The sequence below is a fragment of the Pinus tabuliformis genome, chromosome 2_2 (assembly GCF_031772625.1).
Source record: "Pinus tabuliformis cultivar Carrire ecotype Pingquan chromosome 2_2, CPIR1, whole genome shotgun sequence".
In the NCBI taxonomy this organism is placed as follows: Eukaryota; Viridiplantae; Streptophyta; class Pinopsida; order Pinales; family Pinaceae; genus Pinus; species Pinus tabuliformis.
In genome coordinates, this window is record NC_142300.1 from 1,304,507,997 (window position 1) to 1,304,580,085 (window position 72,089).

General features: G+C 37.5%; 1 pseudogene; it reads left to right on the top strand.

Annotated features, from left to right (window-relative positions):
• The first annotated feature begins 23,912 nt into the window (after positions 1-23,912).
• On the top strand, positions 23,913-59,340 carry LOC149198281 (disease resistance-like protein CSA1; annotated as a pseudogene).
• The last annotated feature ends 12,749 nt before the right edge of the window (positions 59,341-72,089 follow it).

A 72,089-nucleotide genomic window follows, 5' to 3' on the forward strand; every position in this document is an offset into this window, starting at 1 on the left:
GGCACCTTTCGAGTGCCTTTGTATCTGTTAGCCCCTCATGCTCTACTACATATGATACACTCCTTCATTAGTGCGGTCACAACCATGATAGCAAGGTCACAACGCGTTCTAGTACCGAGGTAGAAATAACCAGGCCTAGTTCCCTTATTTGTAGATTCGCACAGCCCACTTGTGCAATGCTGATTTTCATTTTGCTGATTTCTTCATCCAACATCACACTTTTCCTCCTAAGTTGCACCCATTCTTCATCGATTTCATGAATCCTTCTGTTGCCGCACCTAATGGCTTCCTACAGCCATCGAATTTCTTTACCCAGGACCTCTGCGAAGGTTGTGATCTGGGGAGTTTCTTTTGTCCTATTGGTTCCATCTTTTCTCACCATTGATAAGATCACCTTCACCCTCCTTTTGCTAATGGTCTTATAGGCCCATCGCCCCCCTGGTACACGCAGATTCCCATCGTTTTGTCTTATCAAGCAAACGTTGTTCATACTCCCACCTGGTTTCTTGATTGCTTTGTCACAAACAGCTAGCGAAATGCATCACTTTTCCTGCTATCGTGGTGGATTCTGATTTTTGATTCGTAGTCGGGTAGGCAGTCGCGCAACATACATTTTCATCCTATGCCATCGAGGGATGCTCAAGCCTCTTTACGCCCACCTTCTATATTCACGCCAGGTCCACTTAATCTTCTGATGTGTATTCCTTCTTGCTGTAGTTGTCGCGTGCAGCGCCCCTATTTGTGCACCGTGTCGCTTCCGTTCCAGTATTAGCTTTTCGTAGTTGTCTACAAATTCCTCTGCATATGCTATGCCTTCATCGATTGGCAGTTCCCTTGCTTCATTTGTCACGCGTCGCAGCGATCTAACCATCATATTACAATTTAGTGTTGTTACTTCATGCAATTGGTTCTACCATCGCTCTATCTCTTCATTGGAATCCGATGTGCAGGAACTATTGCGTTCCCATGAGATTCTTCCGTCCACTGTCGGATTCACCTAATCCTGGTCTTGTGCTGTTATCTAGTAGATGCAGTCCAGTTCATCATCAATGTCCTCATCACACACATATTTAGTGTATTGTGCGCCTTCAGCTACGTCCAGTGGAACTACTACACGTAAAGACTTTTTCTCGAATATCATGTTTCATCTCTTTAGGTTGATGACTCCATTCATGTTCGTGGCCCAGTCTATCCCTAATAATGCAGGGTAAGGATTACTGTCATCCATAATTTCTATTACCTCAAAGTCTGTTTTTGTGCTTGTGCCTTCGAAATCCACTGTGACTGATCCAAATCGGATCCATAAACGATTTTCATAGAACCATGACTATATCAGGACAAAACAAATCCTTGAAGAATCCAAAACAACAATCGAAAACACCCTGAACCAGCGGCCATGGCAGCTGGCGGGGAACGACGAGGACCTTGGTCAAAGCGCACTGACCGAGGCCCATAGAGACTGCGCAGGAGGTCGATGTAGACCCTTGGCGCTAATCGCACATCGTTGGGCGAACAGGGCTGAAATGGTAGAGCCTTAAGCACTCGATCACATTGGGAGCCAGAGGACCGTGGGTGGAGAAACGAAAAGCGCCATCGTACGAAGGTGGGACCCACAACCTAGAAACCGGCGATTTGATTGGGGCACCCTTGAACGGTAAGAGGGAGGAAACGAAGCGATCACACTCAGCAATTGACACGTGGCAGTGGAGGTGGGAGAAAAACGGTCGTGATCGCACATTATCGGTTGAGCAAGTCAACCGCGCTCGACGTGCATATGACGTTGGATCTGGAGGAGCCCAGATCGGACGGCTGAGATTGCGTCTGATAGATAGAGCGGAATTGACAGGGAATTAAGCCGTGATTTAAGGGGATTCGAGATTCATTGACCGCTAGACTGGAGAAAGAAACAAATCGACGAACAGGCTGGCGCTATTCCAATGAGGACATGTGGCTACTTCCTGAGTGTTCATGCTAACGCCGAACAAGGAACTCCAAGCACACAAACGATAGGCGAAGTGACACAGGTGGGAGGGGAACCAAACAAGCATTGAGGTCAAATGGCTAAAGCCATGAACAGAGACAGTCGAATGGAGATTTACAGAGGGAAAGCGAAGAGTCCAAGCGGCCAAGAGAGATAGTGAACAGTGAACCCTGATAGGAGGACTGAGCATAGACAGTAGTAAAGCCAAGTAGAGGAGACAGAGGGTCAAGCTGACCATAGGCAGCATCGAGCACCAGAGATCTTGAAGAATCAAGCCTTCCCATAGAGGAATCTGTCTGGATTGAGCATCACAATTGGCTCTTTCCACTATAGACCGAGGGTCATAGAGCTGGTAGGAAGAACAAGAGTCTGTGTACTCTAAGTGGCTTGGGGAATCCAAGAACCACCTTCCCAAGCAAAATCTGCTTTAGGAGAACTCATATTGAGTCTCTGCATTGTAATTTCTCTATTGAAAGACACAATAAAACAAGGCCACCATTGTATTTGGACCGGAGACGTAGCCCTGGAGAATAGGGTGAACTCCTTATTAAAAATTGTTTGTGTCTTTGTGTTGCTTACTGTATTTCTCTGTTGTCTTTCCATTTATTTTCTGTGTATTGGCAATCTAATCGATCCATTGTTTCAATAACACAGAACACACACACACCAGCACATGGGTCTGTAATACCTTTTGTTTAATAAATCTTCAACTAAGGTCACTCATAGGGTGATTATCAGATCAAGTGGTATCAGAGCTCTAGGTTGTAAGGTTAGACAAGCTTGTGTTAGTTTAGCTATGAATGCTCACTAGATCAAAGCTCAAACTAGGAGAAGGAGAGTTGGTGGAAATTAATCCTGAAATTGGGAGAGTATATTCTCGGAAGACAATGTTAGAAGAAGGTTCTATAGGGCCAGAGTCTCAATTCATAGAAATTTTCCTAGCTATAAAGTCCATGGTAGAAGAAATGTATAGGGACTTTAGAAAGCATAAGGGTGAAGATTCATCAGGCTCTAAGCAAGATAAAGAAGAAGATGAATCTCATTCCCATGACCACTCCAAAGGAAAGGGGAAATAAGAAAGCTTCCTTACACCTCCTAGTAGCCCTGTGCATAATAAGAATGCATATTTGATTAAGTTAGATGTTAAATTTGATTTGCCTATATATGATGGAGAGATAAATGTTGAAAAGTTGGAAAATTGGATTTGAAAAATTGATGTGTATTGCAGAGTACAAAATATAGACTCAGACGAGCAAGATTCAGCTGGCAAGCCTTCACCTAGGGGGTACTGCCTTGGTTTGGTGGGAAGGTAGAACCCAAGCTCACATGAGGAAGCATGGTAAGGCCATCTCTGTCTGGAGTGAATTTGTTACTGCAATCAAAAAGTAGTTCTATCCATTGGCCTACATGCAACAAGCCATGATGAGTTGGCAAACTCTTCAGCAGTTGAAAGGGTAAAGTGTACAAGGGTATACTCAAGAGTTTTGAAAGAGAGCATTGATGTTGGGTATTTCATTAGACTCACCAGAAACTCTTTTGAAGTACATTGGTAGTCTACAAAGCTACATGAGGCATACCATCCTCATGTTTAATCCCACTGGTATATATGAGGTATTTGTACAAGCTACTCATCTAGAAGCTAGAGGAAAGAATGGAAATCCAGAAGTTGGTGGACTATCCCAACCCACTGTAATCAAGAGAAAGGAGAAAAGAAAACAGAAGTGGAAAGCAAGGAAGTCTAACACTGCACAAAAAGGAAAAACTTCATGCACTCACTGTAAAAATTAGGGGCAAGATGATGATCATTGTTGGACTCTGCATCCAAAGCTAAGACGTAAGAAGTCCGAGGGCAAGAAGAAGAAGACTACTGCAACTATTTAGAAATATTTGGGGTCAAACTCGGGAGATGAAACAATCATTGTAGCCACAGGTATAAAAGGTTATCTGCTTTAGAGAATGCTGAAATCAAGAAGCAGGTGCAGGAGTTGCTCGAGAAAGGGTTCATCAGGCCTAGCACATCACCATGTGGGTCACCAATCGTTTTGGTGAGAAAGAAAGATGGCTCGTGGAGAATGTGCATTGATTATTGAGCACTAAATAAAATAACGATAAAAAATCATTATCCCCTTCCTCGCATAGATGATCTTTTATATCAATTGAAAGAAGTTGTTTATTTCACCAAGCTGGATTTGTACAGTGGATACCATCAGGTCAGAGTTGCAGAGCAAGATGAATGGAAGACTGCTTTCAAAACAAAGCAGGGATGGTATGAATGGCCGGTTATGCCTTTTGTCTTGACCAATGCCACTGTTACTTTCATGAGATTAATGAATGAATTACTCAGACCGTTTCTTGATGATTTTGTTATTGTGAATCTGGATGACATTCTGATTTTTAGTAAAACGTGGGAAGAACATTTAAAGCATGTTAAGTAGACATTATATGTTTTGAAAAGAGAAAAACTTTATGTTAAACTCTCCAAATGTGAATTTGGCAAAACCTCTCTAAATTATTAGGATCACATAGTAGGGGAGGTGAATTGAAAATAGATCCCTCTAAAGTGGCAGTCATTGTAAACTGGCCTAAACCCAAGTCTGCGACAGAAGTGAGAAGCTTCTTAGGAGCAGCACAGTATTGGAGGAAGTTCATTTCAAATTTTTCCTCAATTGCAGCTCCCTTACATGCTCTGACAGGATTGAACAAGGTGTTTCAGTGGGGAGGCAAACAACAGAAAGCCTTCGACACCTTGAAAGAAAAAATTAGTACATCACCTGTACTAGCACTGCCATATCTATAAATACCATTTGAGATCCAAACTGATGCTAGTGACTATGCCATGGGAGCAGTGTTGATACAGCACGGTAAACCCATATGTTATCATTCTGAGACTTTTAATCCTGCAGTAGTCAACTATCCTACCTATGATAAAGAATTGTATGCGTTAGTTCAGAGTGTGAAAAAGTGGAAACATTACTTAATGGGCAAAGAAACAATAATACATATTGATCATCAGCCACTTCAATATCTACACTCCCAAAGTAAGTTGCAACAATCAAGACATTACAGATGGATGGGTTTTCTACAACAGTTTCATGTAGTCATCAGATATAAAAAGGGCATACATAACAAGGTTGCAGACATGTTATCTAGACCCATTATAAATGCATCTACCATACTTAAGCATAATTATGTCCTACATGAAAGCTACATAGAACAATATGCTCAGGATATGGACTTTAAATATGTATATGCAACTTTGCGTCAAGGAAAAAGAGTAGAAGAATTGGACTATCATGTGAAGGACCGACTCTTATATCATTGTGGGAAACTCTGCATTCCAGAAACTGAGAGAGCAAAGGTAATTAGGGAAGCACACACTTCTCTGATATTAGGTCACTTTGGGGTAAGTAAAACAGTGGCACAGCTACAAAGGTTTTTCTATTGGCCAAGAATGAGTGAGACAGTTTCTCGATATGTAAAGGGGTGTGCTATGTGTGTTAAAAGCAAGCCCAGCAACAGAAAACTAGGCTTGTACACTCCATTGCCAGTTCCTTCTCACCCTTGGGAAAGCATTTCCATGGATTTTGTTGGAGGACTGCCTAAATCTAGGAAAGGTCATGATTATCTATATGTTGTTGTGGATAGGTTCAGCAAAATGTGTATTTTGATACCCTGTAGTAAACAGATTACAGCTGAACAAACTGCAAAATTATTCTTTGAACATGTATGGGTTCATTTTGGATTACCCACTTCTATTATATCTGATCGAGACACCCAATTTGTGGGAAAGTTTTGGTCCAGTCTGTGGGAACTAATGGACACCAAATTAAAGAAAAGAACAGCTTTTCATCCACAAACAGATGGCCAGACAGAAGTAGTTAATAGGACAATGATCCAGTTACTCAGAGGATATTGTAGCAAACACCCTAAGCTTTGGGATGAACAATTTTGTTATGTGCAGCATGCTTACAATAGAGCCAAACACTCTTCTACCCAGAGATCTCCTTTTGAGACCTGCTTTGTTTTCATACCAAGGTCTCCCTTGGATTTTGTCTTTGGTAAAGATACCATTGTTTATGGACACAGTGATGTGGACAAAGCAACTAGGTTCATAGATCCAGGAGATCCACCAGGCAGTACAGGAACAACTAGAAAAGAGCTAGGCCAAGTACACGGCTAGGCATGATAAGCATCGGATGGAGCATAGTTTTCAAGTTGGAGACCAAGTCTGGCTGTATATCAGCAAGGATAGGATGCAAGGTGAAGGTAAGAAGTTAAAACCTATCAAGTATGGACCCTTCAGGATACTTGAGAAGATTGGTGAAAATTATTTTCGCCTTGATCTACCAGCTTACATGCATGTCTACTCAGTGGTGAACGTAGATTGCTTGAGGTTGTTTGAACCTTCAATGATTGAGGACCCTGAAGAGCAGAGTCAATTGCCTTCCGTTGATGAACTGCTACATGAATATCTTAATGAGCTGCAGGAAGATACAATGCTAGACAAGAAGGTAAGGACGACGCGTAGTCTCAAAATTGGGCTTAAAGGTTCAATGTCGAGCAGTGCGAAGTGGATTGAGATTGGACAAGTGAGATAGTAGTTTCCTCATTTAGTCGATGCTTGAAGAAAACCAACTTTTGGTGGTCCAAAATCTTTTCAATTGGGAGGCCGTGATCCAAATTGGATCCATAAACAACTGTCATAGAACCATGACTATATCGGGACGAAACAAATCCTTGAAGAATCCAAAACAGCAATCAAAAACATCCTAAACCAGTGGCCATGGAAGCCGACGCGGAACGACAAGGACCTCGGTCAAAGCGCGCCGAGCGAGGCCCATGGAGACTGCGCAAGAGGTCGATGTAGCCCCTTGGCGCTAATCACGCATCGCTGGGTGAACAAGGCTAAAATGGTAGAGCCTTAAGCACTCGGTCACGTTGGGAGCCAGAGGACCGTGGGCGGAGAAATGAAAAGCGCCATCGTATAAAGGTGGGACCCACAACCTGGAAACCGGCGGTTTGATCGGGGCGCCCTTGAATGGTAAGAGGTTTTGGAGAAAATGGAGCCATCACACTCAGCGATCGACGTGTGGCAGGGGAGGTGAGAGAAAAACCACCATGATTGCACATTATGGATCGAGCAAGTCAACCGTGCTTGACGTGTGTATGACATTGGATCTAGAGGAGCCCAGATCGGACAGCTGAGATTGCGTCCGATAGACAGAGCAGAATTGACAGGGAATTAAGCTGTGATTTAAGGGGATTTGGGATCCGTTGACTGCCACGATGGATAAAGAAATGAATCGATGAACAGGCTAGCACTGTTCCAATGAGTACACGTGGCTACTTCCTGAGCATTCATGCTGACGCTGAACAGGGAACTTCAAGCACGCAAACGATAGGCAAAGCGACGCAGGCGGGAGGGGAATCGAACAGGCATGGAGGTCGAATGGCTAAAGCCATGAACAGAGACAACCGAATGGATATTTAGAGAGGGAAAGCAAAGAGTCCAAGCGAACAAGAGAGACAGTGAACAGTGAACCCTGAGAGGATGACTGAGCACAGAGAGCAATAAAGCCAAGTAGAGGAGACAGAGGACCGAGATGATCACAGGCAGCATCGAGCACCAGAGAGCTTAAGGAATCAAGCCTTCCCATAGAGGAATCTGTCTGGATTGAGCATCACAGTTGGCTCTTTCCATTATAGACCGAGGGTCACAGAGCTGGTAGGAAGAACAAGAGTCTGTGTACTCCAAGTGGCTTGGGGAATCCAAGAACCACCCTGCCAAGCAAAATCTGCTTCAGGAGAACTCATATTGAGTCCCTGCATTTTAATTTCTCTACTGAAAGACACAATAAAACAAGGCCACCACTAAAGCTAGACCGGAGACGTAGCCCTGGAGAATAGGGTGAACTCCTTATTAAAAATTGTTTGTGTCTTTGTGTAGCTTACTGTATTTCTCTGTTGTCTTTCCATTTATTTTCTGTGTATTGACAATATGATCGATCTGTTGTTTCAATAACACAGAACACAAACACCAGCACATGGGTCTGTAATAGCTTTTGTGTAATAAATCTTCAACTGAGGTCACTCATAGGGTGATTATCAGATCAATGACTCCTTGCAATCTCCCCATGGGCAAGATCTTTTGTTGGTTCGCCATCTGAAATTGAATAGGAGACCATTGTAGTGCGGGCCTGCCCATACGTTCCCAGGTCTGTTTAGGTAACACATTTGCATCCGACCCCAAGTCTAGAACAACCTGATCCATCTCATAGTCACCAATCTGTGCAGTCAATCACATTTCCCACCCAGTGTGCAAAGCATGCTTTCCTAGTTTCTGGACCATGCACGGTTCACCCAACCCTGTGCACCTAGTTATCAACTTTTGCAATCCCCTAACTACTTTATTGTCTCGTAGTAGCTTCATGCATGTCTCTAAAAAGGTAGTTAGCATAGAAGGATCCATTTCTAGTTCAGTTTGATCCTTACTACCTGAAGTAGAGGCCTTTGTGAAGCTCTTCTTAGCTTCCATGAATGTCTCCCTTGCATGTTCCAAATCAAACTTAGGTTGCTTTGTAGGGGCCTTGCGAACCCATGTATGATGTATCCTCCTCTGGTTGTTTCCCCTTATCCTCCCATGTGGCTACACCACTTCTGAGAACCATGTTCACGTTGGGGTCCTCTTCGCGCGGCTCAACCTTCATCATTTGGATATTCTGTGTTGGAGTACACTGAAGCACCCCCTTTTCCCGCATCTGTGCAATTAGAGTGGGAAAATCTACCGCTTCATGTTCAAATTGGTAGCAGTACGAGAAACATATTCTGGTTGGATCCATACAGTCACGCACGTAGTGCCCAGGTCCTCCACAATTGTAGCAGATTAACTGTCCACGCCCTCATCCAGGTCCCATTCCTCCTTGTCCTCGTCCGCGTCCTTGGAATCCACCACGTGCTATTGTCGTATCTGGATCATGACTTTGCGCCTTAGTCTGCATCCTGTAAGCATGTGTTCGATCCATCAGCAACTCATAACTTTGGCAATTTCGTTCATTGTGGCCCGCCGATCTACAAAAATTGCAAAATAGTTGTTGGGCGGGTTGTGTAAATTTCTACAATAGATGATAGTTGTTCGTTGTATTCTTTCCTCCCACCTGACAGATCGTGCACTAGAGTGCGGTCACCATGATTGGCCCCACCTGTGCCTCTAGTCTCAATGGCATCGGTCCCCCCCCCTGGCCAAAAATTTTGCAAATACGGGACAATGATTCTTGTCATGACCTTGTCCTTTACATTTTATGCACCACACCTCTTCGCACACTTCTGGCCGAGGCACCTTATCCTATTTTAGACTTTGCATCTCCAAGCATAGATTTTGTAATTATGTGTGGATTTGCTGAACTCCCAACCCAGGATCCTGTATTGGGGTCTCATGCAATCTCATCGCTATCTCTAATTCTTCAACCTGAGTTGAGATCTTTTGCTTGTGACAGTGTCATCCTCAGATGTGGTGTCAAATATGCCACAAACCATGCGTGGCATTACGCATTCGCCATCGTCATGTTAGCCTCACGGATTGTACTCTTCAATCTCTGATCTAGATCCCAAGGGGCCTCACCTGGCAGCATCATGATCTCCTTGAATCCAATGATTGACTGCGTCTCTGACTTCGGTTCTTTGTTTAATGCATCCTAGATCTCTGCTATTCCAGCATTTGGATGATTGCTAGAGTGCTTTATATACCATGTCAACGCGCGATCCTGCAGCGCGCTCACTAAAGTAGCCTTTTTGATGTTATCATCTGTAATGCCTTGGGCTTCCCATACTGCCTTTACCATGAACCAGAACTAATCAGTTCCTCATTTCCTACGCCTTGAAATACGAGCAACTTGATTGCACTCACCATTACAAACCTTGGAGGTGGTGGAGGTGGGGTATGTGAATATGGGGGTGATGTAGGTGAAGTGGGTGAGGGCATGGATGGAAGTGGTAACAATGGAATGCGTTGCTTTATCAACTGGACCGTGCTTCTTGGAGAGAACCCTGTGAGCTCCTCCTCACTTTCTCGCGACGGTGAAATCAGGGGACTATTCTCTAATCCATCGGTTCCTCGGTAGCCTCTTCCGATCCGTGTTACCCCAGACATTAATGGATTCACATAACTCGATTTTCACATTACAACATTTTAATCCAGGTATTAAATGATTTGATGTACTTACCCCACCGTCCCTTGAGAAAACGTCTTTCTGCTTCACTGAAACTCACGGTTGTGTCTATCGGGAACTCAGTGATAAACCCTCCTATTATTCGATCCAGCCAATGATCTACCACCTGCACGATTTTATCTTCAGATGCCTCTAGCCTGCGCACCAACTCTGGAGTCCACACTATCGGTTGATCAAGTCTACACCTTCCCAGACTGTTAGCTAGCCTCGCAATCCACTCATACAGTTCTAACGAGAAGGTGGCAAAGAAGATCTTGTGGATCTCTATATATATGTAGCGATCTAGCCACCTCTCCTCAGCTATTTGTAGGTTTTTGTTTTCCAGTACCACGAACTCATGCAATTTCTGATCCAACCAATCTTCAATCTCTTTCCTCGTAGAGTTCCAGTGTTCCGACATCAGACATCCCTTAAGCAGATCGCGATCCTAGAAACAGAACTATTTGTTTGGTTGTGGGGGCTTGACACAGGTTCGGAAGTGTTTTAGCCAAACAAATCCCGCACTACCGGCCCTTTCGGCAACAGTCCATGGATCGCAGACTGAAGTCTCACTGAGGTAGTAGGGGAGGGTGTTGGAACCAGGTTTCCACACCCTTGGGATGTCTTGATGTGGTCTGGAGGGGTCACGAACCGATCTGCGCCCTCACACCACTCTGCACTGCTGTCAGACTTTCGTGTAGGTCCACAACAAGAGGCTTCTTAATGCTTATTATAAATATGTTTATTATAGATCTTAAGGTCTTTAAGCAAGCATTTAATAATTATAACTAGTACACATACTCATAAATATTACAGATATTGCATAAACTTAGAACATAAGAATTAACGTATAGATCGTAACATATGCACAAACCAGAATATAACCAAATCCACAATATATCAGAACCAACTTATATTTATTAAGGACTTCGTTTCAATACAATCCACCTCCTCCCTATGCACACAGCTGCAGGGGTCCGCACACACAGCTGTGGACTCTACTAGGCTTCCGCGCACATAGTTGTGGAGCCTCTATCTCCCACTACAACCCACGACTCAGACTTACAAACTCAGAGTGAATATTGCATTCATAAACCCATAACATTCCAGATTTCCCCCAAAAACTACCTTCTACCTTTAGAACCTTGCTTTATTTATACCTTCCCATGGTCTGCGGGCCATGGGCAGGCCGAGTCACCTTTTATTCTTTTACATTATTTTCGGGCAGACACCCCTTTGACTTGACCTAGTACCATTCACACTCTACACATTTTGCAGAGCTTTTACCACAATTTTACCCAAAATTGTAGGCTTTAAGCCCCAAACCTATTATGTGGGGCCTCCGCTACCCAACACCCTGAGTTTGTGAGTGCTAGATTTCTAGACGGTCATAGTGGCAATATCTGAGGATGTTATGGAGATAACAAAACTAACCACCAAAGAGGCCGCGCAGGTCCTGACTATGAGGGATGCTCCAAAAGGTGCCAGGATTGTGGCAAAAATCCCGAAATCACCGTGCACACCAAGACCCAAGAAGGACAAACAAGCGATGGTTCCCGTACATGTGTCCTCGCAGAACCCACTACGAACCAAGCTGTTAATGGAAGATAAGGGGAAAGCCGTCAGTATAGAGACCGATGAAGAAGAAGAAGACTTAGAGGACCTAATCATCATAGAAGACAAGGATGAAGGCATGGAGGAGGAAACTAAGCTTGCGCACCCCCCGAAAAAGTTGCCTGCCTATGTCCCCCCTGTGAAAAGGGAAGGCTAAAGTGCCCAAGGACCTTGACGAGACCAAGAGATCGCTCCACACCCCGCTCCTCCCAGACAACATTCTATTTTAGGGCACACACCTAGGACAGGTGCCGAGCTTAAAATTCAAAGATTAGGACCTCGCTAACCATGAGAAGTTTCCTCACCTTGAGACCTCACACCTCATGAAGTCCAAGTAGAACATTAAGATGGGGGTTACAAAATTAGAGCCGCGAAAGTGGTTGCGTGGAGTGGAAAAGGCCAGGCTACTTAACCTGCTTTGGGTAACGTATTTCAACCGTACCCCAACAACGATTTTCATCATCAGGCAGTTGCTCTGTCTGGTGCATGATGAGTGTTTGTGGCTGGAGGAGCCCATCCCCATCACAGCAAACTTGATTCACCACATTTCCCAAATTCCATGCAAACCCTACGGACATCTCGGAAGGGAAGAGCAATGACTTGGCCATCACGGAGGCCATGAAGAAAAAGTACAAGCTGGCAAAGAAGAAAAGGGGCTACGCCATATCCAGCATCAATGACAAAGCAGTGAAAGTAGCAACCAAAATACTGGTCGGTAAGGTCATGCGCAAGTGCCTCGCAGATGAGGTACCCGCGCCGATGGTAGCGCTGACTGAGCAATGCGCGGAGGGGGTCCACTTTAACTGGTCTGAGTTCCTCTGCAAGGATTTTTTGGAGAATTTCCGCGAAGCTCAGGAACAAGGCAAAACTTTCCACTATGTATGGCTTCTGTTGTCCATAGTGCTCATGGCAGGGGAATTACTGGAAGATAGTCAATTCCCCATAATTGATAGGGATCTACTAGAGGCCACGAAGTACGCTTTGCTCTAGGCCATGAAGGATGCCACTAGGATCCGTGACAGTAAAATATTCTGGGTGTTCATGGAGATGAACCTCGGAATGGGGATCAACCGCAAGCTGTGCTTGTTGCCCACTATCTAGAACAACCTTTAGAGTTTTGCAGGATTTAAAGTGGACATCCATAGCATTTACATCAGAGTGCACAAGGACCCGGCCAAAGGATGAAGGTGTGCCAACATTGTAATAGTATGATAGTTTATACTAAAGATAGACAAATTAGTTACTCAATGTCAACATTAAAATAGTTAACAATAATAACAAACACAATATTTATATGTCCTTAAATAGCTTTATAGGTAAGAAATTTCTTATGTGATTTATTATTCATGAGTTAAATCTCAATGAACTTGGTTTTAATAAAATATAAATATTAATTATAATAGAGATAATGTAGGCAATCTAAGTTTTAAAAGAATATCAATTATATGTCCTCTTTAATATAATATATTTGAATAGTTCAAGATTAAATATTAAACACTTGCAACAACTAGTTTAATCAATTTACCCTCCTTCCATTTGTATTTTAAAAAAACAATTTATACTACCATATTGTTATTCTTATTCATAATTTATTTTGATTGTTAAAATAGTTAATTATAAATATTGGACATTATTAATGTTATTGTAATTAAAATTTTATAAGATAGATATTTCTTGCACATTAAACTATTATTAATGAAGTAAACTTCAATCAACTTAGCTTTTAACACAAAAATAAAAATAATAAGTTATCCAATTCATAATTTACTTTTATGTTGTCAACTATAAAGTAGTGTAAATTTCCTATAATAGTATATGTTGGTGATGGTGATGGTGATGGTGATGGTGATGATGATGACGATGATTAACATCCACCAAGAGTGTATATGGTCTCTTGGACCTCTAGGGCATATAGTGATTACTCATAATTATTTAGAATTTTATTTCTACGGGTGAAAAGCATTAAGAGAATCATTTCAAGATCAATATATTTTTCTTTAGTTAAAAGGTCAAGAAGGTTGGTAATGTCACAAACATTTTGAAATTTAGATCCAATTTGAGTATGATCTAGAAAATCTAAGAGAACTTATTGCTTTTCATATTCAACGCTCTTAGTGTTACAAATGTGACATACACTTTTCTCCCATGGTGTTTTTGGAATTGTATCGGTTGCACCCAGATTTGCTATGGAGATCATGAGAGTTTGTTCTTATTTTAAAAATGTTTACTTTCTTTACACTACTCAAAACAAAGTCTATATACTTCTAGTTTTTGATATTTGAGTTGATCACCTACTTAACATAATATCTTAGCTTCGTTTTACCTTCTAACTCTTTATCACTCCACTATTTAATAATAATTAATTTTTTGATGTAATAATATCTTTATTATGCAAAATTATCTCTTGCTTTATCTCCCAATGGTCTAGCCAAGGTTGCTCATCCTTATGCAATCTCTACTTGAGTTTATGGTGATTTTGGTTAGAGTTACAAACATTTTAGGAAAACCCTTGCCTTCCATGTTGTTTAACATCTTCTTACACATAAAACATTGATGCCATGCCTTTAATGGGATAAATATATGCTTCTACCATGAAGATGATAGGCTATTAGGATACATTTCATTAAATCTCAACATAAAAATATAAGTTACTTTAACAATAATTGAAATTGTTGTAAATTATAACAATCACAAAATTGATATTATGTCATTTAATAGTTTTATATATCCAGCACTCTAAAATTGTGTCATCTGCTAGACTTACATCTAGATTAGTAGTCATAATATCAAAATATAACTAAAATTTAGGTTAATAATAGTATCAACCATCGATTATTATTAATTTCATTATATTTTATATGTGAATTTTCTTTTTGCATAATATTACTCGTTATGTAAGCCTTGATCTGTTGGAGTCACGATTGTGTTACACCAAAACCTGTAGGTGTTAGTAAACAAACACATTGCTAGTGTTAAGCACATGCCACGAAACACATGGGAGCGTTGGATTAACACTGCCATTAACGGAGAGTGCAACAATCTCCCCCTCAACACGAGTTAGGTGTGTTTCGAACTCGAGACCTTTGGCTTTGATACCACTTGTTGGAGTCACGATTGCCGTTACACCAAAACCCGCAGGTGTTAGTAAACAGACACATCGCTAGTGTTAAGCACATGCCACGAAACACACGGGAGTGTTGGATTAACACCACCATTAACGGGGAGCGCAACATGATCAACTTAACTTTAAATTAATATTAAACAATAAATAATACTAATAGACACAAATATGTTGCTATAATTTCTATTTTATAATTAGTTTTTATTCTTAAAAGAATACATTTAAACATAATATGAATCTATAAAAACATTTAAACATAATATGAATCTATAAAAATTTATCTTGTCTATTGTAAATTTTTTTCCATCTCCCAATATAATAAAATATGGCATTCAACAGAGTCAAAATTACTAGTAGAATACCTGATATTAAAATAGTTATGGTAACAAACATTTTAGGGTATAATTCTATAATTAAATAAATTTTATGGACTCTTTACAAATTTTCCAAACTTTTATTAGAATAGCACCACAACATCTAGTGTGGTATTTACTATATCATATTTTAATTAAATTGATTAATAATACTAACATATAGAATATTCTTGTCATCAAATAATATTAATTAACTTTTTAATATAAACCATAAATAATATTAGAAAAAATAGTCTAAGTAAGTTGAAGATTAAAACATCAAATATTTTATTATACAAGTTTATATATATATATATAATCACTACATTTTCATTAGAAAATAAGGTGATAATATGGATCAAATGACAGACAATAATAGTGGAGTCCCCATGAATTGGGTAGATTTTGAATATTCTCTCTAATTGCTAGGGATATGCCTTGTAAAAGGCTATAGGCCACTATAAGTTGTTTTGTCCAAGTCTAGAAGAAAATTGAATTTGTAATTGATCGTCAAGGTGAAAAATTGTCCCATCCATGTTATTTAATTATTAAGTAATTTAATTGAATTAATTAATTTTTTTTTTCTCTGCAAATACTAACTTCTATTAACTGGAAGCAAAATATTTTTACATATTGTCGAGGCGTGGTAGCACCCGACAGAACAGAACTGCCCCATTACATCCCTAAGCTAGGGAGACGAGTTACAAAGTGCAAGAAACCAGAAATCAGACATAGAGAAGGACCACTGTTGCCGAGGAGGATAATTAAGCCAGCATAGAAAAACAAAAACAATGCAACCCAGCATATAAGTGTCACCAGGAGTCCAACTGGGAGCCAAAAACAGTAGGAAAAACAACAAAGAAACTTGACCATGCGCCTGAAGCAGAAACCGAGACAAAAAGAGACAATCCCAAGCGGCGCTACTTCTCCTGTGCTGAGCCGTTGTCCTTCTTCTCATCCCGACCAATGTCACCAGTCTTCAAACCATCATTGCCGCTTAAATCATCGTCACGGATGGCGATGGTGTGATCAGCTTCGCCATGAATCCTGTCCTCAACGTTCGGTCCTGTATCTTCTAGGGGAGGAAGACTGTTAAGACCACCATCCTATTCAACTTTCTCTTTTTCCGAAATCTCCATACTGTCTTCGTCCGAAGAATTCTCACTGTTTGGAGAAGGATTAGGGGCAATGCAGGCCAGGAGGGGACAAGATTTTCCTCTTCCGAGAGAATGAGAGTGATGTGGGCAGTGACCAGGGGGCAGTGCAAATTACTTTGGAACTTAAAGTGCGTTGTTTGGAAAGCACTATTCGGCAGAGGTTTACGACCAGAACCAGCAAAGGGTCTAGCTTCATGGATGGGAGAGGGATTGAAAGGTTCCGACACCGTTTCCATGGCGTAACCAGCGGGAGGATGCAGGCTAGTGTTACGATGCCCCTCAGGACAATGCCTCTTACCCGAGCGAACGATGGTGATGGACAAGGGATTGGACAGAGAAGGGATGTGGATGGGATGACCAACAGGCCAGGGGCGAATGAGGCAAAAGGAATGCCCAATAGAGCTTGCGACCGACACCACAGAATAACAGAGCTTGTAAATAGCCACAGTATTACAGAGCTTATAAACATCCACAAAACTTGCGGACAACAACAGAAAGCAGGAATTCAGAACAGGTGAGAAATTACCCTGGAGATAAATGGCTTGGAGCTCGTGGTCGTGAATGAAATTTAAACCCACACCCACAGCGTCCTCAGACCAGAATCCATTATCGCGCAACTGAGCACCAAGCTTGGTGAGAAGGCAATGGAGCGTCATGATTATAACCGGAGGAATTTTGCGTCGATCCACTCAGAGCATTAATGCAAATCCGCCTCCCGATCGCACATTAAAACACTTCCCCTGCTCGCATGAGTTAAAGTCCCGGGAGGCCGCTGCTCTACAGCTGGCAGTACTTGGCATTAACTGCTGGCATGGATAACTGTGGAACCCATTATGCCACTCGGATCCGGGAAATTGAATTAATTAATTAGTTGCTTAGTTATTTAATAATTTATAAATTACTTAATAATAATTAGTAATTTTTTATCAATAAATATATGAATTATTATTAATTATAATCATTATTAGTAAATTATAATACTAAATAATTAAAAAAGAATAACAATAATTACTATAACTTATGATTATTTTTTAAGACATAAAATATTTTCTTCTAAGTTTATATAATTTTTTTGTTATATAGTTTGTTACGATAATGTTATCATAAAAATAGTGTATATATCTATTCAAAATAGTGAATTAAATAATTTTTCAATTCTTTATTTTGCAAAATCCCAATTTAATTAAAGCAAAAATGTTCCAGATCCATTATATAATTCCAATCTTAATTTTCAATAAAATATGTATTTAACTATCAAACTGTAATGAACTTGCATTTTAGAATGTATTGATATCTCTTCGTCAACAATTGGAGAAGGAAAAAACTAAAGATTTCTTAAACATAGAGATTCAAATGGATGGAAAAATATTTGAACCATGGATATCTGTGAGCTCGGTTGATCTTATGGGGTTGACAACTAAGGCTATGGGAACATGGATTCACACCCTTGCTTGCCTTGTTACTATCCAAATAACCCGAGCAGAAAAGAACGAAATGCTTGCTCTCAAGGATGGGCTTCAGATACCAATGGAACTGAGTTATAAAGACAACTTATCTCTGGTGAATTTGATTACTTTTGGAATTTATTTTGAGGCTGTTGCGACATTATGATATTGTTGAAATCAAACACATTATGTTAAGGTGGGAATCCAAAGACATTTACGTGGCATTTGAACATATGGAATTAGATCTACACCGGGTTTTTAAGGCAAATGATGACTTGATGCCGGAATATTATAAATTTTCCTTGTACCAACTTCTACGAGCTCTGAAGTACATACATACTCGTAGCTTTCCTTTGCTAATATTCTCATTTCTAAATAAGTTTAAACTTGGGTAAGGGTTTATGCATTCTCATTGCTGACTATATTCACTAGATATATGGGTTGTTTATGTGAGTAGGCAATATTCAGTTACTGTTCTATTAAAATTGTGATTGTTGCTTTTATGCTACAGGGCTTTTGTCTAATTTTCAGCTACTCTCACTGTTTTTAATGAATACTTATTGTACGAAAATTAATATGTATATATAACTTATTTCCGTTTTGCCTTCTTTTAGTTTTATAGACAAAGCACTCTGAACCATGGGATCATTTTGTATGCTCTGCTCTTTATATGTATTATATTTCTACATTGCAGATGGATTGAATGCATTGTAATTTGTCTCTATGATTGCAAATGATAAGGTCCCAAGATCTCGTATTGTGCTCAAACATATTTTAAGGAACCATGAGCACAGTTAGGTTGACTTAACCAAAGTTTGACATAAGCCAAAGATTTTGATGAATCATAATCAAATGACATGGATTTATTGCATGTGATGGACATCATTTGGTTTTGAATTCAATTATTTTGTAGAGAATAGCCTAAAAGTTAGAATTACCCCTCTAGTTGATTCAATATTGGGTAACACTATCAACCTTTTTATCAAACATCTTTTCCCAGTATTTCTCTCTTTTAAAATTGCATTTTCTAGCAATACCTCCTGGTTCACTCACTCCATTTAAGATCCTTGATGCAAGGATATTGTTTTGAGTGTATATTTTGTATGTTTTTGAATATATATTTTTGGTAAATTTTGTCCAAACTTTAATAGATTTTTTTTTTTCCATAGGAAGTTTGTATAATAAAATTCAAAGAAATACAAATAACTCAATAAATTTAATTACATTCAACTTAATGATGACAAAAAATATTCATTTACTAAAAATTTACATGCACACAAAATTTGTAATTAAAAATCTCTAAATCTTAGGATTTATTTAATTCTAAATATAGAATTTTGAAATAATAATCAAATTTCAGAATAATGATTAAAACTTCAAATGCTCATTTTTTCATCTGTTATTGCAAGTAGCCAATTTGAAGATTCCAATTTTGAAATTGAAATATTTTTCTTATAAACTTAATGAATGTGAGATTAGAATGAATATAGATTAATTAATTATTATTTTTAAATAAATTAGCAAGTTAAGAGTGATTCTATCATTATTATAGATATTTATTTGACAATTAATTAAATTTAGCTATTTTTTATTTTTGAAATTATATAAATTAAAATTATTCAATTTATAACTAAAATTAATGAATAAATAACTAAAAATATATTTTAAAATGAAACAGCTAACAATTTCATTGGGTTAGATTATCTCTCTATTCATCCATTATTATAGTTTTTCATTAATTCAATTGGGTAAATGAGTTAAGTTTTTTATTTATTTGAGGAAGACACCCTATATTCTCAATTGATTTTGCTACTTTTATACTGAATAGTATAATTTCACTCTAAAGCTAATCAATTAATGAGCTGAAATTGCAGTTTTCAAGTACCTGTAGGAGCATTTTAATTGTTTTTTTAATTAATGGTTATATTACTTTTTGAAAGTGGATAACATTAAGATATTGAAATTAAAAAATGTTGGATAATATGCATATGTGGTTAACAATTTTATTTGGATCTCTTTGGAGCTTTTGAGACAATTACTTTTAATATTTTATATTAAATTTATATATTTCATAAATAAATAAAAAATAAAATGAATTTCGCTGCACATTGTAGAATGCATTCCCGATTTCTTGAACAGAAGGGTGTGAGGGACTATTAACACTTGCAATATTTTTTATTGTTGTAAATTTCTAATTTCTGATGTTCTTACCAGTAATTTGATATTATTTAAATATTTTATATAATTATTTAATTTTATTTTTATTTTAAATTTTTTAAATTTTTTATTTAATTTTATTTTTATTTTTAAAGATTTAATTTTTTTTATTTTAACTTCACAGCAACAAAAATTTCAAACAAACTTATACCTCATACATACTAAATTGTAAAATAAACCATTAAACTCAACTCAACCCACTATTGTACGCCAACTACAGCACTGACACTTTTCTACCAAGTCCATAATGTTTTTACATTTAGTGCACAGAAACTACAGCCCGTCAATCAGGTTCCACGTTTCTTCCTTTCGCGGTTAACTCAATAATGGCGGTCCCGCATCAGCTCTCCCGTCGGTTCGTTTTGGCTTCCATTGCCTGGCTTCAACTTAACTTCCTCCAATATTCATTTAAAGATATAAAATTTAATACACTTGTGAGGGTTCAATGCAATTCAATTCTTAAAAGTTAAATAAATCTTAACATTTAAAAATAATAATAATAAATAAATACATAATATTAAATTAAAAAAATACATATAATAATAATAAATAAATACATAATATTAAATTAAGAAAAAACACATAAGATCTTTGTGTGAACTAATAAATCTATAAACAGTCTATGACAATAATTCCATATGCAGTAAAGGTATATAACTTCTAACTCATTTGGCAATTTTTTAAAATATAATTTATTTTATTTTATTTTCAAGTGAAGTTTGCATTATAGAATGTTATTAGGTAGAACATATTAAATTCGAATGTTTTTTTTAAAGTCTTTATATTTCACAATTAAATTTCACTATTTTGAATAAAAATGGAATTAAATTTCATAAATATTAATTAATAATTAATTTATACTTGAATTAATATATATTTATATAAAAATTAATTTTTTTTTTTTTTATTTAAAAAATTATAAATACAAATTCAAATTAATAAATAACAAATATTATATATAATTCATTAATTTGTTTAGCATTTTTTTAAATATAACTTTTATTTGTATTTTTTTTAGTTTTTTCAAATGAAGTTAGGTAAATTCAGGTTTCAAAACAATTATTTAATTATAAAATGTTTTTTTAAGTAGGAACATTTTATTAGTGGTAGAAGGAAATATTTATAAGGTTATTGTTAAAAGGTATGTCAGTTTCACTTTGACTGAGTTTGATGACCATTGCCATCAGTGCAAAATAAATAGTTCAAAAAAGACATAAGCTAACCCACCATAATCGTAAGGGAAAAATATGCCAGAAGACTAACAAAACGAATAGAACACAAAAACACATACTCAACCATTAGAGTTGATAGAAGCTAGGTTGTTTAGACCCATCCTAGGTGGAGGAGGGGGGAGAAACGAGTAGCTGTTGTGTTGCTCCAAATGAGCCAACCAAGCCTCCAACTGCTCTAGCTTGTCGAGAATGTGCATATGTCTCCGTCAGACCACCACCACTCACTCCTAAAGTTGACACTGGAAATATTGGATTTAAGCCAAGGCTGCCATCACTGCCTCATGCTCCTCTTGATGAATTTTCTCACAGGCTTCCAACTTCATTTTCATAGATTGGTGTGATTGACCTTTGGTGGCGCAAGAGGGATTGTTCCTCTTCCTCGGCAGTGGCTAGCATTCACGACAAGGTCCCTGCAAGCTCCTAGTTGCCTTTAAGCTCTGCCCCATCTCTTCCCACTTCTGGTATCAACATTGAGGTTTGGGCTCTACGACCGACCCCCTTCCACCTCCACATAAGACAGAGCTACATCGTGGTGCCATGCGCACGCTAAAACACAAAACCTCTCGAGCTCCTTGGTCGCTTTCACCACTGCAACACCAACAACACCGCAACACCAACAACATTGCAACACCACCGCACCGAAACACGTCCAACAATAGCAACACCCCAACACCACTGCAACATCACCACAACACCACTACACCACCGCAACACGTCCAGCACTAGCAACACCACAACACCAACACCACCACCACACCACCAACACCGCAACACCAATACCACTACAGCACCAGCAACACCGCAACACATCCACGTCAGAAATAAAAGCTCCCCCCCAAGCCCGATGACCTTCGTCTCCAAACCCTCTTCTTGCTTTGTACTGGTTGCCTTGCCCCAGTTCGACCCTAGTAAGGAACACCTTATTGAGTTGAGGTGCTCGAGTGTGCTATCCCACCAAAGATAGTGCACTGCTACACCCTTGAACTGACGAGCCACCCAACACCATAGGCCCAGAACAATGAGAGGCAATTGGGGTAAGAATTTCCCCAAATCCCCTTTGAATGTACCCAACAATAGACCACAAATCAATCAAGATACCAAAGGAGGGTCGCTAGTGAATTAGGTTACAGAAGCTCTCCTAATTAAGAAGGTGCCATAGAGAAAGCCGAAACATATACAGGAACAGAGGACTGTCGACTCCCTCATGCAGCTAGAAACCACCTTCGACATCATCTAAGGAGCAACAAGTTGCCTTATCCCCCCTCCAAAACGTATCATCATGCCATCTCTCTGAGTCTTGCGCTCTGAATTCTCATTGCCAAAGTATCATAACAATTCTCATTTAATTCTGTAGACTATCGATTTCCGATGGACCTCCGTTTAAGTGCACACGAGCAGGCTAGCTCGGTTCACATGGACCGACTGTGGTGTACCCTGCCACACATACCTCTTATATGTCATGGTTATGGACACATACTTCTTATATGTCATGTGCATGGACTCAACGTCCACTATCTTCAATTACGATCCCATGAAGGTATTTAATTGTAAAATGTTATTATTAAAATTATATTAAATTAAATTATGTTTAATGATTTTTTTTTTTTTTAATTTTTTTAATTTTTTAATCTTTTACAATTGACTTTCACTTTTTCTTAATTAAAACTAAATTAAGACTTCATAAAAATTAAATCTCTAATTTATACTTTAGAGATAGAATTAATATATACACTTATATAGAAAATTATAAATTAATTTAAATTAATCAATAATAAATATTATAATTAAGAAAATCATGTTGATTAAAATTTAAATACTTTATTTCAAACCCTTCATTATGGAATTAATATAATTTGAATTTGAATTGGGATAAACTCGCCCGAAAGTTTGAATATTTTAATAGAGAAGAGTTGCCTAATAACTCGGGAGAAGAATCATTTTAATAATAATTATTTCACAAAGTATATCACACTCAGTGACAATTTAAATTAATATTTTGATAAAGAAGAGTGGCCGAATATCTCTAAAGTAGAATCATTTTAATAATAATGTTTTGACAAAGTATATTATTTTAATAATAATTATTTGAAGAAGTATATCGCACTTCTTCGAAGAATTATTTTAATAATAATGATTTGAGGAAGGCAGTTTGAAAAACAATCAATTTAACCTATTTAGCTAGGGGTTTGTTGAGAAATTGGGAGTATTTATTTTAAAGCTTTTTAGAAAAAAACCAAATACATCAAGCAGATGAAAAAGCAATCTGTCCCATAAAATATATATCACTCCGAACAAAAATAATTTTAATAATAATAATTTGACAAAATATACCATTTTAATAATAATTATTTGACAAAGTATATCACTGAGCGACAACTTAAATTAATATTTTGAATTTAATATTTAGATAAAGAAGAGTTGCCTAATAATGCCTAAGAAGAATCATTTTAAAATAATTATTTTACAAAGTATATCATTTTAATAATAATTATTTGACTAAGTATATGGCACTGTGACAACTTGCAATAATTTAAGGTTATTTTATTTTAGATATGCGCTGCATTCACACAAATTATGTAAAGGCAAAAATGGATATCAGACGCCCACTGTTACGTGACCATTAACAAATTTCGTTCTATATTAACAAATTTAGTCTGCTGAACATAAATCTCAATTGCGAATATTGAGAAAGAGATATCAACAGGTAGCCTTTGCTGTTTGAGAGATAAGTCAGACGAGGAGGAGACTCTTGAGGTTACATCGATGTTATTGCTACTTTGTCTTCCATGGCATCCATCTCATATGCAAACACCAGCACCGACAACTATGTATTTGATATCTTCATTAACCACAGGGGTCCTGACTTCCTTATCAAACATCTCTATGACCGCCTTATCAAACATGGATTGCGAGTATTTCTCAACAAAGATGAATTGCAAGGAGGAGAGTATATAACTTCGCAAATCCGAAGTGCCATTCGAACAGCTTTGGTGCATATCGCTATTTTCTCTCCCAGATATGCAGAGTCAAATTGGTGTCTTGATGAGCTCTTGCTCATGTTCGAATCAGGATTAACTATTATTCCGGTCTTCTATGATGTTGTCAAGCCTGCAGATCTTCGATGGGGAACGCAGGGCAAAAAAAGGAGTCTATGGTCGAGCCCTGCAAACACTCGAAAGCAAGAGAACGTTCAATTATGAACCACAATACGACCCTAGCACCATCCAAAAATGGAGGAAGGCTCTCACTAATGCTGCAGAAATAAAATGTTTCGATATGGAGACGTATAATGGGTCAGTACTCCAACTCTCCCTCCTACTCTCTACCTTTTAACTTGTTGGATTGATATACACTTCATATTATAGGCATTTTTGACTCGTAATTTGATTTCAGCGATGGGCAATAGCTCCTTCAACAGGTGGTGGAAGGAGTATTGAAAAAAGTTAAAAGGCCATTACATGTGTCTAGATATCCAACTGGGTTGGATGAAAAAGTTGCAGAATTTGAAGGGGCGATGTTACTCGACCAGTAAAGCAGCCGTAATGCCCTATTTAATCTTATCTTGCAAATTTTACGAAGTGTTTAAATTTCCTTAAAATATGGACTTATAATTATCAATAAATATTGGTACATACCTACATTGGTGAAATTGTAAATTTGGTACTGATATAAATTTTGTTATTTACCTCCCCAAATTATTTTGAGAAGACATGGTCCTCTCCAATTCATTACCAAAATATATATATATATATATATATATATATTCATACCTCATTCCCAAAATGTCCTCTCAGATTTACTTGGGAGAAGACATGGTCCTCTCCAATTAATTACCCAATTTTATATTCATATCACATTCCCAAAATTTCCTCTCACATTTACTTGGAGAAGACATGGTCCTTTCCAATTAATTACCAATTTATATATTCATCTCTCATCCCGAAAATATTTGCTTGGGAGAAGACATGGTCCTCTCCAATTAATTACCCAATTTTATATTCATATCACATTCCCAAATGTCCTCTCATGTTTACTTGGGAGAAGAGAAGTCAAAAGTAAGGATGAGGGAGAAGTTATGACATTAATGAGAAGTGGTTGAGGTGGAGAAGAGAAAGGGGCATAAAAGGCAAAGGATGAGGGGAGGAAGGGGATGCTTGGTCTTACTTTTGGTTTTGGTTTGGCTGTGGTTTTGGAAAAATTGTTTGAGAGAGAGGAGGGGAGTATTATTCATCTTGGACACACTACACCTGGTTGGACTTGGGCTCGGAGGGCTAGGGAACCTGTGGAGGTTTCTTGGGCTAGGAATTACTTCCTAGTTGGATGGGAGGTAAATCCAGTCGGTAGTCAAGAGGAGCGTTCCAGTAGGAGCAGCAGCTTAAGGGCATCTCCATCGGGCTATCGGTACAGGTATTTATCTATGCATAGATTACTCATGTAAGTGATTGAAATGAAATGTTCACTATTTAAATTGTAGGAATTAGATTTTAAATGATAAATTATCATTGTTTAAATGTCTTGTCAGAAAATAAATTATTGCCCTTTTATTGCATTTCGAAATTGAGAATTTTAGTTTTGTAGAGGACCCTAGGATGGAGCCTCACACATGGTATCAGAGCAAGTTTCAAATCTGAGGCCTAATAGTGGCCCTCCTTCATCTAAGCAGCTGTGAGTAGGGGTATCTATTTTTCCAAGTTCTTAGGACCTGCACCTTACCCCAACCACAATAACAGGTCTGTTTACACAGGTGCACTGGCTCACAAGGGGAAACATGCTATTGGGGTGATTTGAACTGTGGTGGAGCAAATAACAACACCCTGCTTTACCAATCAACTCAACCCCTATCGACATCTTAGCTTTATTAAACTGTAGCTACCATACTATATTGGTCCTAATCCTCCTTTACTCACAATGTGTCAACGCCTTTTCCTCATGTGTCTTTTCGATTGTTTTATTCAAGCCCAAGGCCGCCTTTTTCATTTTTTTTCCTTTGGATTTGTCTCCTCCTCCTATTCCATTGCCATAGTTTTCCTTTTGGTTGTTACTACTTTCTGGCTTCAAAAGCCTGCAAGCCTGCAAATCCAGAGATTCTCCCTTAGAAAACCACAAAGGTTTTTGGTTTTCAAGGGATAATTGACATCAAGGAAGAAAAAATGGTGTTTGCAGGCAGAAGCCTAGATTTTAGTTCTCTGTCATTTTATTTATTCTTTTTTTTTTTTCTCCCAACCACCGTTGCCTCATTTCTGAGCCAATCTTGTTGGTTTGGATCATTAAATTCTAATTTTGGAGGTGGAAAATGCATAGAATGGACATGTATAGAAGCATAGCGGAAGCATGCTACCATTTTTTTCCAAACCCATAAAAGCGAAGGCAGTCTCTATGTAAGAAATGGCCACAGCTGGCCACTCTACTTGCTGCAACATGGTTGGAGAAACTAAGCTCCAGAAATTTTCTGAAGGATAAACCCCATGCAACATCTGACATCACTACTCTTCGAGTTGGCTGTGGAGCTTTACATTTGCTTGCACATTTTAGACATAGATGCCACATCCATATTTTTCCCTCCCTTTCACTTGGTAAAATGGTCTCAATGAGACATTTGATAGATATTGTGAGGCTACCTGGCTTACGAGTATAGCAATGCACATGATCTTCTGTTGGTGCATCACAGGAACGACACCAATAACTCTGGTCAAATAAATCATCCCTTAAGAACCTTCCCAAAGGCTTGTCAGAACTCCCATAGTATTTTATGCGGAAGAGATAAGAACGTTCACATATTGTTCCCTTCCACACACAACGAGTGGACAATGAAACCAGAATACTCTGCTGATTGGAAGGGGAAGGTGGAAAGTCTTCTTTGGAGAGCCACTAATTTCTCAGTGCTATAAATCAGTGTTTAGAGACTCAAGCCTGCTTAGTGGCCTAGCCTGGGCAGATGCATTATGCAGTTCCCTGAGTCGAATCATGGCAGAAATTTTTCACCATGTCCCATGATGGATTGTAAAGCTTCTCTCTTTCATTTTCTACATGTGATTCCTTTTAGTTCCATTCCATTCATCCAAACACAATTTTGTACAGTAGCCTAGATATGGGATCATGTATAGTCTTGGTGTCCAAATGCTTAGTTTGTTTATGGGTATCTTTGCATTTTATGCTGCCAACAATAGTCATAGTAGTAGAAGGTGGCGACCAGGGAGTGAACTGGGGGACCTTGTCCTCACATAGACTGTCTCCGCCGATTGTTGTGAATATGCTGAAGGCCAACAATATCAGTAAAGTGAAGATATTTTATGCAGACCCCAAAGTAGTGCAGACTCTCACTGGTAGCAGGATACATGTCATGGTGGGTGTTCCAAACGAGATGTTGCACACCCTAAGCATGTCCAAAGTAGCTGCAAAGAGTTGGGTCCATGACAATGTAACCAGATAGGTCTTCAAGGGTGGTGTTGATATCAGGTGTGTACTTACCTTCCTTTCCCCCTCATCTCCTTCAACCCAATAAATTTCTGATCAACCATTTTCCAATAAAGAATCAGTCTTGAGGGGTCAATCCCTTGTGGAGGATTTGTTGGTGTTCTTCTATTTTGAATAGTAGAAATTAACGGTCCTTGAAGATTTAAGCTTTTGGGGTTTTACAATTGATTTTGAGATGGCTCAAACACAACTCTGTCATTATTGGGTACCCACATTCACCCTTTATGACTTTCTCATAGTGTTGCTATGACCCAGAACTGTCTCTATATTGCTACCCCCCAAAAGGAGTGGATTGGTGATAACAATACATTACTTCACCTCCACATGAAAGGTAGGCCATAGCCATGCAGAGGTTGGTTGTTTAACCATTCTTCTTTTATACTTCAGTATGCAGCATGCATTGCTACAAGTCCTATGGATTCCCAGGGGTTCCCACTTGCTCCATTGTTAGACCTAAATTTTAGTAAGTGTTGATCATATCAGTGAGCGTACACATCATTGTTCATATATTACTTATCTTAATATGGTGGTCAGGAAGTAACCCCTACCCTTTGTTATTGGATTCTGTTAGAGGTTTGATTAGCCATCTGATTGGATTATATTATGTTGAATTAAAATGTCAGCATTAGTGCCTTGCATGACCCACCTAGGCATCATAGCTGCAATCCTGGTATATTGCTGACTGTTATGGTGAACTAGCAATCAATAGTAGTGGTGTTTCATATGTTTCATTATCAGAGCATCACAACTTGCATTTCCAGGACTCTTAGTATAAGGTAAATGTTAGTTGCTATGATTCAGATTATTTATTGTTGGTGCTAGGTTGAAATTTGGGGGAGATGGGTCATTCGGGTAAATTAGAGTAACTGTTGGTACCGCTGCTACAATCATTGTGTACGTGTCCTGATGTTTGATTTGAAGTAACGTGCCCTAACAATTTACATTCTTCTATTGATCTGTATGTTAGTGATTTGATTTTCCTAATACATTGAGGCAATTTTGTTGGGATTTAACCATTGTTGGTGAGACCTGGCCATATTGTCTCCCCACTTGTTTTCTTGCAAAGAGTTATTATTTGTCAATGATTCAAAGCAAGAGAATGTATTATTCTGTAAGTTAATTTATTTGTTCATTACTTGAATGCATTATTCTGTTACTGCATTGTTTTCTTCCTTGAACATCAATATCAGAACATGTTTGACTCAACTCTTGGACAGACTAAATGGCGAGTGGCTTTGTATTAATATTCTAGCGTCTGAACATGATGACTCCCAAGAGCACTTATTTATGGAGTCGTTTGGCACCTTGATGTCAAATCATCGCATCCTGGGGTTGAAGAAGGTCCCAAGGGCTAGTTGTTCAACGATGAAAGTGGAATGTGAGTTGGGTTTAGAACGTCGTGAGACAGTTCGGCTTCTATCTAAAATTGATAATGCCCTTTCACAATCATCTAAAATTGTCAGCAGATGAAACAAAGTATCATGATTCATCAGTCAATTCAATTTCTGCTATTGCAGAATTATTAATAGATGAAGAGATCCTCAACTCGACAAGAAAATATAGGCATATGGAAAAACATATCTAGTCTTGATTTGAGGACAACTGAAACATTATTTCCATACCAGATGTATGCCAGCTAAAAGAGTTATTGGAAGCCAAATAGCATGAATCATTGTTAGGTCCCTATACTACTAGTGTAACCCCTTATTGTTATTAGTACAACCCACTTATTATATTGATGTACCCATATAGTGCCCATATTGTTACTATTGTGCCACATAGAAGCCCACTATTGTTATTATTGTGCCCTTACATTATTATTGTTATGTCAGCTCTGATTATGTTATGACCCCTTAGACTCCTATACATAGAAAGGAGGTCTTTTCATTTGCATCATCGAAGAATTGTTCATTTATGTAATGTAAAGGAGGTTGCCCCCTCGAAGAGGCTGAATTCTAAGGCGTTGATCTATATTTTCTATCTTTTCTTGAGCTGGTTTCATAACATTTGGTATCAAAGCTTTGGATTCTAGGGTTTCGCTACTCCAAACCGATCATCGTGGCATTTTCGCTATAACTTTTTTTCTGTGACGTTTCAGAAGTCGCAAAAACAAACCCATTCGAGAAGAAATCTCGCTGAACCTTGGGTCCGAATTTCAGAGATTTTCACACGATATTTGTGGAGATATGATCTGAGGAAGTTGGTCTTTTTGCAGACTCCTGAATTACATTCAAAATAAGTGAATTGGGGAAAATAGTCATAACTTTCTCTCTGAGCATTGGATTGAAATTTCGTAAGAAGGTACAGAAAGAGGACGGACTGTAGTTTCTTGTATATATTTTTCAGAGCCAAAGGTCTAAAGATTGACACGTGGCACTTCATACAAGTTCGCTCTTCTGGAAAGGTCTATAATCAGGTCATATTGGGAGATTGTGCATAACTCTTTTTTGGAGAATCCAATTTGGATCAGATTGGTGGCATTAGAAAGAGGACACATAGGGCTACTATAGGTAGCAAATTCAGAACTTAAATATCCACACGTACAGAGTTACAGTCATTTCAAGATCGAGGTACTAAAATCAAGAAAAAGCAAGATGAGGAAGTTTGATGGCAAGGATCTGGTAAATTGGATACTTCAGATGGAGCAATATTTTGATCTACATGGTGTACCACTGTTACAAAAGGTATGTATTGCATCTTCATATTTAGAACTGGATCAATTTTTATGGTATAAAGGGCTTTGTTCTCATAAACAACTTGTTACGTGGTCAATTCTCATGGAGGAAATGATAGCATATTATGAGGATACAAAGAGCAACGCCTTCTTTAGAGCAACACCACAACAATTGGAAAGAGTAAAAGGGCTTTGTGACATATTTGAAAGTAAAATTATGGCAACAAGGAAGTCTACCCCTCACAACTTTAAAGATGGACGTGTTGTTTCTCCTAGCCTTCCACAACCTACAAGGGTTACACCACAACAATTGGAAGAAAAAAGCGAAAAATGGCTTTGTTACAATTGTGACAGAAAATGCACTAAAGGTCATAAGTGTGATGAGAAGAAATTATTTTACATAGAGTATGAAGAGGAGGAAGAAAAGGATCAAGAAACATCAAAAGAAGAGGATATATGCCAGGACCCGACCCCAAAGAAAGAAGAAATGAATCAAAACATATCTTGTAAACTATTGGCAAGAATGACCACTCCTCAAACTCTCAATATAGAAGGACATATCAAGAAGAAAAAGGTGCAAGAAGTGAAATATCACATCAAGAAAGAAGAAATGAATCCAACCATATCTTGTAATTCACTGGTCGGAATTACCACTCCTCAAACTATTAAGATAGAAGGACATATCAAAAAGAAAAATGTTCAAGAAGTGAAAGATCACATTGAGTGTCAAGAAATGAATCCGACCATATCTTGTAAAGGATTGGAAGAAATTACCACTCCTCAAACTCCAAAGATAGAAGGACATATCAAGAAGAAAAAGGTTCAAGCAGTGAAAGATCACATCGAGCATCAACAACAAGTTCTCCAACTTTTAAATGATAATGCCACTTCGGTGCAAAATCAAATGAAACAACAGGTAGATCAACATCATAGTGAAAAATGTTTTGATGTAGGCGACTGGGTATTTTTACTGCTACATCTAAAGCAAGCTATTTATGAGAAGGAAATGTTGGCAATACTACATGCACTTAAAAAATGGCGACCTTACCGAATGGGAAGACTCTTCAAGGATGAGGATGTGGAAGCATTGTTTTGTGCTATTTCTATTATCCAACCAGATTGGATAAATGAAGCAAGGGATGAATGGAAGAAGGACAAAGAAACATGGCCACTTATTCAAAAGTTGCAAAACATCCCAATTCAAACAATATTGCCAGAAATTGAAGAAGAAGGAAAAATCATATTGGAACTTGGAGCAGTCATAGAAACAAGAACCTGACAGCTACGAAATCGATCAATTTCAAAGTATCTCATCAAATGGAAGAACTTACCCGCTGAAGATTCCACATGGGAGGACAAGAATTTTATACTGAAGCATCAAGAACTACTCAAGCATTGAGGACAACGCTTTTTGAAGGAGAGGGGCATGTTAGGCCCCTATACTACTAGTGTAACCCCTTATTGTTATTAGTACAACCCACTTATTATATTGATGTACCCATGTAGTGCCCATATTGTTATTATTGTGCCACATAGAAGCCCACTATTGTTATTATTGTGCCCTTACATTATTATTGTTATGTCGGCTCTGATTATGTTATGACCCCTTAGACTCCTATATATAGAAAGGAGGTCTTTTCATTTGTATCATCGAAGAATTGTTCATTTATGTAATGTAAAGGAGGTTGCCCCCTCGAAGAGGCTAAATTCTAAGGCGTTGATCTATCTTTTCTTGAGCTGGTTTCATAACAATCATAACTCAGAAAACATCATGAATTGCAAATAAACATCACCTAAATTCTCTTTAAAAGGATATTAAACCAGGATTTAAAACTAAAATGAGAGAACCACAAAATCAATTAGAAACATCAGTGACAAGAATAGCAAAGGCTTCTTCAGTTCGTATCACAAACCTTCTTACATCCACATGCTGATCAACTGGAAGAGGTTCAAATTCCATTAGGCTAACAGGAAGAGAGGAGTCATCTTTCCTAGAATATTCTTGTTTCGTTGAAAAGTACTCTGTGCCACCATAAGTAGGTTCCAAAAGTAAGCCATCTTGAGTTGAATGTATAGACCCTTCCTCCCGTAGCACAAAAGTAGAGTCTCTTGCTCGATCTGAGATGCCTTTGGCCTCTAAAACTACTTTTTCACGAGAACTACTATTGATTGTGTTGGATTTTACATCTAGAATAGAACTTTTGATAGTTTTCTCACTACTAGAGCTTGACCAGGAATCTGAATCATAATCCAAGTGATCTTTTCTGGGCACTGCAGTTAGAAATTGATTAAGCAGATCTTCTTTACTGAATGGCATTACAGGTGAGCTAAAAGGACCCTTTTTTTTGGATCCAATTCATCTTTGACAGTCAAATTCACAGGTGTTCCAAACTTTTGTTGTCATCTGAATTAAATCTACTTCCTTCAACTCCTGTTTTTTTACTCCACTTATATTTGAATGATAATCGCTAATGGTTAACGCGCCTTGAATTCTTCCAGATGCTCCTGTACTATGAAATTGCTCAACCTTATGTGGGTCTGAAGAATCTGTAAGCATTGTATTTTGAATATTAAACTCAACTCCATCATTAGATGACTCTTGCAGAATATTACTTTCACTGTCAAGGGCCCTATCATTTAATCTTAGTTTCTGCCCCATGGAAGATGGTGCCCTAAAAGGATCACTAGGATCATCATCTTCATCATTTTCTCCACTGTCAAAGAGACATTTCTGCAATAGTGATAGCCTTTCCTTCAGAGATTGCCTGCCATTATTTGCTTTTGGAAATTGAGGTGCACCAGTGGCAAACTCATTATTTAAACCCAATATCTTTTCAAGTTGTTTTGTCCCTAAAAATTGAGATCTACTTTCTGTAGAGACTTGAGTATCAGTTGTGATTAATTTATCTGATGAATTAGATGTAGTTCGATCCAGAGTACTGCTAATGCTGCTAGATGGACTTAGTTCATTTTTATTTTCATCTGAATTAGAACCATATAATCTCTCTGGAACAGATGGTTGTGACCAGACATGGGTAGATTCCAATGGACTAGAGGAAACTAATTCATCTTCATCATCAAAGAGTCCACCTGAAAATAATGCCCCTTCAAATTTCCTGATGAAATTGCTTGAACCAAAAAAATCCTTACCGGGTTCCTGACTAGCTATGGCTTCTTCTGTCTTGCTGCCAATACTCCGAGAGTTCATTTTCTCAGAATCAATTTTTTGTTTAGAAATTTGAGTAGTAGGCAGTGACAACATAGGAGTAGATTTATTGAATCTAGAAGAAGTTGAAACTTCCTTATTATCCAAAAGGCTTGAGAAATTTTTGTTACATTGACTTTGCTGCTCATGTAATTTGAACCAGATTGACATGGATCTTGTTGACCTTCCACAAAAGAGTTTATTTCTTCAGGATGTGTTGAGATTTTTAGTTTTGCTTTTTCATTGAAACTACCACCTTTAACATTGTGAGAACCATCCATAGGTTGTGAATGAAAACGAAGGTATTCATTTATTATAGAGGTAGATAGCACAGCTTCACTATCAAAGAGGCCTCCTGCAACCATATTTGGATGAAATTTTCTATTAAAACTACTCGAAACAACCTGGTGTGTAGTTGCTTCCATTGATTTGCTAGTTATGCTTGCATGTATAGGAGTGACTGAGGTTCCTCATTACCAAGGATGGACTAGGAATTGGGAACTTCTGATACTTGATACTATCGAGGGTAACAACCTGTGAAGCAGCAGCGTCAATGCCAATGTTGTTTTCATAAATAGAAATGATCTTGGAATTGGAAAAAATATCATCATAAGGTATGTATGGACTACGGAGTGCAACCTCACGCATAGCTTTGAAATCAAGAGCAGCTGAAACTGCAGGCTCCATTCCAACCTGGTCGTCTTTATCTGATTCTGTTCCAGACTAATCAGACTCTAAAAGACTTCTGGTCCCAACCATTTCTGAAGCCAAACGTATCCCTTCCCCCTCCACCTCAGCATCTAATTCCAGAGGATCCATACAAAAAATCATATCCTCTATTAGCCCACAACTATTATCCCGCATAAATTCTTCTGTGCCAATAATATGAGGAAGTTGTCCATTGCTCCACCCAACTTTGTGAGGAATCGCTTCAGAACTATTTCTATAACTTCTCTGAATGTATTGCTTGTAGCCATTCAAGCCACTCAATAATGCTTCTTTGTATCTTGGAACTATATCCTCTTCATATCTTTGAGTGGGTACACAAACTTCTGAAAGCTAGATGCTGGAATCTGAATTTTGGGCAATCATCTCATCACCTTCACATACACAATTTTCAATGAAATGAGTATTTGAGAGCCCTTTGAAAGAATTGAATGTATTGAATCTATTATACAGATCTTGTTCAACAGCTTCAGTCTGCTCTAACAGTTTATGCATTTCCTTAGTAACGCTATTTTCCCTCTTTTGCAACCCCTCCATAAAATCCTCCAGCCATTTTAGCACCTGGACATTGGATTATAGAGACCATCCAGATTTAGTTGCTTCTTTGAACGTCGTGATCAAGGAGCTATTATCCATTGCGGGACTGTAGATATTATATGTCTTTTTTTTTTTTCTTTTTTTTCTTTTTTCTTTTCGGGTTTAAAAAAAATAAAAATTCTTTAAGCCTTTAATGGATTTTACAGTGGCTTCAACCAATCCCCATCAGAACAGGATTTGATAGGACCTCAAGAAAATTGCTTTCATTCAAGGCATATAATACTATTTAAAAGACTTGGATTTTGAATCTATAAGGGTTGAGTGAATATACACTTCCCTTGAATTGGAGTATGTCATTCTTCCAAGCAAATTTTGGGTTAGTTAATTTTGGAGATTGTTAAACGTCAACTGGTAGGTCTTGTAATGATGGATTTTGACACCACCTCTCGTGCATGGAGTTATAGTTAATCACTTCTATAATTCCCTAGTTTTCTACATGAAATTAGACTTAGTGGTTTAAGATTTAGACTACTTTTCTACAAGTCATTTTGGAGGCTTGCATCTAGCACATATGGTGTTTGAAATGTGATTGAGGGCCTTGCATAACATTGCTCAAACATTTGATTTACCGTTAGCACATTTATGATGAGGGATATCCATCAACTAAGAGTTTCCTTAAATATTGTTGGTTAACTATTGCTCCTTGACATAGTGAATCAGTGGTTTGGCATGTGTTAATAGGGTTTTACTTGGATTATTGTTTCATGATTTTGATTGGTGAACCTTGAAGTAGTACACCCACCCTTTGTTGCATAATTGATGTCCCTTTTGGTGGATGTCTTGATGACATGGAAAAGTGGTTGGGGTTGGTTAGAAGAATGCCAATGGATACCTATAGTTTGGCTATGATGTGGCATGTTGTGAGTTATTTTTTTTATAGAGGAAATCACTCCCCTTATTTGGCATCTTCTCATGCATTTGGAGGCATTCAGACCTTGCTTGGGTGGTCTTCTACATTGACACCCATGGTTTTGGTCACTTGGTATGTTATTTTCACATTATATCATATAGTTTCTCTTGGTTTGGGAAGATCCTTTATTACTATATTGGAGAGTGTCCTAGCCTCATTACACAATCTCTTAGGGTGAACTATTTATCATATTCCTTGGGGGAGGTGTTGATACATGTGCATTTAACCACTTTGGCACATAGATTGAGGACGTCCCACTTCTTTGAGGAGGTTATAACAACTTTATGGACAATTGTGGCACATGTTTCTATGGGATTACTATTTATGGCCAATTTGGTTGATCCTGGGAGATAATTCCCTAACATCTTTATACTATTTCCATTTGGAGGAGTTACGTTGTTTGTCTACAAGACTCTAATTACCTTGGCATATTCTTTGAATTCACTCCAATTGCAAAGGTGGTCATGACCATTATTTGCAAATATTTTTTTGGATTACTCTTCAAGGATGAGTTGCTCTCTTCTTAGAGAAACAACCTTAACATAATCCATTTTTTCCATGCATTTGGTATCTCTAGGTGGCTAACTACCTTGTCTAAGAGACTGCTTCCATTTTGACTTGAGTATTTATATGTGAAGTTATCTAGCTACATGGGTTACCCACGAAGATCATTTTGATAGGGACTCTCACTTTACATATACATCTTGGACAAGTTTGCAGTTAGCGTTAGGGACTTAGTTAAACCTTAGCACTGCATATTGTCTATAAATAGATGGAAAGACTAAAATAGTAAATCGGGTTATAAAATATATGCCTATAATGTATGTCATGGATAATTATACTCGGTGGGAAAGGTACGTACCATTGGTAAAATTTTCCTATAACAACAATTACCACAATTCAATTAGGATGCCTCCTTATCAAGCTATAAATGGGAGGCCATGCAGGGTACCATTGAGTCGACGAAAGGATGGAAGACATAGTAATAGTCATGATAGGATTGTTTCAAAATGGAGGAATAGGTAAGATAGATTCAACAAAGTTTAACAGAAACAAGATGGGAAAAAGGGTTATGTTGATGCACATAGTACCGATCGAAGTTTTAAAGTGGGGGACCAAGTTTTTATTTTTTTAGTTATTCCTAACACTATTCAGTTTGAGAAAGGTATGAAGTTACCACATCGATTTATAGGACCTTTTAGAATCAAAAAGAAAATTATACCAGTGTCCTATTGTCTTGTACTACCACCCCACTTGCATAAAACTCATGATGTTTTTATGTATCTCTCCTGTAACATTATGTTTCTGATGAATCCAACAAACTGGACTGGAGGGAATTATAGGTCTCAAACGTGGGAACCATAATGATCAAACCTATATGCATATTATACCACAGGGTTTGATAGCTCAGGCATCACTTGGTGGACCAAGTTAAGATACAATGGGACAAGTCTAACCCAATATCTGCTACCTGGGAAGACACAAAGACTATATGTCACAATTACCCCTCACTTTTGACCATTTATGATGTCCATATTGACTTAGAAAGCTACCTATGCTAAGACTCTATTTGGAGTTCCACATTATTTATTTATGAACACTATGTAATATTGATTCATTTAGTTGGATAAGTGAAAATACTTACATAAATCATTAGATGGATTTGATAGTGATGATGGAAATGTTTGATGTATGACCTAATGTATGACTTACTTGGTGATGAATTATTTAGTGCATGACTTATCAAAATTATTGTTGTTTCATGTATGGCTCAAGTGGATATGATTTATTTAATGAATGACTTAGTGAAATTATGATTTATTTCCAGTATGAACTACAAGATTAACACGTGAGTACTAGACTTAATAACATGATGTTTAAGATCACTTATCTATATATATTGTTGTTATATAAATGCATGAATAAGAGCTAACCCGCAGATTAGAAAGAACTATATGATAGCCAAGATCTACTCTTCCACTAGGGGAAGGTCGAGACATCTCATGAGGAAAGGTATAATGTACATTGTTCTATTACATTTTGTATCTACTGGATATGCACTCTTATGACATGGGTAAAATATGAATGACAGGTGACAAGGCTAACTGATTGGATTATTCAATGACATGTATCCAACTAGCGCTGTAGTATGGTCCATATTAGGGCGTTGACCCTAGTTGTGAGGAGGGGCGGAGGTATTTCCCATCGTGTAACCTCCAAACTTGGAATCATGGGAGGGCAGTGGTGGACATGCTCCCCTAGATGTGTGATGACGATTGCGAGTGGCTTACTGGGGAAGTTAGGTCGATATAGTCGATGCTTCCGCCATGTTGATTTTATCAATGGTTAGATTGGTATAGTCGATGCCACCATATATAGCAGCAGAGGATAGATAGGGTGGGAACGGAAGTAGGTCAGGAGGGATAGGAGGATATAGATCAGTTGGAGACTCTTGATGGGAAGGAATGCCATTGTCTGACTTATCAAATTTTACTGCTATAACTCTCTCTCCATTTGTTATGCCTTATTGCCAAACTGCTCCGAACTCTTGTAACTTTTACACTTTAACTTCGGGATGAAGTTTTCTGAAGGAGGAGTGTATGTAATGCCCTATTTAATCTTATCCTACAAATTTTACTGTGTTTAAATTTCCTTAAAATATGGACTTATAATTATCAATAAATATTGGTACATACCTACATTGGTGAAACTGTAAATTTGGTACTGATATAAATTTTGTTATTTACCTCCCCAAAATTTTAAATTTTGAGAAGACATAGTCCTCTTCAATTCATTACCAAATTATATATATATTCATACCTCATTCCCAAAATGTCCTCTCAAATTTACTTGGGAGAAGACATGGTCCTCTCCAATTAATTACCAATTTATATATTCATCTCTCATCCCCTAAATGTCCTCTCACAATTACTTGGGAGAAGACATGGTCCTATCCAATTAATTACCCAATTTTATATTCATATCACATTCCCAAAATGTCCTCTCACATTTACTTTGGAGAAGACATGGTCCTCTCCATTTAATTACCAATTTATATATTCATCTCTCATCCCCAAAATATTTAATTGGGAGAAGACATGGTCCTTTCCAATTAATTGCTCAATTTTATATTCATATCACATTCCCAAATGTCCTCTCATGTTTACTTGGGAGAAGAGAAGTCAAATGTAAGGATGAGGGAGAAGTTATGACATTAATGAGAGGTGGTTGAGGTGGAGAAGAGAAGGGGGCATAAAAGGGGAAGGATGAGGAGAGGAAGGGGATGCTTGTTCTTGCTTTTGGTTTTGGTTTGGCTGTGGTTTTGGAGGAATTGTTTGAGAGAGAGGAGGGGAGTATTATTCATCTTGGACACACTACATCTAGTTGGACTTGGGCTCGGAGGGCTAGGGAACTTGTGGAGGTTTCTTGGGCTAGGAATTACTTCCTAGTTGGTTGGGAGGTAAATCCAGTCGATAGTCAAGATGAGCGTTCTAGCAGGAGTAGTAGCTCAAGGGCATCTCCACCGGGCTATCGGTATAGGTATTTATCTATGCATAGATTACTCATGTAAGTGATTGAAATGAAATGTTCACTATTTAAATTGTAGGAATTAGATTTTAAATGGTAAATTATCATCGTTTAAATGTCTTGCCAAAAAATAAATTATTGTCCTTTTATTGCACTTAAAAATTGATAATTTTAATTCTGTAGAGGACCCTAGGATGGAGCCTCATAGCAGTAGAGAGAGTATAGTTAATAGGAATTTTCAGGTTTGGTGGTGCTGGAAAAACCACCCTAGCAAAAGAGATGTTTAACCATTGGAGATCAAATTACAAGCAAACTTACTTTCAATTGGATGTTAGAGAAAACGTAGTGAGAAACTCTTTAAAATATTTGTAAAGTATGATTCTTAGTGGCTTGGCTCAAGTGAATGTGCAAATAGACAACACTGATGATGGTATAGGGAAGCTCCATAGGTATCTTAAATCTTCTCATGCTTTCCTAATTTTAGATGATGTGGACCATCTTCAGCAGGCGGAAGCATTACTTTTACCGGTGAAAGATGTGGTTCAACAAGGTAGCTTAATTCTAGTCACATCTCGAAATAAGGATGTACTTACAAGCTTAGGGATTGCAATGTTAGAGATAATGGAGAATATCCTAGAATAGTGAGTTGGTTCCCAAGACCTCACGATAGGAATTAGTTTCTATTTTTTAGGTTATGGTTCTAACTTTCCAAAATCTGTGATTACTATATATTGTGTAATGTACATGAACAATGTAGAGTGTTCCGCAAAGCCAGACTCTCCTGGTTTAGACTCTCTTTTGTAGAGCTGACCAGTGGGTTTCATTTAATATACAACATTGCATTTTTATCATGGTATCAGAGCGACAGAGCTGAGAAAACCTGTTCGTCGAGTAAGGAACTTGCCAGTCGCGCTTAACGTGAAATTGTTGTAAGTCTTTGAGGAAAAACGTTGACGATTACACTATGACACTTCTACGTATTTTCATTTTGTGGATCGTCGCAAATATCACATGTACATCTGCGACGATTATCACAACTCCGTGGTGGAGAAGTGTGACGACCGTGGTGAGAGAAGCCGAGAGAAGGCTGCGAGGTCGGGAAACAACAAACAACATCACAACAAAAAGAGAAGGTTGCTTGGAGGCCGAGGTATGTCAAGAAGAAGACTAGAAGGAGGTCATAAAAAAAAACATTGGAGATCAGCGATCTCTGTCTTTGACACAAATCTGGGGTAAATCCAACATTTTTTTTTTTACCTATCAAATTTGTTTTAATCGCCAAGATGAATAATTAGACGTTTGAAGCATGCTTGAATGAGAATAACAAGCTCGATGGCTCGAATGATGCAAATTGGAAATTCAAGATGCAGACTCTACTAGAAGTGTAGACTTGGATGATTGCAAATGGGGATGAACAGAGGCCAACAACTGGATCCGCAATAGTCCCAGATTGGGAGAAGCGTGAGGGTAAAGCAAGGACGCTATTGAAGATGTCAGCGAAAGACTGCATCATACCACATATCAGAGAATGTAAATCAGTAAGCGAAATTTGGGGAATTTTGAAGGATCTATATGAGATTAGGAATACAAATCATCTTCTATTTCTGAAGAGCAAGATCTTATCCTTAAAGATGGAGGAGAATGAAAAAGTTGCTCCCTTCATAGAAATGATCAAAGATCTAAAGAAAAAATTGGCAGACATTGGTCATACAGTTGACGATACAGATCTTGTAACAATTACCATGAATGGTGTGACCGATGACTACCAAATGTTCATCACTGGGATAAATGCGAGAGAGAAAATCTTAAAGTTTGAAGAACTGACAATAATACTGATGAAAGAAGAAGAAAGAAAATTGACTCTCAAGCCCCAGAGTGTCAATCTTTCATTGATGGTGAAAAGGAACTTCTACAAAGGAAAAGGAAATCCGCAACAGCAAAACGGAGGAAGCTCATAGAAAAGACCAAATCTAACCCAAGGTATGAATTCGAATAGAGACAACTCTGTAATTAAGTGTTTTTATTGTAGAAAACTGGGTCATATAGCTAGAGAGTGCAGGAAGAAGAAATATCATGAAGAAAAACAAAAGCAGAAAAGACATGCAGGTCATCTCACGAATGATAATCATGAGCGAAATTTCAGATTGTTCATGGAAGATCATGATGAGAATGTTGATACAGACATCTGGTATGTAGATTCAGGAGCATCAACACATATGACAGGGAACAAGAAATGGTTTGAATATTTTAAAGAAATCAATGACGGAGCACAAATCTACCTAGGTGATGATAGAAGTCATCAGACCAAAGGATGTGGGAAAATTTCTGTCATTTTACCTAATCATAATATAAGACAAATTTATAATGTTATGTATGGGACCGGTATAACAAAGAACTTGATTTCTATATCCATGATTACAGATCAAGATCTTAAAGTTGAATTTTTTAAATATAAATGCTATATTAAAGATCTGCTAGATGGAATGAAGGAAATTGCTACAGGAATTCGAACAGGAGGTCTGTACAAATCAGATGTAAGACCAACACCAATTTAAGCTTTAACAACAGTGGGTTTGACTACAGGAGAGCATCAAAGATTTGGTCATATCAACTACAATGATTTGTTGTTACTTCAGAAAAAGGAAATGGTAAGATATCTTCCTATGTTAAAACAAGTGCATAATGATTGTGATGCCTGTACATTAGGAAAGATGCATAGAGAAGAATTTCCTGTTCGAATAGAGAAGAAACAAAGAGATATACTTGAATTAGTGCACACAGATCATTGTGGACCCATGCAAACAAAGTCATTAGGAGGTGCACTATATTTTTTACTGTTTATTGATGATTGCACAAAGATTTCTTGGGTATATTTCTTGAGTAAGAAAAGTCACACATTTGAATACTTTAAGGAGTTCAAGAATATGATTGAAAAGCAAACAGGGAAGAAAATAAAAATTCTCCGCTCCTATCAAGGGAGAGAATACAGGAAGGATGAGCTTATCAAGTATTGTAAGGATCATGGAATATTACAACAATTTATAGTACCCCATACTCTTCAGCAGAATGGAGTAACAAAAAGAAAGAACAGAACACTGGTGGAATGTGCTAGAAGCATGTTAAAAGGTAAGAATCTATTGAATGGTTTTTGGGCTGAAGCATTAAATACTTCAGTTTACTTAAAAAATAGGAGTCCTACAGAGAGTCTTGAGTTTAAAACTCCTTATGAAGCACTATATGGATTTAAGCCTGCAGTAAAAAATTTAATAGTATTTGGGTCTAAAGCATTTGCCCATATTCCAAAAGAAGACAAAAGAAAACTAGATTCAAAAGCCATCAGATGTACCTTTATAGGGTATTGTTCACAATATAAAGCCTATAGATTATTTAATCCCTCTACTCACAAAATTTTTGTAAGTAGAGATGTCATATTCCATGAACAGGATCATGAAGAATCTGATAAGAAAAATGAGGAATGGGATATTGCTTACATGGTGGAAGAAGAAAGTGAAGAAACAGGAAACAATCAGGATCAACAGAAGATGAACAACAACAACAACAACAACAGATACAACAACAACAACAACAATAGATACAACATCAGCAGCAACAGCGGGAAGAAAAAGAGAATGATGATCAAAAAAGGTTTGAGGTTACCCCACCACTTAGGAGATCAGGTAGGAAAGGTCAATTGCCTGCAAGATATAGGGAAAATGCTTTTAAAACTAGTATGATGACTATTGTTGAACCTTCTAGTTATAAGGAAGCAAATGAATGTAGCAAATGGATAACAACTATGGAACAGGAATATGAATCTATAATCAGAAACAACACTTGGGAACTGGTTGAACTTCCTAGAGGGAAACAAACGATAGGTTGTAAATGGCTGTATAAAGCAAAGATTAATGCAGATGGAACTATCGATAAATTAAAAGCTAGATTGATAGCAAAGGGGTATTCACAAAAAGAAGGCATTGACTATAAAGAAACCTTTGCCCCTATAGCTAAACTTAATACCATCATAATGTTGATTGCTTTAGCTACTAAGAAACATTGGATGATTCACCAACTAGATGTAAAATCTGCATTTTTAAATAGAGAATTGAAAGAAGAGGTTTATTTAGAGCAACCTGAAGGGTTTGTCCAAAAAGGGAAAGAACATTTAGTCTGTAGGTTAAAGAAAGCACTTTATGGACTAAAGCAAGCACCCAGGTCTTGGTATGAAAAGATTGATTCATTTTTTCTACAATTTGGCTACAACAAAAGCAAAAATGACCCTAATCTTTACACCATGCAAGATGAACAAGGGCGCATAGTGATGATTTCTTTGTATGTAGACGATTTGATCATTATAGGTGATGCTACATATTTGATCAAAGAAATCAAGAAATAGATGTTACAGGTATTCGAAATGAAACACCTTGGTGAATTAAGATACTGTTTGGGTCTTGAAATCTGGAGAGATTCAGGAAAAACATTTTTTTCCCAGGGAAATTATGTCAAAGGACTATTAGAAAGATTTAGGATGGATCAATGTAAGCCTACAATAGTACCATTACAACAGAATATCAAACTGCAGAGTGAGGACCTGACCACTACTAGACCAAATTTGGATTATGCAGTCAGTGTGCTAAGTCAATATATGTCCAAGCCACTTGAAAGTCATTGGAATGCAGTGAAAAGTGTTTTGAGGTATCTACAAGGTACTGTAGATTATGGTATTATTTATACTGATTCCTCTGATGTTAGATTGACAGGATTTACAGATTCAGACTGGGCTGGAAATGTAGACAATCGCAGATCCATAACAAGATATGCATTCAGCATTGGATCCGGGGTGATTACATGAAGCAACAATAAATAGAACATAGTTTCATTGTCCTCATCGGAGGCAGAGTATCAAGCTATGTGTGCAGCAACATGTGAGGCAGTTTGGTTGCAGAGACTTCTCCAAGATGTTGGGAAAGAACAGAAAGAGGCAACAACGATCAAGTGTGACAATCAGAGTTCAATCAAACTTGCTAATAATCCAGTGTTTCATAAAAACACTAAACACATTGATACATAGTTCCACTTTGTCAGGGAGAAAGTGCAATCAAAAGAAATCCATTTGGTATATTGTAATACATGTGATAATGTTGCAGACATTTTCACTAAGCCTCTTGGAAAAATCAAGTTTGAAATGTTTAGGGAGATGTTAGGCATATTTGTGAACCCCTTTTCCATTAAGGGGGAGTGTTAGAGATAATGGAGAATATCTTAGAATAGTGAGTTGGTTCACAAGACCTCAGGATAGGAATTAGTTTCTATTTTATAGGTTATGGTTCTAACTTCCCTAAATATGTGATTACTATATATTATGTAATGTACATGAGCAATGTGGAGCGTTCTGTAGAGCCAGACTCTCCTGGTTCAGACTCTCTTTCATAGAGCTGACCAATGGGTTTCATTTCATTTAATATGCAACATTGCATTTTTATCATGCAGAGTCTTCCATTTTCAAATTGAAAGGACTCGGCCAAGATCATTCCAAGTGCTATTCTGCTGGCATGCGTTCAACCAGCGATATCCTCCTACAGAATTTGAACAAGTGGCTCGTGCATTTGTGGATGCTTGCGCTGGATTTCCATTATCCATTAAAGTGCTTGGATCTCTTCTTCATGGAAAATACTTGGAGTATGGAAAAGCCCAATTGCACGATATATCCAAAATTCTTCCCGAAGATATACTGGGTACACTGAAAATAAGCTATGGAATTCTTGATAAAATAGAGAAGCATATTTTCTTAGACATTGTGTGCTTCTTTTTAGGAGAAAACAAAGATACCACTATAATAATTTGGGATGGAATGGAGTGGGGAGGATGGCTTTGTCTTTGGAACCTAGAGAGTAGGTCTGTGGTGGAAGTAGACGATGAAAAATATATTAGAATGCACGACCACGTGAGAGACTTGGGAAGACATATTGCGGAGACTGAACCTCCAGAATGGATGCTCCACCTTTCGTGCTCGATCCATGACCTTAAGGCTCATCTGTACGACAAATATGTCGTATGTATTTTTAAGCTTTACAAGGACATTTAAATTAGTACTTTTCTCAAAATTGCATCCATTATGTTTTGAATTATTAACCGTTGCTTCATGCTATTGATTCTAACATATTTGAGAAAAAAATTTAGGTGCGTGGAATTAGCACCACTCACTTAGATGACTACGGAAGAGCTCAACTAGTGTTCAGAAATCTTGCACAGTTCGCAAGTAGTTGTTTCATAAATTATGTGAGGGGGTTGCAACTAATTAGGACTGAAGGTGCTTTTCGGATAGCCAATTCATTGAAAGCATATTCCGTAGTGCCATATCACTCTGTTGTGGCCACCAACAACCCCCCTCCTTATTTAGTATTAGCAATAACACTAGGTAAGTGGGGACCCTTAGTAAAAAATTCAAAAAATCAATTAAGGCTCATGTATTTTTACTCCTTAAAAAACATCGCATTGCGCGGAGAATGATAGGTCATTTCCTTATGAATAAAATTTATAAAATACGAGATTGCGACGCAAACTCCATCGCATCGCATGCATTAAGAAATGCTCACGTTGGAAAACCTTAAAAAATCACCGATATGTGATATCACATATCGCATCTCGCAAAATTGCATGAAAGACACATAACAATTTAACGATTACAGCGATTAGCGATAATGCAATACTGCGATATTGCGTTCCGCGATATTGCGATACTGCGATCCACGATCTTGCGATAGCGCGATCAAGCGACCTTGCGATAACACAGCATAACGAAATTGCGATAATGCGATACTGCGAAATGCGATGCGAATCGCAGAAACAGTCCATCGCCAATTTTCTTGGCTCAACGTTCAAGAAAAAGTTTTCCATAAACCAAGAACATGATACACGCTTTAATGATAATTAATGAATTATACGCCGGTTGTTAATGAAAGACGATTTTTTGTTTTTCGAAGAGCCATTTCACGTCAGGTGGCATGTTTTTGTACATCCGTAGAGTTTAAAGCTTTCCTGTCAATTTTTATTGTCATTACTCTTTCCTCACTTGTGAACTACAGGAACAAAAAACGAAAGATACACAAAGCAATGTGCAGGAAGCTATGAGGAAAAAGGGTAAAAATCCAATGTTCAAAGACAGAGAAAAGATGCCCGCATGCAACAGAGCCGCAGATTCACAAGAACGCTGCTGAGCCATCCATTACAGATCTTTCATTCACAGCCATGATTGAATGAGTAATTGAACGATGCTGATATCAACAGGTAGTTTAACGCTCAAGGTAAAGAGCTCACGAAAGCAGTATTTTTACAAATTTTGAAGCTTATACCCAGTGAAGAAAAAGGTGCTAAAGGCGAAAAACGCATCAAAGAAGTCCGGATCAAAGAACGGAGGCAGTTTCCGATGCATAATTAGTGCTTAGAGCTAATCACGCATCGCTGAGAAAATTGTTCGAGAAGAAAAGCCTCTAACTGCTTAGTCACTTGTAAGCCCGAAAAATGCAAGAAAGCAATGGTAAAGAACAAACTGGAAACAAAAAGCTAGAGAAAAAGGCAAAAGCAATTCAAGGGTTAACCAAGTTGAACTTGGATTATTACTGGGCATACACAGTAAATCCACATAGTCAGAAGATGACTCTCGAGTATATCATCGATTTTGCTGAAAAGATGGTGCCAGCACTTACCATTTCTGTTTTCTTAGCTCAACCAAAAGCGGAAGACAATCAGCCGACTCTACCCAGGCAAATACTGAATGCTTGCAACATTAAGGAGCAAACGCAGAAATAGTTAGATATTAGATTTAATTTTTAGAAATAGTTTTGCTTAGAAAAAAGGTGGTCATTTAAACCGTATCCTGAATCTGTGTAATTAAGTTATTTAGTTAGTAGTATTTAAACCCTTCTCATACATTTAGAGAAGGGTCCATAAATTTATCAAAAAATTGTCCTTAGAACATGCACTTTTGCACCCTTCGAGGAGGTTTTGGTGAATGAATGGATCAAGATTTGTTGATGTTTGCATTTGATATCTGCTATTGATGTTGCACTTCTGTACTCTTAGTGGATGTTAGAGCAAGGAGAGATAAATCATTGTTTCTTGAAGCTTATGAGTAGGACTAGTCATAAATGGTACTTTTATCTCTTGACCATTTCTGCTTATATGTTAAAGTGATATACAGTTTTTAGTTGTTTATGTATTATTGCATGAATGCTTGAGTTATCATTTGGCACTTTTGTACGGTGATAGCTATTTATTTATGCTTAATGTATGAATAGCTCATTATGTGATATGTTTTTCACAATTGTTTCGTCTAACTTTTTATGCGAAGTGGTTCATCTTTATTGATTTCCTTTCTTATAATCGCTGAATGATCTTTATTACCAGTTGTTATTCGAAATCTCTTTAGATCGCATAATAGAAGAATTACATCCCGGGTTAGTATAGACTTAGATGTTACTATTTATTAGATTACAATAGCATAAAATTAGATTAAAGTTTGAATTAGAATATCTTAAATAGGAACTGTTAGATCAGCAACATCAAATTCTACACACACACATTCATAGATTGGGAAACTGGTCCCATTATCCCCAGTCGGACCCGCTTTACCAAACAGATAAGGAGCTACCAACCAAGGTCCGGACCGGGCGGGTATCCCCCTTGTTGTCGACCCGATTTTCGGGGCTTCAACATATTTGGCGCTAGAAGGAGGGCCTGAACTATGAATGGCAAGTAAATCCAAATCTGAATACTATTCTGAGAGTAAATCACCCTCATCATCTCCCCTGACTTCTCCATTACAATTAAATCAAGAGTCAGAAGTCACTCGAGTATCAGTCACTGCTACACACCCTGATATTTCAGAACAATCTACCGTTGAACTTCCTGAAGTCGAATCCCTCATTCACAAACTTCAGTGATTTTCCATTTCTCCTCAAAGGTTTGATAAATCTCAAGGCAGTGTGACTTCGCATTACAATCTTGCTCATCCCCTGACCAGGCTAAAGAGTGAAAAGTTTGGCGTTCAGCCAACCGAATTACCTCTTCCCACTAGGAAAAGAGCGAGGAAATCACCTAAAGAGTCTGACAGTGAGACTCTTTCGTCAACATCGTCCATCTCAAATTCTTCACCGCGAAGTCAACCATCCACTCCACCACTCCAGATCATCGTCCATTTGTCCACTGGAACACCCACAACTCCTCTTCAATCATCTACAATCGTAGTATCCTCATCCTCCCAGCCACAGGGATCATCTTTTGCACTTTCCTCTGTTAGTAGTTCAACAATGGCCCAGTCTCCATGGAATAACCCTGGGGCAGTCTTAATCCCTGCCCCCTTGAGTCAAATACCGACCCATCCTGAGAAATGGCTGCCTAAATTTAATCCCGAGGCAGAGATGCTAGTAGAAGAGCACATAAATAACTTCATGCTATCCATTAATCTCAATGGGGTTACTAATGAAGATGTTGTTGTTAGGCTTTTTCCTTATACTCTGTAAGGAATACCCGGGTCATGGTATTTTTCATTACCCTCTGGATCCATCACTAGTTGGGACATCTTCCAGGAGCAATTCTTGACCAAGTTTGGTGATGACAGGTCTATGGCAACGTTAATCAATGACCTATCCAACCTTAGAGCCAAAACTAGAGAGCCTATCAAGGATTTCAATTTACGTTTTAATAAAATTTTCAACAAAATTCCTACTGCTTCCCAGCCCAGTGAAGAAGTACGATGTGAATGGTATATCACCGCTCTACCATCGAACATAGCAATCTTCGTGGATAGGGCCAATAAAACAACCTTAGCCGATAACATGAAAGAAGCAATAGCAGTAGAGAAACGAATAATAGCCCTGGAAAAGAAATCTGCGATAGAGGAATGTAAATCCAAAAAGGTCACCTTCAAGGAAGACTCCAAGAAGAAACAAGCAAAAGATCCATTCGATTTGGAAGGATTGTAGAAAGTTCTAAAGACCATGTCCAATGAAATGGTTGACATAAAAAAACAAGTAGCAGAAACTTCTTCAAAAAAGCCCTACAAAGCTTTTAAAAGAGGTCCTTCAACGGATGCAAAGCCACCCAATGCCATTTCAAATGCTGAATCCGAGGAAGAGGAAGAGGAAATTACCACTGAAGGGCAGACTGATGACGAAGAAGTTGTGGAATTACAAGGAATGTGGGATTTCATCCTCCCACAAGAAGAAGATCAAGAAGTATTCCCAATTAGCACACGAAGAAAAAATCAGCTTGATCCTCCCCAGACTACCCCTAAGCCGAAGAGCACAAGCTCTGCAATAAAGGATAAAGTCGCAACAAAGAAAATGAAATCTAAAGCAACACAAACCAACCCAGTCCAAACAGATGAAACATCTCCATCTAAAACACTGATAATGTCGGATGAAATGGAATACAATATTATAGAAGACATGAAAAAGACTAGGGCCAACATCACCCTTTACGAACTAAGCAAGTTAAAGCATCAACAGAAGATAATGATGAAAGAATTACATGTTGTGCCAATTGCACCTTTGCCTGCCGCTGTACTTTCTCAAGCTTCCCATAACATGGGAAGACCTCCAACTAACGCGATCGATAAGATTGATCCAAATGACATCGCTCTAATTGGAGGAAGATCAAGATCTCACACTCCCCCGTTTCTCCTTACTTATGAAATCTTCAATAAAAATGTGCATAATTGTTTGGTAGATTCTGGTGCTTCATTGAATATTTTACCCAAATCCATATGTGCCAAGTTAAACGTTCAACCACATAAATCCGTTGTGCGCATAGTTCAGTTAGATCGATCTCAAGTCGAAGTAATCGATGAACTAAATCAAGTAACCATAAGGTTGTCATCCGACCCAAAGGTATGTCAAGTTATTGACATTTTAGTTGCTGACATTCCTGAATTCTATGGCTTAATTCTTAGCAGGGATTGGTCAGAAAAACTCCATGGATAATTTTCAACCGACTGGTCGCACATGTGGCTGCCCTACAACAGTAAACCGAATCAAATAAAAGTTGAACGAGAGCTACATCAGAAGTACATAGTAACAGAGTTAGAGGGAGAAAATGAACCAGTAGCATATAATAGTAGCATTATTGGCAATTAATCAGTAGATTCTTTCCTTGGCAATTTCAATGCTCATGTGTCACCCTATTTTGAACACTATGTTTTGTCCCAAGTCGAGAATTTTTCTCGAACTGATAGTTCGAAATGTATCAATTTTTTAGATAAACCTATAAATAAATCTTTGTTTTGGAAATTATTTTTTGATGGTTCTAGATCTAACTAAGGAGAAGGAGCAGGATGCATTCTGATTAGTCCAGAAGGAGATAAAATCATGCTCACATGCAGACTCGAATTCGATTGCACCAACAATACAGTAGAATATGAGGCTTTGGTCCAAGGCTTGTACAAAGCAATTAGGTTAAACGTCAAGTATCTTCAAATTTTTGGAGACTCTGAGATTGTGGTTAAACAGGTACGTAACACTATACATTTCTTATCAGGTCATTTAAAACATTATCAATCCTTAGTTCAAGATCTGACTGAGCATTTCATAGCGTTTAATATCTCTTCAATCCCCAGAATCCAAAACACAAGTGCAGACCTTTTGGCTAACGTAGCTTCTAAGATTATTCCTTCAGAAGTTTTTAGTCCAGATAGATTCTCAATAGAATTAATCTTTAGACCATCCATTCCTGATAACATCACAAATTGGAGAGTATTCAATGATGATCTTGATATTGTAAATTTCCTCACATCTGAAGGATCTTACTCTAATCAAATAATTGACGAAGACCAACATGATTGACAATTGCAACAAGATAGCACTAACAATGCTATACCTAAGTCGGTGGTCAAGTTAGAAGACTTGTACGATTTGAAAGATCGGTTTAAGAGGTCTACCAATTCAACACTCCAAAGTTCAACCTTGAACTAGGAATTAGTAAACCTAGGGATCGATGCCAACCCACAAAACATTAATCTAGGCCTCGGCCTAGCCCCTGAAGAAAAACTAGCGTATATTCGTCTTTTGAGACAATATAAAAATGTTTTTGCCTGGAATTATGATGAGCTCAAAACATACGACACTTCTATCATCCAGCATACTATTCCCATGATCAATAATGAAAAATCTGTCCAACAAAAGCTGAGAAAGATCCACCCCAATTTATAAAATCAGATAAAAACTGAGCTCAATAAGTTATTCAATGCCAGAATAATCTTTCCCGTCAGACATTCTAAATGGGTCTCCAATATGGTACCTGTTAGAAAGAAAAACAGAGATATTAGGATTTGCACTGAATTTTGAAACCTTAACAAGGCCTGCCAAAAAGATAATTTTCCTTTACCACCTATGGAAGAGATACGACAGGTAGTGTCGGGTTCAGAATTAATGTCTTTCTTGGATGGATTTTTAGGATATAATCAAGTGTTGGTACATCCTGATGACCAATTGAAAACCACATTCAAAACTAAATGGGGCACATACGCATATCGAAAAATGCCATTTGGTTTGATTAATGCTGGTGCCACATTTCAGAGAGCCATGGACATTGCATTCAAAGGTTTAGTCAATAAATCTGTAGTAATTTATTTGGATGACATAACATTGTATTCGAAGAAACGAAGCGACCATCTCAAAGACTTGAAACAAATCTTTCAACGATGTTTAAGGTATGGAATTTCACTTAACCCAAAGAAATATTTTTCGCACTAAGTGAAGGGAAACTTATAGGATTCATAGTGTCAAAATCCAGTATTCACATCAATTCCAACAGAATCAAAGAAATTTCTGAAATATCCCTACCTCACAACAAAAAAGCCATGCAATCTTTCCTTGGTCAGATCAACTTTGTAAAGAGATTCATTCCAGATTTTTCACGAATCGTGTCTCCTTTGCAAACCATGATTAAAAAGAATTCAAATTTTAAATGGGGCCAAGATGAACATGAAGCATTCAACCTGATCAAACACGCTATTATTAATGCTCCATCTTTAGCAACTTCGAATTTTTCAGAGCTAAGTCATATGCTGCGATTGTAACTCAAGCAAATCAAGGAAAAGCGGAAGCTCCAATTGCGTTTTTCAGTTCAAATTTATAGGGTGCTGAACTAAATTATTCAGACGTGGAGAAACAGGCTTGTGCTGTTTTCAAAGCGGTCAAATAATTCAGACCTTTCATACTTAAAACCCATACTAAGATTATAGTACCGTTTCCAGCGGTAAGGAAGCTTCTAGTACAGAAGGATGTGGGTGAGAAAAGGGCCAATTGGGTTACTTCCTTACAGGAATATGACATTGAGATTAAACCAGCAAACATTGTAAGAGGTCAAGGCTTCTGCAAAATGCTGGTTGGAGCATCACAAATTTCTGAAATTCCATCTGAAGAAGTACAAATATGCGAGGTAAGCCTAAACGATGCAGAATCATTATACACTGATATCATTTATTATCTTAAGAACGGGTATGCTCCTTCACACCTCGATCATACTAAGAAAAGAGCTCTAAGGTTGAAAGCCAAACAATATCAGCTCATAAATGATATTCTTTTTAGGAAAAATTATGATTCTGTCCTTCTTAGGTGTCTTGAGAAATCTGAAGCTGAAAAAGTTTTGCAGGAACTCCATGATGGGCTGGCAGGCGGACACTATGCTGGAGATGCTACTGCACATAAAATCTTGTGCGCAGGATATTAATGGCCCACATTATTTAAAGACTCACACAATTATGTGAGGAGATGTCAAGTCTGTCAAACTACTGCTGGAAGACAAAAGAAGCCATCCTTGCCACTACAGCCGGTAAACATCGAGCAACCTTTCAGTCAGTGGGGATTGGACATAATAGGTGAGATCGTTCCTCACTCTTCTAAGCAGCATAGATCCATCCTCACAGCAACATATTATTTTACTAAGTGGGTAGAAGCAGTTTCGCTCAAGACGACTAATTCTGAAAATATCATTGAGTTCATAGATCAATTTATAATCACTAGGTTTGGATTGCCATCCGCTTTAATGTTTGATAATGCATCATACTTTTCTGGAAATGCAATGATTGAATTCGCACTTAAAAGAGGATTCAAACTTAAATATTTGGCCAATTACTACCCACAAGGCAATGGGTTAGCTGAGTCAACAAATAAAAAACTAATCAGGATTATTAAAAGAACAGTTGACCAAAATCATAAGAATTGGCACAAGTCTTTGATATATGCTTTATGGGCAGACCGAATAACGCAAAAAGCTTCTATCGGTACTTCTCGCTTTAATTTAGTTTATGGGAAAGAAGTGGTTCTTCCGACTCACTTAGCAATTCCCTCTTTGTATTTAGTTCAATACATTGATGAAGTACCCACTTCCTCCTTACAGCTGAGACAAATGGAAATAATTAAATTAGAAGAACAATGAGAACAGGCTAGGAAAACGCATGCTCATCATCAAGCACTAGTAAAATCCTCTTTTGATTCAAACATAATGACCAGAAAAGATTTTCAGATGGGAGATTTAGTTTTAAAGTGGGACAAGGCTCATGAAGAAAAGGGCAAACATACAAAATTTCAAAGAATGTGGCTTGGTCCTTTTCAAATTGTAGAAGTCATAGGACCATCAACGTTTGTGTTATAGGATTTAGCAGGTAAGAGGGTTCCTTTGCCTGTTAATGGACAAATTCTTAAGAAATATTTTCCATAGAAGATTATTCTTCTATTTTTTGCAAAATAGTTGTTTTTCTTTTTCATAATAAAACCAGTTGTAAGTGGTTACATTAGGCATTTACGGAAAAAACACCAATTCTCTTTCAGATTTTGAACTTTTCGCTTGTATAAATAGCAAATCTTTTGGAAAACTAATCTTTATTATTGATAGATACAGTTAAAGACTCTAGTCTAGATATGATACTAGTTTCAACTTCAAAAAGTTTGATGAAAACAACCTTTAGTGAAGAAATTGTTTTATCTCAGTACAATGAAAGGTATCAATAACAAAATAAAGATTCTCTGTAGAACAACTGTTTCCAAAAACTCTATTATTGTCGTCCAGAGCTATCTTAAGGAAACAATGACTTCCTCCCTGCTAAGGAAATCACAACTTTCAGAGGAACAACCCAAGGATACACTTTATCTTGAAGAATAAGAGGTCTCATCACGAGCCGGCTTATCATAATCACAGATATTATAACTTGCTGACTTTGCCAATACTATACACCACAACAGGGCAATGACTCAAGATTGTTGCAATCAAAAGATAAGGGGTCTCATCACGAGCCAGCTTGTTCAACAAAGTTATAAATCAAGTGAATGACTGTGTCATAATTTGGCTACCAAACCAAGACATTGTTCTTTAAGAATAAAAAGAAAATCAAAGCAATAAGTGTGGATATGGATTTTTCTTTGAAAGTTGTAGGCTGCCTTAAGTGGGATACAGGATCATTGCTGGGTAACAGGTAACCCTGTCGAGGCTATAAACGCCTGCTGGCAGCAAAGGCTCTACCTACGACAAATGAGCATATTTAAAACTGGCTTACAGAGGAAACTTTGTTTTATCTTTACAAGACCAAGTAATGACTGATGTAAATACAAGGACTAGCCTGAGGAAGCGAATAATCAAAGTGAAAATTTGTTGAAACAAAATATCATTGACAGTTTAGAGCATAATGTACTTTATCTTTCCATAATAAAGTTTAATTTTCTGAAAAATTTTCTGTTTTGGAAGTTTAGAAAATTCAATAGAAAAACAGAGATAACTGGTTCTTCCAAGTGAATTGCCAATTGTTGTGGCCACCAACAACCCCCCTCCTTATTTAGTATTAGCAATAACACTAGGTAAGTGGGGACCCTTAGTAAAAAATTCAAAAAATCAATTAAGGCTCATGTATTTTTACTCCTTAAAAAACATCGCATCGCGCGAAGAATGATAGGTCATTTCCTTATGAGTAAAATTGATAAACTACGAGATTGCGATGCGAACTCCATTGCATCGCATGCATTAAGAAACGCTCATGTTGGAAAACCTTAAAAAATCGCCGATATGCGATATCGCATATCGCATCTCGCAAAATTGCATGAAAGACACATAACAATTTAACGATTACAACGATCAGCGATAATGCGATACTGCGATATTGCGTTCCACGATATTGCGATACTGCGATCCACGATCTTGCGATAGCGCGATCAAGCAACCTTGTGATAACACAACACAATGAAATTGCGATAATGCGATACTGCGAAATGCGATGCTGCGATGCGAATCGCAGAAACAGTCCATCGCCAATTTTCCTGGCTCAACGTTCAAGAAAAAGTTTTCCATAAACCAAGAACTGGATACGCGCTTTAATGATAATTAATGAATTATATGCCAGTTGTTAATGAAAGATGATTTTTTGTTTTTCGAAGAGCTAGTTCAGGTCAGGTGGCATGTTTTTGTACATCCGTAGAGTTTAAAGCTTTCCTGTCAATTTTTATTGTCATTACTCTTTCCTTACTTGTGAACTGCAGGAATAAAAAACGAAAGATACACAAAGCAATGTGCAGGAAGCTATGAGGAAAAAGAGTAAAACTCCAATGTTCAAAGATAGAGAAAAGACACCCGCATGCAACAGAGCTGCAGATTCACAGGAACGCTGCTGAGCCATCCATTACAGATCTTTCATTCACAGCCATGATTGAATGAGTAATTGAATGATGCTGATATCAACAGGCGGTTTAATGCTCAAGGTCAAGAACTCACGAAAGCAGTATTTTTACAAATTTTGAAGCTTATACCCGGTGAAGAAAAAGGTGCTAAAGGCGAAAAACGCATCAGAGAAGCCCGGATCAAAGAACGGAGGCAGTTTCCGATGTGCGATTAGCGCCTAGCGCTAATCGCGCATCACTGAGAAAATTGTTCAAGAAGCAAAGCCTCTAACTGCTCAGTCACTTGTAAGCCTGAAAAATGCAAGAAAGCAATGGTAAAGAACAAACTGGAAACATAAAGCTAGAGAAAAAGGCAGAAGCGATTCAAGGTTAGCTAAGTTGAACTTGGATTATTACTGGGCATACACAGTAAATCCACATAGTCAGAAGATGACTCTTGAGTATATCATCGATTTTGCTAAAAAGATGGTGCCAGCTCTTACCATTTCTGTTTGCTTAGCTCAACCAAAAGCGGAAGACAGTCAACCGACTCTACCCAGGCAAATACTGAATGCTTGCAACATTAAGGAGCAAATGCAGAAATAGTTAGATATTAGATTTAATTTTTAGAAATAGTTTTGCCTAGAAAAAGCGTGGTCATTTAAACCATATCCTGAATTTGTGTAATTAAGTTATTTAGTTAGTAATATTTAAACCCTTCTCATACATTTAGAGAAGGGTCCATAAATTTATCAAAATATTGTCCTCAGAACATGCACTTTTGCACCCTCCGAGGATGTTAGAGCAAGGAGAGATAAATCATTGTTGCTTGAAGCTTATGAGTAGGACTAGTCATAAATGGTACTTTTATCTCTTGACCATTTTTGCTTATATGTTAAAGTGATAAACAGTTTTTTAGTTGTTTATGTATTATTGCATGAATGCCTGAGTTATCATTTGGCACTTTTGTATGGTGATAGCTATTTATTTATCCTTAATGTATGAATAGCTCAATATGCGATATGTTTTTCACAACTGTTTTGTCTAACTTTTTATGTGAAGTGGTTCATCTTTATTGTTTCCTTTCTTATAATCGTTGAATGATCTTTATTACTAGTTGTTATTTGAAATCTCTTTAGATCGAATAATAAAAGAATTACATCCCGGGTTAGTATAGAATTAGATGTTACTGTTTATTAGATTACAATAGCATAAATTAGATTAAAGTTTGAATTAGAATATCTTAAATAGGAACTGTTAGATCAGCAACATCAAATTCTACACACACACACTCATAGATTGGGAAACTGGTCCCATTATCCCCAGTCGGACCCTCTATACCAAACGGATAAGGAGCTACCAACCAAGGTCCGGACCGAGCAGGTATCCCCCTTGTTGTCGACCCAATTTGCGGGGCTTCAACACACTCATATGGCTCTGCTGGGTTAACTTTCTGTACTCCAGACTACATTCTTGTATTCTACTCAAGAATTTAAGAGTTCTATGAATAGAGGGGAGTGAACTTGAAACACTGTGGCTGGATGAATCACAGGTATTCATTTGAAGTTCTTGACATAAGATGTTTTTATCTTGCAAATTGCTTTGATCTTTAGTATTTTTAGCATACTAGGGGTCAAACCAATTTTAAAAGATTGTAGGCACCAGAGCAATTGTGGGAATTGTATATCAAGGCTAGACATGTGGAGGTTCCCAAGTCCATTGGGAAGTTGAGGCATCTGGAGAAAATTGTGGTCTCTTTTTCTAGGCATGTAACTTTACTAGACTAACTCTGCCATCTACAGTCATTGAAACACTTATAATTATGGGGCTATGGAGGTACAATTTCCTTTTTTATATTCCTATATAAAAATGGACTGCCTACCAATATTTTTTTGCGAACTTAAGGACCTGTTTTGAAATGGAGTCCCTACCAGATTCCCTTGGGAGCTTAACGAACTTCCAATATTTTACCGTGCATATTCCTGTGGGTAGTTTGAATTCGAGGGGTGCTCCAATTTGAACATGCTCCCAGTTTCATTTGGAAACTTAATAAGCTTGGAAAGCCTTTCATTCTCTGGTTGGTCAAGTCTAAGGATGCTTCCAGAATTGTTTGGGAACTTAACGAATCTCCAAACTATTGATCTGTTTGGGTGCTCTAGTTTGCAGGTGCTTCCAGATTCATTTGGGAACTTGACAAATCTCCAAACTATTAACCTGTCCTACTGCTCTAGTTTGAAGGTGCTTACAGATTCATCTGGGAACTTGAAGAATCTCCAAACTATTCATCTATCCAAGTGATCTAGTCTGCAAGTGCTTCCATATTCATTTGGAAACTTGATGAATCTCCAAACTATTCACCTTTACAAGTGTTTTAGTTTGCAGGTGCTTCCAGATTCGTTTGGGAGCTTAACGAATCTCCAAACTATTCACATGTTCAAGTGCTATAGTCTCGAGGTGCTTCCAGATTTGCTTGGGAACTTTACGAATCTCTAAACTATTCACCTATCCTGCTGCATTAGTCTGCAAGTGCTTCTAGATTTTTTTGGGAACTTGAGGAATCTCCAAACTATTGACCTGGTTGGGTGCTCTAGTCTGCACGTGCTTCCAGATTCATTTGGGAACTTGATGAATCTCCAAACTATTGACCTGTTAGGGTGCTCTAGTCTGCAGGTGCTTCCAGATTCGTTTGAGAACTTGACAAATCTCCAAACTATTACAATGTACCACTGCTTGAGTCTGCAGGTGCTTCCAGATTCGTTTGGGAACTTAACGAATCTCCAATCTATTAACCTATCTTGGTGCTGGAGTCTCCAAGTTCTTCCAAATTCATTTGGGAACTTGATGAATCTCAAAACTATTGACCTGTTCGGGTGTTGTCTTCTACGGGTGCTTCGATATTCATTTGGGAACTTGATGAATCGCCAAAATATTAAAGTCTCCTACTGCTCTAGTTTGTAGACGCTTCCAGATTCATTTGGGAACTTGACAAATATCCAAACTATTAATCTTAGAGGGTGTTGGAGTCTAAAGATGCTTCCAAATTCATTTGGTAACTTGAGGAATCTCCAAGCCATTGACATGCGCGATTGCTTTAGTCTACAAGTGCTTCCACATTAGTTTGGAAACTTAATACAACTTGAAGAGGTTTGATAGTTTGGTAATCTCCCATGAATGCTTTGAAAATATGTGCACGTTTAAATGCTCAGGCGTCATTAATTTCAACAAGTTTGAAGTATTGCCTGCAGCTTTTCTCACTTTCTTGTGAGATATGAATGTAATTGATACCATGTCAGGGTAAGGCAGTTAAGCTCTCGGAATTTCAAAACCTGCCTGATTTGAAATTGATCGTGTTTGCAATATAAAAAATAATATATATTATTTATGTAATACTTGTATATTTAAATGTTTAAATATTTTTACAATTATAATAATTTAAATGATTGGAAAAATTGATAGACATTAATTTATAATACTTACATTTACTATATGGTACATCTCACTGGTTAAATTTAAAAAATCTTAAAAGCTAAATAAATTAGAACTTTATTTTAAATTATTATTAATACTACAAAACATTGTTGCTTGGAGATTTCTATGGTTAGGGTTTGAAGAGTGTTGATTTAGAAAATTAGTGGAAGTTTGGAGTCACAAACAGTACTAGTGTTGATTCAGAAAATTAGTGGACGTTTGGAGTCACAAACATTACTCAAGGACATCGTTTCAATATAGTGAGATTAAACTAAAAACATAGTTTCAATATACTGAAATTAATTTAAAAACAATGAATTCAAGTGATTATTAAGGTTTATAATTTAGTGATTTAGGTTTTACTGTTTGATTGGTAAATTGAGGCATTTTCTTAATTATAATTATGTATTGTGTCTATTGAGAATCTAATCCTAAGCAACGACAACAATAATGTCCTATTATAATGACAATGCTTTTGTTGAGAAGGTTATCTATAATGTTTTACATTTTCTCTGTAAAGTGTAGATAAATATATTTGAAAGGGAAGATATATCTATAAAAAAAAATAAGTTGAATATATTCCGTAAAAAAAATATAAATATTAGAAATGGAGTTGTTTTACTTAGTTATTTGTTGTTTAAATTCCATAACCATTTTAATTTATTATTAATATTTTTTTAATGATTTCTTATTCATACTAAATAAAAATATATAATTTTGTTACTATAATTTAATTAATTTGTTAAAATTCATTTCATTTTCATGAGCTTAAACCAAATTTTGTAATAACCAATAAATATTTGATAATATAAATAAGTGGTTTTTATTTTTAAAATAATTATATAATAATTAAATGAATATATATTAATTTTTTGAAGTGTCTAACTATTTTTAATATATATTAAATAAAAATTTATGGTTTGAATCAATTTTCACTTAATTATTAATGAGTTTATCCCATTGTATTTGTTTATGAATAAAGTTATTTAATTTGACTAATAAAATTTTAAACTTACTAACTAACCATGTTTATTAATTTTGAACTTGTTAATTAATAATATTTATTATAAATTAATTTAAATATTATAAAATAATTAAGTTGCATTTTAATTAATTAATGGTTAATAAGATTTCATTTTTTTATTATTACTCCTTGGCAAGGCAAGACTCTATTAATTTCTTTGCTTGACCACTATTAGTTTAGCATTGACAAACTCAACTTACAATGTTAAACTATGGAGGAGCTCCAATTTTTTTGGATAAAAAACAAAGTAATACCCGATCAAAGGAATAATCAAATGCATAATACCATGCTTGCGACAAGGATAATGATGATGATGATGATGATTAATGTCCATTGAGACCAATATGGTCTATTCGACCTTAAGAAAGAAGTGGTTAGTTGAGATTATTTAATATTTTATTCCTGTGATAAAAAAGAAGGGAAAGAAGCATTCTGAGGTCACTATAGTTCTCCTGACTCAGCAAGTCAAGGAGGATGGTAGGGGGGAAAATGTTATGGAAATGAGAAAAAATGTGAGTAAGGGTCAGGCGATCCAAGAGAAAGTTCTTTTCATCTTCAACTTTCTTAGTATTGCAAAGGAGGCATATTCTTTCGTTCCAAGGAATCTTGGGAATAGACCAACGTCTAGTTTCACTTTGGAGCTCATGGGAATTAGTTATGATCCTTGCAATATTCATTCACTTCTTAGAACCGGTTAATATAGAAAGGTAATTCTGGTGAGCAAGTGTTGGGTTGATTACTTCCTTATAGTACCTTAACTTTATTTTCCCCTCTAACTCCTTATCACTCCACAACTTATCCTTAAATTTGGAAGTAATGATGTTTCTAATATTGTCCTTGTTTCCCAAGAGGGTCTCCTCCCTTATCTCCCAACGGTTGAGCTAGGACTTGGCATCCTTATGCCACCCTTGCTTGAGCTAAAGGTGGTTTTGACTAGAGTTAGAAGCAATTTTGGGGAGCCTCTTGACTTCCATGTTGTAGAATTTCTTCTTATACATCAGATACCTAAACACGGTCATGCGTTCAATGGGGGAAAGGCTAGCCTCAATCAAGAGAATAGGGTAGGGAGTATTACCTTTAATCTTGAGGTTGTAGGTTATGAATTGCTTTTGGATCATTTCAATCTTTCTCCAAGAATATCTAGATAGACTACAACCCCACACCTCACATCCATATAAAATAACAAGGGTGACGAGAGCCTTGAAGAGGATTTTTTTTTACTCCAAACCCAAAGATCAGTCATCTTACAATTATTTTCAAGCTCATAGTAATCTTTCCAACCTCCTAAGATCTTTTTTTCAATGCTATGGTTCCAATTGAGCTAATAGTGAATGTTAATACATAAATATTTGTAAGAAGAAATGTTCTCTAAGTAATTTTTATCATAGATGAAATTGTCATAAGTGATCTTCTTGGATTTACTAATCATAACTTTAGTCTTATCAATGTTAACAGTCATACCCATGTTAATACAATAATCATGGAGGGGTTTAAGATCTTTGCCGAGATCGTTGGGACTCTTGGCAAGAAGAACGATATCATCGACATAAAGAAGAAGAGTAATGACTATACCAACAAGCTTGGGCCCCTCACATTTAACAACTTCTAAGCATTCCTCAAGCTTGTCAATGTAGATGCCAAAAAGGGTAGGGGATAGGGGACATCCTTGCTTAACACCGATGTTGAATTTAATGTTAGTAGACCAACCCTCAGTGGTCTTAAGCTTGGTAATAAAAATCTCGTATAATCTAATAACAACGACCCTTAACTTAAGATGAACCATTATTTCATCGAGCCTTTGCCATAGCTTTTCTTGAGGAACATTGTCAAAATATTTTCTAAATTCAACAAAACAGTAGAAGAGATTAGTATTACTTGGGGTGGGGGGAAACAAATTCAATGACGGTTCATCATAAATATAATCATAGGTCCTACAAACTACAACAAACTTCAACATGAATGTGTAAGGGTCCTCAAACGTTAGGCCATGGAAGTGTGGAAGAGAAATGGGGCTTATATTCTTCATATTGGCTTCCACATTGGTTTCTCGGATAGGGAAGAGTTCAGTCTGCTTATTCTCAAACATGTTTTAGATAATTGATGTATGTTCTTCCTCCCCTATGGGTTCTTCAAAGATTTCAGGTTGCTCACTTAAAGGATTGTCTAACTCCCCTATGGTTAGAGTGGAAATTTCACAATCACCAAAGAAGAGTGATGGTTGACTACTTGAACATGTGGGTTTTTTTGTAGAAACTTCCCTTCATTATCCTTACTCCTACGAGCCATGAAATATTTTGTGGTTTTTTTCCATTTTTTTTTTTTCAAGCCAAACATTGTTGATGCAAAAAAACAAAAAGATGAAAAAGAAAGGAAATTTCTAAGTAGAAACAACACCTACTTAGACACCTCCCTGAAAACAACGCTAAAAAGTAATGGTCCCCAATATTTTAACAAGAGTGTTGCAAATCCAAAGGCTACCAACTTTAATTATCAACTCGGGGTTCATACACACTTAAGAGATGATAGTGCTATATGCATAGTAGGTTAAGTTACCTTCAAGAAATGGAGCAGACCAAGACATACATAGACCAATCTATCAGCTAACTCAAAGAAGAAATTACATAAAAAGAGAGTTCTATTCTAATTGTAGGGATGGAAATATTATTGTAGTTGTAAAAGGAATGAAGATGCTACTAATCCAAATGTAAATTATAACCCTAATTGGAGGAATATAAATGCTATATTACTTGCAGAAATAGAAACATTAAAGGATATATTATTTTGCATTTGTAAGTCAAAATTTAATCATTGTGTTCAAAGATATTTTGTTTTAGTGAAAAACTTCACTAGGAATTTCATGCAACAACAAGAAAGTCTTCATTATATTTCAAATTCAGAAATCTGTCCTCTAACCCTAATTGTTGAATTTTGTTGCAGTGAAGAAAAGGTAGGTCTTAAGTGGTATTTGGTCCTACTAAATCATGGTTTCATAGCCTAGGGGACATTATTCAAGGCTAAGAGACTAAAATCAAGCTTTTGGAGAAAATATGGTCAAGTTTACACAGTGCTACGAGATTGCTATAGGAAGCTACAAGATTGTCATGTTTTGCTATAAGATTGGATCTATGAGAATTCTAAGCATGGAAAAGGTTATCTAAAGGTGGTAAAGGGTATATGAAGGTATATGAAGGATTTATGAAACTTTTTCCAAGCCTGACACCTCTCAGAGGCCCATCTTGCACAAAAACAAAGGCACACAGTGTCCTGCAATGATCCAAAAATTACTTTCGCTAGCACAATTTTGAGGGCGTTGTGAGGTGAGAAGGAAGAGGCTTATGATGGTAGGAGGAGTGAAGGATGAATATGCTGACCCTGCAAGCCACTAGTATTACCTTCACACCAAACAAATAACCCTTTTTGCAAATTGAAATGGATGCCAAACTGATAACCAAATTTCCACAAAATGAACTAAACAAGAAAGGATGAGTTAAATTTCATGAAACTTAGTAGAAATTATGAGTTGAATTTTATTAATAGAAAAATAAACTTTAACTTGTAGCATTCACATGACCTACATCAATGAAAGCTTAAAGAAGGTTGTGATTTAATCCCTAAGTATGAATAGAACAGAGCATGGAAAATAACATTAAACTAAGATCTAATAACTGCAAAGGAAAGTAACCACGTGTTTTTGGTTTTTTAATACATATTCCTAACCCAAATTTCCCACAATAGAGGTGGTAGATAGGCTTACACTAGTAACTTTTATAAGAAAATTTCTATCAAGAAAGAAAATAGTTTTTTCTAATAGAGGCAATTGCATGGGTAAAATACACAAAGAGAGGCTAGAGCCTCTGGGTTGGGCCCTAACCCAAGCGGACTCATCCCTCTAAGACAAACTCAAATGAGAGATAACAATGAGATTCTCATTGAGATAAAATAAATTTCACATACATCATGTAAAGGGAATGAAAATAACAATATCAAGCTCCTAGCTCTTAGTAATTCCTATCTGCTCCAAAAGTTCGAATCATATTGAGCCCTTAGGCTTATTCATTTATAAAAAAATGATTAAGGAGAAACCTCCTTGGAAAGAGGACTAACTCCCTCCAAAATATCTAAAAAGGTGGATCCTCGAAATTCCTTGACTGCATTGGCTGCTAGTAGATCCTCGTAGGCGAGTGATTTTAGGGATCAAGTTAGGTTGTATGTAAATAAATGGAGGGAACAAGCCTCCTACATCTCCTCCATATGCCTCCAACGTGACTCTTCATAGTAAATGCACTCAAAATCACTCTCTTTCTTTAACATTAGTGATAAGAACCAGTATTGTAGCAAGAATCCTTCAACTCCTCGGGCTACCAAATTTACTTCATCAACTCGAGGTTCGTACAAACTTGGAGGTGACAGTGTTGTATACATAAATAGATGAAATGGGTCCACTCGTTGTCACTGCTGAGCTAGCAATAGACCACTAGGGTTTCTCAAACCAACCTTCTATTGATTTAGAAGAAGTTTGATTACCAATGGAGAAAGGAGAATTTTACCCTAATCGAGGGAATTGAAATATTATCGACTACAGTAATGAAAGACTGAAATAAATGCTTAAAACACACCACTCATCTAGCTATTTGTTAAGATATCTTGCTTCAGAATAATTCTAAGCTAACACATGTGAAACCCTGACTAACCTAAGCATGTAATCTGATATAATCAAACACTTTACTGTTCTGCATATGAATGAACATAAAAACCTTTTTCTTTTTGTCTTTTTTTGTGAAAACATGAATGCTAATTCTTCTTGATTGTATGGAAGGTGGGTTAGGTGTGGAGAGAGATGGTTGTGAAGGGTCATATGGCTTGGGAGGCAAGTAGGGGTCTTCTCCTATCTTTCGTGATGCATTTCTCACGAATCGGCCTCAAAATAGGCCACTACAGGTCGTCCTACAAGATGCCCTAGTTCACCTACATGATCTCCTGTATTCCTACATGAACAGGCTGAAATCATAAGAAGTGATTTGGACAGTGGTATAGGGCTTAGGGAAGGTGAGTGATGGAAGTAATAAGGCAAGGAAGTGACTAGGCCTTCCTTAGAACTCAAACCCAAGTTTGTATGATGGTTAGATTTGCTCAACAAGCATGGCAAGTTGTTTTTATGAAATTGATAACTTGGTTTATGGACTTAGTGGCTCTTGGTGATCATGGATGGGTGAGGTTAGGCTGGGGCTGCTGAGATGAGGTCTTCTTGCAATATTGAAACTCCTGCAATACACACATCACTGACATTTACCCATAAATAATTTCAAAATAAGAAAGATTTCCAACAATATAAGAAAGCTGAATTTCATCATTCATTTTCCTAGTTCATGCATGGAAATGCTTGCATCCTATTGTGAAACACCATGGAATATAATACGAAGATGGAGATATCAGAAATAAAAACTGCAACCTATCCTTGAAAAATGAAAGATGCAAGGCCTAACTTGCAGAAAACCCTAAATTTCATAAGAAATCAGAATTCTATCTTTTTGGGGCTGAATGGTAGTTTTCCCTAAAACCATGATCCCTGAAGGGAGGAGTGAGGAAAGATCCACCTATTATCAGCCTTTTTGGTATTCCTTTATCTCTCTAAAGCTACTGCTAAATCTATGCACAAATGGAAGCAAACTAATCAAATTCACCAATACTTGCAATGAAACAATGCCAAAATCAACTCAACAAGTAATCTAAGAAATAACCTAAGCATACAAGTACAGTAAGAGGAACATCTGGTGCTAGGGTTGGGCCCTAATCCAAGAGCTTTAGCCCTCTGAGTCAACTCAGTGCTGGATCAATGAAATTCTCATTTTCATTAACATATCAAAAAATACATAACAAGGTTTTTCCACAATCCTTCAACTCGAAAGTGCTTAGTTATCTTGCATAAAAAACACGAATCCTAATGAGGCTCTAGGCCTCACTATTTATACAACTGAAGTTTCCAACAAATTCCTTAAATCTAGGGAGGCTTGGCTCCCAATCTCAAGATAAATTGGTTCTTAACTATCACTGGTTCGGCTGCTAATGATCCTTGTGACTCGACTTCCTGCAACTCTGAGCTGGTGTGATTTGATTAAGGGATCTTCAAATGAGTGAGGACTTAATGAAGGAGATCCATATCCTATAATCTCTCCTTCTTGTCTTATTCAATTTCCTATACTTTAATTAGCCATAATTTGCCATAATTTTCTCCCAAAAACCTGTAATCAATGCACATTAGACCACTAGACATAACATCTTACTTTTACTCATCTCATTAAGCAAAATATAATTAAAACATGTAAGAAATTATGAGAAGAGTTGATTTTAGTAATATTTGGAGGTGTATTAAGGTCCATACATTTACCTAATGATGAGCCTCATCATCACCCCCCCTATTGAAAGTGTTTCTCATCCTCTGAGCAACTTAATATATGTCCATGTCCTTCATTGCTCTGTTGGCTTCCCTGACATCCCATGCATCTGCTGTAGTCTCTTCTACCCGTGAATAAAATCTTGCCTTCCTCTCTATCTCTTACCACTTATTTCTTTCTTCTTATTCTTTCCTTCCTTCCAACATTCCTAAAAGCAATGGTGGACTGAGCCTCAAGCTAATCCAACTGACCTTCAATCTTGGTAGAGCCTTCTTATACATGGGGGTTCTATTTAGTGCCTCTCTCATTCTCTCAGGAGAATGATTTTCTCTGATTTTTAGGCCGTAAGGCAAGGTTTTCCATCTCCTTTGGAAAGCTTGCATGTTTTCATCTCCTAGAAATCTGAACATGTCTTCAAAGTGTGTGACTGCTTGTTCTTGTATAGAAAGGAAACTAGGTGCAAGCTTGGGATCATTTGCAATGAGGTTGTGGGCGCTGATGACAGCCATTGGGTTAGATTGTTTAGCGCTGATCATAAGGGGTTCTATCCCTTCTCTCGCCATTACCTTTTTCATATTTTTAGCTCTTGCCTCCTCATGATTCATCCATGATGCTAAGGACATCAATTGCAAGTCCCCTAGCTTGGGATTTGGGTCCCACACATTTAAATCTGTCAAGGCCAAGTTGTGTAGGTAAAACTCAGATATTTTTTCTCTATCTTCCAAGGTTCTTTGATCACAGAGATCAATGAATTTTCTATTGTCTTAGAAGGTCATAGTTCCTCTTTGTTCTAGGGTCTTTATTTGGAATTGTATCCATTGTTCCTTGAGATACAAGGCATAAGACTTTGCTGGCATCCTACACTAGATTGCCTCCAAGGATAAATTGGCCATAGTTTCCAACTGGCTTTCCCTTTCTTGTAGTTATCCCCCTTAGCTATGTGTTCTCTGCTTCTAATTGAGATTTCATCATTGCTTCTTTTTCCCTTGTGCTTCTCAGTTCTTTGTCCATCTCCTTCAATTTCTCCTCCATGTGGCCTACATCCTCCACCCCTTTTGATTTGGCAATTTGCATCCACCTATATGTCCTTGCCCTCTCTTTTTCAAGTTCAAAGAATATGGGAATGGAAAAATTTTGTGGGATTACCCTACCTCCTTCAATGAACTTGTAGTAGGAGCTGAGGTTTGGCTATGGACTAGGTTATATTAGTTCTTGGTCTTCTTTCTTTGTTTCTTGTTGAGTGATACCTTCCTGGTCCCTTTTCTGTGTTTCCTGTAGGATGACCTCTACTTCTTGTAGGTCTGTTTGTGTCTCCTATAGGAGACATTTTCCCTTTGCTGAGTCTGACCTTGTGACAGGCCTCCTAACGTAAGTGATTGGAGACTTGGAAGAGGCTTGTTCTGATGATCCTTCTCCTTGATTTTTTTCTAGAAGTGTTTCCTTTTCTTGCTGCTTTGGTGAATCCTTAATGACAATTGGAGTTTTAGTGGGGGTTTTAGGTCTCCCTTGTCTAATCCTAGTGCTCTTTATTGTCTTGATGTACAGTGGGGTTTGTCTTTTCCTCTTTCCCTTTGATTTGATAGGTGTACTTAGGGCAGTAAGAGCAGGGACTGCCTCTTTCTCTGTGGGCTCTAGGGATACCCTTGGTGATTCTTCTCCTTCTCTGCCTTGAGCTATAGACTTTGGCTCATCCTTCTGTCCTTTTTCCTCTTTTCCATTTTCCTTCTCATTTTCTTCTTTGTCTCCACCTTCCTCTTCTTCTTCTTCCTCTGTTTCCTCACTCTGTCCATTTGTCTCTTCTTTTGTTTCTTCCTTTGTCTCTTCTTCATTCTCCTCCTCCATTTCTTCTTCTTTTTCCTCCTTTGTTTCTTATTCATTCACCTCCTCTATCTCTTCTTCTTTTTCCTCCCCTATTTCTTCTCCCTTCTCACTAGCAGTGGGGATTTTTCATATTCAAGAGCTTGAATTTCTCCTTATGCCTGCATGTCTCTGAAGGTTGTCAATGCAATAGGGAGTCTTAAGTTTTGTAGAGCATCTTCAAGGATGAGTTTGATGAACCCATGATGGGCAAGTTGTTGATTTTTTCCATCCTACGCTTTGATGCTCATGTCTATGATTGATTATAGAAGAAAATGGGGTATACTCAATCTGTTTTGAGGAGGTGTGTTCTCTCCAAATCTCAGTTCTTGGAGGAGTTTGAAGTGGTATCCATACACCACATTGTATCTCCCTTCACATGATATGTATTTAATGAGGTGGTAACTGACTTCATTCCAAGGGTATGGAATGATTTCCCTTCTAACCCCATTTTTGTCCTCCATTGGCTCCTCTCCTTCCAAAAAGAATCTTTTCCTTGTAAGGGTGTTGTTACCCTTGTCTTCTTTTATCCATGGTAACCCTAAAGGGGGTGTAGTGATTCTTCTTATAAATTCAAGGGTAATTACTAATGATAAGCCTTTTACCACAATAGTGGCATTGGTCCTAGTGAGCGGTATGAGTGAGAGGGCAAATTCTCTGGCTACATCATCATCATATCCTCTCATCCTCTCAAAGAACCCCATCCATTGGTGCCTTGTGAAAATTTCCACTTCAAGAGGATGCTGGTGAATCCTTGTTGTGTTTGTGGGTTCTCTCTTGTTGAAACCTCCTGTCATCTTTCCTTGGTAATTGTGGAGGCTTGTGTGGATACAATTCAATAATTCTAGTAGGTGAGGGAGGTTTGAATGTTAACTTTTAGTGACATGCAATACAACTCTCCTATACTGCAATTTCCTTAATCAAATTAAGGATTTTTTCTTCTTTCAAATGGAAAATATGGAAGGTATAACTCCTACCTAACTTTGCTACGTTCTTGTGAGGATAAAATTTGATTTCTCCTCCCTTAGTGCCCACTGACAGTCTTGTAGGTTGATTCCTTTGTATCCTGTAGGCTTCCTGTAGGTTTCCTACATTGTAGATGCTGACTGTTTCTTGTAGGTGCTGCTTCAGGAAGGTCGAGAGAAACTTCTTCATTCGATGAATCCTTGAAGTTTCTTATGCTCTCTTTGTATGGGAATCAATGTTTTATTTCCATATATGGATGATCATGTGGGGTGGTGTGCTTGTTGTCCAAGTATGAGCACCTCCTTTTGGACTGTTGGTCCCACTATTTGTCCATCATTCCACCTTGCGTCATAATCATCTCCCACTCCTTTCCTCCGTAACTTAACAATTTTTGGCTTTATTCCCTTTTTCTCTTGACTTGACTTTCACCACGTGTGGAGTGGTCTAACTATTTTCTTCTCGTCGACTAGCCAAAGGTGGCTAAGTTAACTAGCCACCTTTACTTATAAAATAAACTCTCACATAATCCTACAGTTTTTATCATATCGTACTAACGAGAGAGAATGAGTAAGATGAAATACTTGTGGGTTATATGCTTGAATGATGATGCATGCTGGAGAGTGATGCCTCTTTGCTGTGTTTTTGCTGCATAATTTTATGTGTATTTGCCTCTTTTGATGCTTGTTTCTTTTGATGTGCAAGTGCTGGAGAGTGATGCTGGTGATCTTTTCACCATTTCCGAGCTCTGGAGGAGCTTGTTCATCCTTGGAGTCCTTTTTCTGAAGATGGCTTCAAACTGTGTGGTTTCCTTTGTGGGATAGGCTGCTACAGGATTTCCTACAGGATACCTACAAGATGTCCTGTAGTTGCCTCTTCCCTAAACTTTCATACTTTTTTCTCAACTCTGAAGCATGAGGGATGTTGAAATGAGTGGAGAAGGGTGATAGGGAATGGTAGGTGAGAGATGTTGTCTTTAGGTATTGTTCCTCTTTTCCTCTTCTCTCTCTCTTTTGTTTGTTTTTTACTTTTTGTAATCTCCTTTTTTTTAATTGATTTCTTTGATGGATGCAGGGGTGACATGGTGATGAAAGGAGTGGCTATGATGTGGTGGAGTAAATGTTTTTTCATCCAGACATAGGATTGTGTCATCCCCTTGCTCTCGGACTACCTTTCTTGGGATTTTCAAGGTCACTGTAATTCCTACAGGAAACTCCTATAGGTTTATCAAGAATCTTGTAGAAAACACAGAGTTTGTGTAAAATGAGCTAGAGGGGTTTATAAGTGGAAGAATAGGTGAATAGTGGAAGATATGATATGTTTGGATTGAAACATGGCTTGTAGGTCCTTCTGTCCCTCTCATGCTATGCTTATCCTCCTCTTGCTGACCTGCAAAACAAAATTTCCATTTTTTTAATGCTTTCTCTTCTTTTTTTTTTTTCTCCTTTTTTTTTTTACAACAACTAGTCTGCCCCGAAGGAGGTTTTCATTCTGGTTTCTTGCCCTGGGTGCCTCAAAAGAGGTTTTCACCCAGAGATATTTTTATTTTTCCTGTTATTTTTAAAACACCGTCGGGTTGCCTCAAGCGGTTTTCAACCCAACAGTGGGACTCAGGCACCTCATGGAGGTTTTCACCTGAGTCTCTTTATTTTTTTTTTGTTTTTTTGTTTTTTTTTTTTCTATTCAGGGACTTGGTGGGGTGGAATTTGGGAATTTCTCTACCACCATCATTGTCTTGCTGATGTTATTGATGAATTCTTGCTTTGACAAGGGCTTATTGTAGATATTTAATCTATACTCATTAACAAGCAAAGGGATAGCCTCTGCATAAATGGTTCCTATCTATACAACACCATTGTCATGACACTTTTCTATTACATAAGGCCTTAACCATATAGTCCCTAAATTACCTTTAAAATCATTGTACAAAGAATCAGACAAAAAATACCAATCACCTTCTTGAAATTGTTTGTCCTTTATATTCTTGTGATGCCAGATTTTGCTCTGAACTTGAGTCACCTCTGTGTGCATGAGGGCCTACATCCTAAATTCATCTAACCCATTCAGCGGGAGAAATCTTTCTTGTTGTGACCTGGTGAGATCTAGATCTAGTTGTGCTGCCATTCTTAAGCTGTTGTATTCAAATTCAATGGATAACAGGGCTTTCTTCCCTTAGACCAGCTCATAACGAGTGAACCTAGTGGTGGTCTTTGAGGTGGTATTGTAGGCCCAGGTGGCCTCAACTAATCTGTGTGCCCAATCCTTTCTGTTGTTGTTAATCACATTGGTCAGAATGCCTTCCAATGCTTT